Source organism: Mesoplodon densirostris, chromosome 8 (genome assembly GCF_025265405.1).
Source record: "Mesoplodon densirostris isolate mMesDen1 chromosome 8, mMesDen1 primary haplotype, whole genome shotgun sequence".
Lineage (NCBI taxonomy): Eukaryota > Metazoa > Chordata > Mammalia > Artiodactyla > Ziphiidae > Mesoplodon > Mesoplodon densirostris.
This window is the reverse complement of record NC_082668.1, coordinates 29,368,976-29,419,568: the sequence shown is the minus strand read 5'-3', so window position 1 is coordinate 29,419,568 and position 50,593 is coordinate 29,368,976. Positions and strand designations below refer to the sequence as shown.

The 50,593-nt window shown below is 41.9% G+C and overlaps 2 protein-coding genes and 1 non-coding gene across 4 annotated transcripts; 2 read left to right on the top strand and 1 right to left on the bottom strand.

Annotated features, from left to right (window-relative positions):
- Positions 1-722: 722 nt before the first annotated feature.
- On the top strand, positions 723-35,847 carry CCNYL1 (cyclin Y like 1). 2 transcript variants are annotated; one of them, XM_060107333.1, is made up of 10 exons: positions 724-1,318; positions 10,649-10,723; positions 12,832-12,866; positions 18,276-18,376; positions 22,216-22,251; positions 24,439-24,490; positions 25,460-25,579; positions 29,812-29,978; positions 33,476-33,638; positions 35,386-35,847. In XM_060107333.1, exons 1-10 carry the CDS (start codon positions 1,090-1,092, stop codon positions 35,500-35,502), a joined length of 1,095 nt encoding a protein of 364 aa, XP_059963316.1. In that variant the 5' UTR covers positions 724-1,089; the 3' UTR covers positions 35,503-35,847. The 2 variants fall into 2 exon arrangements, with proteins under 2 accessions (XP_059963317.1, XP_059963316.1); XM_060107334.1 differs by lacking the exons at positions 18,276-18,376; positions 24,439-24,490 and having other exon boundaries at positions 723-1,318.
- A 775-nt stretch (positions 35,848-36,622) lies between these two features.
- LOC132495558 (U6 spliceosomal RNA) lies at positions 36,623-36,729 on the top strand. Its single transcript, XR_009533288.1, has one exon. It is a non-coding gene; the product is annotated as a U6 spliceosomal RNA (small nuclear RNA).
- Positions 36,730-45,403: 8,674 nt separating this feature from the next.
- FZD5 (frizzled class receptor 5) lies at positions 45,404-50,368 on the bottom strand. Its single transcript, XM_060106358.1, has 2 exons — positions 49,917-50,368; positions 45,404-49,631 (listed from the first exon to the last, which is right to left on the bottom strand). The coding sequence occupies exon 2, from the start codon at positions 49,375-49,377 to the stop codon at positions 47,620-47,622; it is 1,758 nt and encodes a 585-aa protein (XP_059962341.1). The 5' UTR covers positions 49,378-49,631; positions 49,917-50,368; the 3' UTR covers positions 45,404-47,619.
- Between the last annotated feature and the right edge of the window lie 225 nt (positions 50,369-50,593).

Genomic DNA, 50,593 nt, shown 5'->3' with positions numbered 1-50,593 from the left:
TTTGTATGAGAAAATCGTGCTTTATGCGTTGTTGTTGGCTAAAGTAGGGAAACCTGGAAACTCCTGCCATGGAAGAGAGAAACAGGCGAGAAAAGCGAGTTGCTGAATCCCAGCGTCTCAGAGGTGGGAGGGAGGAGTTCGGTACCTAAGTTGCCGATGAGGAAGTGGAGGGGTGACGTGTCCTCGAGTCTCATTCAAGACACAGCCACAGCTCTTTATTGAGAGTAGGACCAGGGCCCCGGTGGTTGCTATGGTTAAACTGCAGGCGGAAACTAACACTCTTTGGAAGGCAAGACAGGAGGAGCATTCAGTTACAAAAAACGGTCAAAAATTGGGGTGTAACTAAGTTCGTTGAGCAATACATCAAATGAGTCAATTGTCGACCCGGTGAAACCGAGTTGCTAACTGAACTGGCATTTTACGAACAGGGGCTTTCTACAGAGCCCACTGACTCAGGACGGCTTCGATTAACAAAACTCCCGCGGCGCTTCCCGCAGGATCAGAAAGCTCGGAGCGCGAGAGATGAATGGAAACCGGAGTCCGGGGCGCGCCGCTCGGGGGGCGGAGCAGCCGAGGGCGGGGGCGGGGCATTGTGAGTCACATGCCTGCGCGCTGAGGAGGGCGCGTGGAGGGAACTCTGGTTGTGATTGGTCCGTCGTAACCAGGTGACCGAAGGGCACGTTCCGGTAGGCAAGGGCCGGCCAGGCTAGCTACTTTCAGTCGGGAGGCGGCGGCGGAAGGAGGAGGAGCTCCGGCTGCGCTCTCTCCCGGCAGTGGCTGCACGTCTCAGCGCTTGTCTGGTCCCCACCCCTTTTAAATAAGCCGGTCTGGTCGCCGCCCTCATAGACTAGTTGGCTCCGAGAAGGCGGCGGCAGGGGTGCGGCCGGGGCCGGAGCCCTGCCCGGGGCCCGGCGGCTGGGCGGACGGGCGAGCGGCGGGCGAGGTCGCGTCTGCATGCGTGGCGCAGCCCCGGCATAGCCCGGGGCTGCCAGTGCCCGCCGCGCCATTGTTGGGGGAGGGGGCGGCTGCTGAGCGCGGCGGAGTCGGGGGGCGAGCGGAGGCGGCGGCGGCGAGGAGTGGAGGCGCCCCATGGGGAACTCGCTGTGTTGTTGCGTGTCCCCCAATGCCACCAGCCCCAAGTTGGGCCGGCGCACGGGGTCAGAGGAGCCGGACTACAAGTCTGAGGTCTACGAGGCGGCGGCCGGGGACGCGGTGGTAGTAGCTCCGCCGCCGGCTGCCGTGGAACCCGCCGAGTTGGATTTCGGAGGCAGCGAAGGCCACCACCTGCAGCACATCAGCGACCGGGAGATGCCCGAAGGTAAGAAGCGGCGGGCGCGCCTTGCTCCTCGCGGGGTCGGCGCCGTCTGCTCTCGGGCTTACCTCTGGCCTCCGCTGCCCCCAGGGTCCCCCGGGAGGGAGCCGCCGCCTAGGGCTCCTTCTTGCCCGGAGTTGGCTCTCCCAAGGCTGGGCACCGGGGACGAAGGCTGGCTCTGCCTGGCGTCCCCACCCCTTATTCTTTACCCGTCGCGTCCGGCCAGTCTCCTTTCCTCTTCCCTACACGAATGCCCAATTCTTTCCCCCGTTCCCATTTCCCAGCCCGGCCTGAGACCCTCCAATCCGCGGCCCTTCCTGTTCGTGGTTCTATTTAACATCTCGTGGGACTTAGCAAAGACTTTCTGGTGTATTCTCTCTTTTCTTAATGAAAACTTAAATACTCTAACTTCGGCGTATCCATCCCGTCTCCCTATCCAGATGGTACCTAAGCGAAGGAACTAGGTAAGGGCCTGATGATAGACTTCCATTCGTTAAGGTAGTTGATACTCGAGATAATAAAGACAAACATAGGATTTGTCATTTAAATTCAAAATAGATCTGGACAGAGTCAATGTGGTGTTCTTAAGTAAAATTCTTTGGATTTTAATGTTTTCAGTCGCCCTGATAGAAGCTACTTTATCCCTTCTAACTATAATTTGAACACGATAGGAAAGAAAATGGTGGGAGGGGGCTTAAAATAACTGTGAACGGTGTGAAACGTTACTGCCACGGCTGCAGAGAATAGTTGTTGTTGTTTTTTTCTTTACCAAAGGAGACCCCATGGAGTTCTGATTACTTTAAAATTCCCACTTTGACACAAGTATGTCTTTAGCTGCACAGCCTTAACCGACTTCATTTACCCGTTGCCTTTTCTAAGGGAGGGGCGACGTGGTTCCTGAGACGGCTGGACAAAAGTTTCAAAGGAGAAAAAACAAATTCAGATTGTAATTTGTAATATACAGGTATGGGAGTTAACATGCCACATCCATTCAGCAGAAAAGTGTCTCCATGACTCCCCCCCCCCGCCCACCAGTAGAATCCTATTCAACTTTAAGAATATTCAGGTAAAAATTCTGAAGACTAAATGGCTGGGGGGGTGGGTGTTGTCGGGGAGGAGAGAAGAGAGGAAATGTTTGATTTTTGCCTCTAGAATTTCGGAAAGGGATGGCTCTAGGTTAAAAAAAAATTTTCTGGGTAGCATAGTGGCACTTTAATAAAGACTGTGTTCTTTAAAGTATAAAACATTGTATCATAAAGATGTTAAAGCCCCACTGGCCCATTTGTTTCATTTAAATGCCAGAGATTATTTCATTATTTCATACACGAAATGTCTTACAGCTCTTCTGTTTAAATTTTAGTTGGGTTTACTTAATTTCTTTAAAAGTTAGAGTAATTAAGCCTGTGGATTCACCCTTACGATGGACGTGGCTTTGTAAGTGGAAAGTACTCCCTTTTCAGAATAGTTAGATATTGTGAAAGAATGAACAAATTATGTGAATTAATTGTAGCTTTAAACACAAAGCATGTAAGTACTTGTGAAAACTGCTCTGCTTGTTGCTATAAGGTAAGCCTCTAAATGATTTTAAAAAAACAGTTAGTAGTTGCCTAGTGTAAGATGAGAGACGAAAATTGGACCTTTATAGAATTCTTTTAAGATTTACAACGCATTTTCATGTGTATTTCACTCGGCCCTTCCATCTACAAATAAGGCCCGTGTATATTCTCCCTCTGTTGCCGATGAAGAAGCCAAGACTTAGAGATCTGAAATGACTGTGTAACACAGCTACTGAACAAAAGAGACAGACTTGGGAGGTGGTAGATATGCCAAATTCAGTTCTTGGGATGCTTAAGAAACTGTTTAGAGTGCACCTTATATTTTATAATTTATCCATAAGTTAGGCCTATCTCAGCATACTCCAGTTTATTGCCATTCCAGTTTATTGTACACAACTCAGAAGCAACATTTACCTCTCCATTCTATGTCTGTACATTCATTGCAATGGATATGAATAAAAGTAGAAGTCATGAAATAGCCTAAATTTATCAGTCAGGTAAACACGTTGATACATTTTAAAGAGTTTGTTCTGGTGAAATCCAGTTGAAGCCGAGAATGCCCTGGACAGAGGGATATAAGGGGAAGCTGGTAAGCGGGCAGGTAAGGTACTAAGCATTTAGCATACGACTATGTATGATAAGGAAGGAGTGCTAAATCAGGAACTGGAAAAATAAGAGTTCATGGGTACAGAATTTGCCTTTTTATGTTTAACATGATTGTTAAAATTTCATTTCAATTTGTCTTTTTGGGGGGGCATTCAATAAAGTGATAAGAGAAACCTCAATTTCAGCATTTGCCTATTAATTAAGTTTCCATAGAAACAAGGTCAGAACACCAAATATAAAATACAGGCACATTGGAAGTTTGCTCTTAATGTCTTTATTTCAGACAATTTTATATCAGTTTCCCTGGAAACTGAGAAATACCTACTCAGATATAAAACATTTTGGCTTTTCTACAGTGAAGAATTATCTGGTTACTTAGAGAAAATCATACCTAAATGATGCTCTGTCTTGTTCTTCAGAAACATTGGAGAAGAACATGATTTCTTCAAGCCATTTCTAAAAAGTAACTCCTAAGAACGTAGTATAGATTTCAGATAGACTCAAAAGATTTTTTTTTACTACTTTGTCTTTAACAGTATATCTAATATAACTGATGGTAGTGTCATAATAGAAAATAAGATGCTAAGGTCGTATTATCTGATTTTATTTTTATTCATCAACTTTTCATACAGCCTTTATGTTGTGACCTTAGGAGCTTTGCTAATTTTCTGGTGAAAGGTGCTCTCTCAAGTGATCCCTACCTCCCATCCCCCTGAAGCGTGGGTAGGGAAGGAATTGGCAATATGATGTGGAAAAACCTCTGAGCAACAGATCTTTCCTCTTTCCAGTAGCTATTTTAAACACTTTTTTTTTTTTACTTTTTTTGGTGACAGTATTAATAAACATTTGATGTAAAAGATTTAGAAAACACAGAAAAGTCCTTCACTCACACTCAGAATATCCAGAATTTTTATTAATATTTTGGTGTTGATTCTTCCTGAACCTTTTGTATGCATATAAACATAACATTGTGTTTATTTTACAAAGATGAGATTGTTCTTTATGTGCCACTTTGTAACTTTTTCTTATAAAGAAAAGTAATGACATGAAGCTCCTGGAACTGTGCTGACACCTAGAGAGTGCTCCAGGATGATGTATTTCCATGCAACTGCACATAGCTCTACAGCCTGCCTTTTACCAACTGTTTACTGTGCCATCGAATGGTGGGAGCATAATTCATTTACCCAGCCTTTATGGTTGAGCATCTTTTATAATCCCATTATAATGCTTTATTCAGGGGACACAGATAAAAACTGATGCATTGTACTGATACTTCCCTATAGCATTCTGATTGTACACTTTGTCTTACGACTTAATTAAATTCATAGGGTGAGTCATTTTGTAGTTAAAGTATTTTAACATTAAATGTTCTTTTCCCAAATTAAAGTTACCATTGGTTTTTCACTAAACATTAGATTTCCTCTTGTAGGTTTTCGTGGTTCTTGGTAACCTGTCTTGTGTCTTTGATTCTGAGTAGGTAAACTACTACTCTGAGAGATGTGAAATTAACTCTGGTCTTAGGTGACAGACACATTAAAAGACAGCATTAGAAGAAATCTTAGATGATGTGGGAGAATTGGGAGAAGCTTAACTGGTTTGGGGTACACTGAAATATGATTATTAAGCACCATTCCAGAGGCAGGACAAACAGTGGTTAGACAAGACAAAGCCTGTACCCTAAGCCAGGTCCTTACTTTCTAGAGGTGCCTGGGCGCTGACAACACAAGAATCATGTCAGGTAGTGAGACACTGAGAAGAAAGAAAATGAAGGTAATGGGCTGGGGAGGAGGACAGTTTTACAAGGGGTGGTTAAAGACAGCTTCTCTCCTTAAGCGACCCATGAGCAGTCCTGAGAGAGCCATGTGAGGATGTGGGAGAAGAGGCTTCTGTGCAGTTCCTAAGAAGGGAATATGCTTGATGCATGCAAAGGACAGAAAGATGGGTGGCTGCAGCTGAGTGAATGAATGCCAGGAGGAATATAGGGGATTAAAGACCTTGTATGCCTAGTGGGCCTTGACAAAAAAATACGAATTTTAGTCTAATTGTAATGGGAAACCATTGAAGGATTATATGCAGGGGAATGATGTTAATTCTTAGAAAAAGGGAAGGCGGGTAGAGAGGGTGGAGGGAGATCAGACCAGCTACTCTGTGAGAACAGACTGTAAGGGCAGAAGGAAGCCGGGAGGGAGACCAGTTAGGAGGCTGGTGCAGTAGCCCAGGTGAGAGCCAACAGTGGCTTGAACAAAAAAGCGATATTAATAAGGGCCTAAAATAGGCTGTAGTATATAGATTGCTCTTGCATTTCATTTGATTCTCACCATGTTCTGAGTTAGGTAGTGTAATAATTCTTCTCTTAGGTATAAATTGAGTTGTCCAAGGTTTTAAAAATGAGTATTGATAGAGAGAAGGACTGTAAATTCCAAATGCATGGCATATAGGAACAGAATTTATTGATGACATTATGTGAGCTTCTTTGGAATTCTACCTTTTTTCTCACCCTTTTTTTGTTGTTGTTTTAGTGTATTAAAATAATAAAACTTTAGAGTTAAAACAGTAACACAGCATAATGTGAAATGAAATGAAGGTAACTTGCAACCCAGAAAGGTTCTTAAAAGTCCAAGAAACTGAGTAGAGTACTCTTTAGAAATATATAAAGCCAGGTATACTTACCTATATGTCACCTCTCAGTCATGACCACTGTAAAACTGATTGAGGATTAAAATAAGGCAAAACTGAGAACCAAGGTAGAGGCAGGTACAGAAGCAGTTGGAAACCAGAGTTGGGAAGTTTGGAAGCCAGGATTGTCAGAAGCTAGGAAAGCAGGATCAAGGCTTGGGTGAGCAGTAGACTGGCAGGTGCAGAGCCTGCTGCCCTCTGGTGAGGCAGCCCAGCTCAGGGCTGGCTGGCAGGGACTCCCTGACTGGGTTGGAAAGTGTGGACTCAAGGAGATGAAATCATCAGTTTACATGGTAATTGTAAGAATTGTAATGTTTGAATTACGAGCCATAAAACTAATACACTGTACAGTATAGGGATGCTAGGGCAGTTCAGTCAATGCAGTGGTTACCTTTAAGTAAACTGGTGCTCAGCAGTTGGCCCAGAAACTGCTGACATCTCCTGTTTATTTGGAATATATCGAAATCAATATGTTGATATTAATCTCTCTCTGAAATGTGCTGCTTCTGTCAGATGCTTTCTTGGTCACTTCACAAGGAAAAATCATTTATCGACAGTTTGATAGCATAGTTTTAACACTTTTAGCCTTCAGTAATGCATTTCATTTGTTCTAAGTTGCCTATATTTTCACTTTTTTTTTTTTTTTTGAGGTACGTGGGCCTCTCACCGTTGTGGCCTCTCCCGCTGCGGAGCACAGGCTCTGGACGCGCAGGCCCAGCGGCCACGGCCCACGGGCCCAGCTGCTCCACAGCACGCGGGATCCTCCCGGACCGGGGCACGAACCCACGTCCCCCGCACCGGCAGGCAGACTCCCAACCACTGCGCCACCGGGGAAGCCCACATTTTTAACAACTGCAGTTGAGATGGATCTTAACAACTGGTAGAATCTTAGATTGGAGGGAAAACAGTATTCAGTGTCGGTGGTGTTTTACAGGTTTCCCCTGAGGAATGTTTACATTAAGACCCGAGTTTAATTTCTTTTTAATCATACTTTTTCTACATCGACCTATCATGCTGTCAAATAAGTTGCAATTTAAATTGATAATACAAAAGTGATGGGTCTTAAAATACAATTTTAATCATAACCCCTAATCATGAGCTCAAGAATATTTCTCCTGGGTAAAACATTCTTAGAGGCTTCTAAAGAAATAACTTTAGGAAGAATCCATGTAATTTCCTGAATGCACAGTAATTTCCTGAAGTCTCTAAATTACTGTGTGTGCATGTGGTGGGGAGAGGGATGAGAGGGATGGTGGGCTGTAAAGCTTTGCTTAATAGTTGGCAGTCTTACCTTTGTGATGGTGAAGAGTGTGGTAGGTTTTATCATAGTCTCCTTAGGCTCTTGGGAAGATAGTTAATGGAAAGTGCAGAAATATTGTGTGTATGTATGAGTTTACTGTCTAATGGCTCACATGTCCATTCTATAAAATAGTGATGTATTTTTTCATCAGCAAAAAGTGCAAGTTATATAGAAAATTGTTAGTTATATAGGCTATAAACAGAAGATTAATATTTTCTGAAAACCTCATACAAACTGACAGCAATAGGGCCCTGGTGTTTACAGTACATTCAAGTGATAGGCCAACTCACCAAAGTGGAAATAACACTGATAACTGGGGGCAAATGGTCAAACCGTGTAATCAGAAGAAATACAAATTAGATCTACAGTGAGGTCCCTCATTCAGATCAGTAGGAATTTTTTTTTTTTCAAGTATCCAAAGCAAGGGTAGGAACTCAAAATGTCATGATTGGTAGCATTATACCCTAATGTGCCCCCCACCTTCTTTAGGAAGCAATTTAGCATTGTACATGGAGCCATGAAAGTGGTCTAACCTTTTGGCTTGGTCACCCCACTTCTGAAGATCTTTGCTAAGGAGATAAAACCATTATTTTAAAAAACTATATACATAAAGATTTTCCTCATAATATTTTAAGAATAGAACTTTGTAAGCACCAATCCCCAGCAATAGGGGATTGACTAAGTCCAGTATAAGAATAACATTTGATGGGCCAGTGTGTATTCATTAAACAATAAATATGCAACAGTGGGGTGGAGGGCGCTTGTTAGTAACAAGAAGACATAAATTGTACACTAATTAGAGCTTTTTTTAACGTATAAGAAAAGCAACTAAAAGTAATGGTTATGAATCACTGTGTGTTAATGATTGTGAATGGTTGTGTTTAATTTTTAAACAGCATCGTTTTGGCTCGTGCAGATTTTTGTTCATGATATTTGTTAAAGGAATGAGCAAGTGACTTTTACCTTTCCCCACCTTTAGTGTGATCATCAGTACTGCTGATTAACCAGGTCTCCTTCAGTTGCAAGTTAAAAGAAAATCAGAGTCAAGCACTGCTTGACCCAGGAGTTAAATGATCGCAGTTCTGCTCTCCTCCGTTGATGTCTCCTGAAAAGCCTTTCCCCTCATGATAGCAAGGGGAGTGTCCAGCAGCTCAAGACTAGCTAAGGATCCTAGAGTACAGTTCTGCCTTTCTCTTTTCTTGGGAAGTCCCAGGACAGCTGTGATTGATTGGCCAGTCCTGGGTCCTGTGCCCACCTTTGAGCCCCCTAGGATAGAGTAGGGAGAGTGCCAGCTTTTTTCTGGTCACTTGGACTAAGTTTACTTTTTTTTTTTTTTTTTTGCATGTTGTCATTTCTTTTCTCCCAGCCTTCTTGATTTTTGTATTTAGATCTGTAGTAGCACATCTTGGTTTGGCGCGCGCGTGTGTGTGTGTGTGTGTGTGTGTGTGTGTGTGTGTGTGTGTGTGAGAGAGAGAGAGAGAGAGAGAGAGAGAGAGAGAAAGCTTCTCTTTGATTCTGGCACTTACTTTTCCTGGACTTCCATTGAAAATTGTTAAGTTTTACCATGCCATAGACAGTGATAAATAATATAGCTACTTTGCAAACATTTCTGCTTATTTTTTAGATTCAAATGTAATCTATTTACTTTCTTTTTGGTATAGGTTAAGTAGTCATGAGTTCTTTCGGAAGCCATAGGTTAGAGGCAGCTGTGAAAGTCTACCTGTCATTTTGTGTACAGCTGAAATAATTTATTTTCCCATTGTCTAATTTTTCAAATATGTAGGAGAAAAAACTTTAAAATAGTTTTATGGGTCTTTTACATAAAAATGTTGAATAGAATATTTTCTCCAAAAGCAGCTTGATAAACTTCAAATTCAGTGAAGGAATTTTCATGAAGAACAAAGCAGTTGGTTTAGCTATGTAAATTACTAGTGCTGGCAGTAACATTAAAATGGATGGCTTAGATTCCTGTTAAAATGGGAAGTCCAAAATTACTGTTCGTGCAAAATTCTTTCTGGGCGGGAAAAGGGGATTCTAGGTAAATACATTTGTGAAATGCTGGGTTAGACAGAATTCACTACTAGACTAATTAGTTTTTAATATATCAATGTGTGTATTCTTTTGATTCTCTAAGAGGCAGGGATTTCACTTTGACCATCAAACCCCTCTTTCAAAAACAGATTATTATGTGGTTTGGGAAATAATTGCCTTAACCATTACTCTTTATCTGAATCTTGGTCCGGTTTCTTAAAAGATTGGTTAAATGGTTTGAGATGGACTTTGCTGAGGAAGTGTCATAGGGCTTTTATGTTTGTTTGTTTGTTTTAAACAACAACCTTACTATCCTATGTGGTAGCTTGTGCTTGTTTTGTATTTCTGCCTAAATAGAAGACACTATCCCACCTTGGTGCAAGGTGGACTACAGGCAGACCCACCTTTCTATGTAGGTATGGCCAGAATTTTTTTCAAGTAGCCCTGTGATCTACTCCAGGAAGTACTCTTATTGAAGCCCCAAATTAATCATGCAGCGTGGAATGAAGAAGTGAGAGTTTAGCTTTGGAAATAGAGGGCAAAGTTAAAAATCACTATCATGGACGTGTTCCTATAGATTAGAACATTGAACTTTTATGTAGTCCTCTTAAATCTGCCATGATGAATAGCCCCCAGATAAACCACAGCCAATTAAATGAGTTCATTTGTTGAATGGAGTTAGAATTAGCCATTTGATTGTCTGAAGAACATTTGCTAAAAGCAACTCACTTGGTTTTGGCATATTTGATACATTGAGCTGGTATCTGACAGTAGTTGGCCACTGCATAACTTGCTTCTTGAGACTGTTCCTGGAATGTGCTAGTAATATCAGCTTTAAAGGAGGGTGACTGAATTTTTAATTGATAAGTAGGAGGGGAGTCACATATATGATTCATCTAAAGTTGGCATAGATTATTTAGGTGCAAGTTAAAGAAGTCTAAGACATAGCCATGGTTTTATTCCACATGTATGGAGAGTTTCTACAATTTTGCTGTTTCCCAATAGAATTTTTATATTGTGCCTTTACTAAAATTGCCTTTTTGTCATTACTAAAAGCTCTTCTCAAGGCTATTAAAAGTGGTTTAAATCAATGTGTAGCTATCTTTAAAATCATGTAGTTTTCTACTCAACTAAATCACCACACCTTTTTCACTTCTTCCTATACAGACTTACCTTTGGAATCAAACCCTTCTGACCACCCAAGGGCAAGCACAATTTTCCTGAGCAAATCTCAAACGGATGGTAAGACAATGTTTTTTTTTTCCCCTGAGAAAAAGAGTGAAAACTGTTTTTGTTTTGTGTATTATAGGAAGTATTTAGAAAAACTCTTACAGTGGTTTAAATGTTTCACTTTTTCATGTATTCACTGGTCTTATTTTAATATGTTGATGATACACTTTCTTTTAGTTGTCAGTGTTTTAGTGAGGAGAACACTTAGACTATCTGTTTATACGTTTTGCCACCTCTTTATCAACATAGTCAACTGGCCACATGATTTAGATGTGGTCTATTTCTCCATGCTACTTTGTCCTTTTCCCCTTGCTCCAAAGAGCACATATGTTAAAGATGAATGATAGGGTTTAGGTCACAGTTAGGTTTTCATTTGATCAAATCAGAAAAATCAGTCGTTATATATGGGAATTGAGCCTTGTGATTTTGGCCCTGTTTTACCCAAAGTTCAACAGACAAGCCTATCTCACATCCAGATTTATGCTACTCAGAACTTTTAAGCTATTCAAAACTTTCTCATCCTAATGTAGTGCTGTGCCAGGGTAATAAGAGCAACATGCCTTATGGGGTTCCCCAGAAGATTATCCTCAGCATGTGAAACTCATATAAATTTCCTGTGTCCTCCTTGTTTTAAGATGAGAATCAGAACTGTAGAATTTTTTGCACTCCTTCTTGCTTGCTTGTCTTCCTTAATGTTATGTTAAATCCTAGTTTATTTGCTAAAAAGCCATACGTGACCAAGTTTTTCTGTTCATTACGAGAGCGGGAATACAAGAAGTGAACATTCCACAATATTTAAAGTGATGCAGGGCTTCCCTGGTGGCGCAGTGGTTGAGAGTCCGCCTGCCGATGCAGGGGACACGGGTTCGTGCCCTGGTCTGGGAAGATCCCACAGGCCGCGGAGCAGCTGGGCCCGTGAGCCATGGCCGTTGAGCCTGCGCGTCCGGAGCCTGTGCTCCGCAACGGGAGAGGCCACAACAGTGAGAGGCCCACATACCGCAAAAAAAAAATAAAATAAAATAAAGTGATGCAGCACAATAAAAAATGGAGGTTTGGTTTTTTTTTGTTGTTGTTTTGTTTTTTGTTTTTTTCCATTAGATCACTGGTTTTTATAAAAGGATATAACTCAGGAACAGCCAGATGGAAGAGATGCATAGGGCCAGGCATGGGGACAGGGCACAGAGCTTTGATGCCCTCTGCAAGGGTACTACATGTTCACCAACCTGGAAGCTCCCTGGGTTTCTAACTTGCATTTTTCTAGTGTGTGTACTTGAGCCACTCATTTCTGGTTAGGATTGCTCTATTTCTCAGTTTCTTCCGGAGCCATGAGCTGCTCACATGTAGAGGGGCTCTGGAGACAGTAAAAGAAAAGGTGTCCCATGCCTGCCTCTCTTCAGCCTTAAGGAATCCGTGCCTGTGATGCCCATCTGGAGTTAAAGGAGGCAACGTGAGCAAGAGTGTGGCCTAAGACCCTCTTCAAGCTTTTATACTTCCGGCCTTTGTTGGAGCAAAACAGTTTCGTGTGCTGTAGATATGTTGATTTAGGTCAGCACACTCATTTTAAAATTTACATTTAACATAGGTTACTTTCCAGTTGTGTATTTTTTCAGTAAGGTATTTGAGTAGGTTACCATAAAGTGGTTCAGGATGCTTCCAGAGATACTGGTGCGTTTAGAGATGAGTGCCTGGCCAGAAACTGGTTCTTAGAGTTGTCATCTGTAGATTGTGGTAATTAAAGTAAGCTGTGTGTAAATGAAGAATTAGAAGATACTACTAACTAGTAGTTCAGCTATGCAGCAGGTAACTTTTTTTATTAGCTAAGTTTCTCACCTGGCCTAATTTGCTTTGTCCTTTTCTTTTGTAAATGGGAAGTCCTTCATTTGTACCTAATACAGAATATCTATTAGGTCAAAAAAGTAAAACTAAGTTTTTAGATTTTATTTATAGGACTCATCTTGCTGGGTGATTTAAATTATATATTTTGTTGGAAATTATTTAAAAAAATAGAATGGAATTTTATCTCATTGTGTTATTGGTAATGCATCAAATAATTAGCGACTACTTTTATTTTTCTATGGCATTTGTATCAGAATTCATCAGTTAATTTTTTTTATTCTTAGTGCGAGAAAAGAGGAAGAGCAACCATTTAAACCATGTAAGTAAACAGTTGAAAAGTTAAGAAATTAATAGTTTGAATTAAAAATATGTCTGCCATGATTCCTAAAAAATATGATGGATCCAATACTGTAGAATCTTTTTGTAGATTTTCTAAATCTCTATTTTCCTAATTATCAAATGTATTCAGGAAAGTCTTTGACTTAGTAGTGCCCATTTTTTAAGGGTTCTGACATTTAAGTTAAATTTCAATAATATGGTTGTAGTATAAAGGTCTCCTTAAATTCTTTTGCCTTATTTTTCTGATCTTATTTTTTAACCAAAGTAATAAAAGTATAATAGGTAAGTTAATTTTTAGCACTGTCCATTGACTTCTTGTCATAGCAGGTGAAAGCTTAGCTTCTTCACTCCACCATGACGTTATCTCCCCCCCCGTTCCCTCAACATGTATCAGTTTTTATTAAATCAGAATCAATGTTTACATTACTACGACTCTGCAAATTTGTGTGTGCATTGCTGAGCCATATAGTTCTCTGACTGTGCCTCCTCCTTGTACACCCTTCATTCTTTTTCTTAAATATTAATGAAATTGGAGCACTTCTACACTTCTCTAGGATAATCCAATCCCCCTTTTCCTAGCCAGCGTGATCTCACACAGCCAGATGCAGTAAGTAGCTCCCTGCCCGGTCTCCCTGCTTTCACATTCTTCATTTTTTCTGTGGAATTAATTTCCTGACTATAGTCGCTTGTCTGTTTTCTAACAGCTATTTTTTTCCCCAAATGTTTTAACATTTGTCACATGCCTATCAAAAATATTTTCCGTCTACTAAGCCACATCTGTTCCATTTTTTTCTTGGAGACACTTTTCCCCAATCTTTTGTCTTCCTACTGCCATATAGACTAGTGTTCCCCTAGGCCTGCTCTGTGCCTCTTTTCCTGGGATATCTGTGTGAAGTCGTCTGGGATCTCACAGAACTCTGCTCTCTTGTGTTGGAGCCCCTATGTCCTAGATTCTGTTTCCCTCTTGTTATACTTCCTTGTTTTACTGGAGCACATTTTCCTGGGAAAAGGGTACATGGGCAGAAAGTTTATAGAGATCTAGCCTCTCTGAAACTCCTTCTGTTTGATAAAGTATAGAATTCTAGGTTGAAACTAATTTCTGCAGTTCTACAGACATTTCCCTCTCATCTTCTCATTTACAGTGTTGCTCTTAAACCTGTTGACATTGTATGATATGTTGTACATTACCGATTTTAGTCATTTTCCCCCATCCCTTCCTTCTCTGGAGCCTTATAGTACCTTCTCTCTGCCTGGGATTTTGAAATTTCATAATTTGGTTTGGTATAGACCTTTTTTGTGTGTTTCTTTGATATTCTGTTTTTTTCTTCCAGGTTCCTATTATTCAGATGTTGGAAGTCTTAGACTTACCAGATCGTTAACTTTTTTCCCCTCCTGCTTTGCATTTTCTTTTTGTCCTGCTTCCTGGAGATTTCCTTGACTATGCTCTAATCCTTCTATTGAATATATTGTTTTGTCTACCTTATTTTCAATTTATAGAGTTCTGTTATATCCTGTCATTCTTTTTTACACTGATGCAATTTCAAGTTTTCATTTGCTCCTGAGTTTTATCACTCCCATCAATTCCTTCTTCCTGTTGTATTTTTTTTTTAAGCATCCTTATATTTTATTTTATTTATTTTTTGGCTGCATTGGGTCTTGGTTTCTGCGTGCAGGCTTTCTCTAGTTGCGGTGAGCTAGAGCTACTCTTTGTTGCCGTGCGTGGGCTTCTCATTGTGGTGGCTTCTCTTGTTGTGGAGCACAGGCTCTAGGGCTTCAGTAGCTGTGGCTCATGGGCTCTAGAGCGCAGGCTCAGTAGTTGTGGCGCACGGGCTTAGTTGCTCTGTGGTATGTGGGATCTTCCTGGGCCAGGGCTTGAACCCATGTCCCCTGCATTGGCAGGCGGATTCTTAACCACTGCGCCACCAGGGAAGTCCCATTCCTTCTTCCTGTTTTGATCTCTTACTTGTTGGGGGCTTCCCTCAAACGTGTGATGGTCCCTGGCTGGCTGTTAAGATCTAATTGGAAGCATCACTTGGACAACTCGTTAACTGATGGGCCTCACTACAAGGATTTGGGGACCACGCCTCTGGACTCTGAGCCTGCCTTGGGTTCTGTAAGACAAACTGGTTTTCTTGTTCCTGTCTTAGTCACTCTCTGTAGGTACCAAGGTTGTGCTCCCTCTGTTCTACCATGTCAGTTAGCACTCCTTTATCTAGTCTTTTCACCTTTCAAACATTAAAAATCATCTGCTGTTTATCCTGTCTTATGTATAGCCTTTTTAAAAAATGCCTTTAATTCTAATGAGATGATATCTCTGAAAGAAGGGGGAGAGGAAATAGATTTGTGGTCAAACTTAGATTTATTCTTTGAATATAGGTTCTAAGTTCGAAGTTTTAATTCAATATAATTAACGGTATTAATTCAGACAATATTTTTGATTATACCTATAATTAGAATATTATACTTTTCTACTAAGGCCTTGAGTATGAATTCTATTCAAACCACTCACCCTACCACATTGTCCATTAATGTGCAACATAGATGGAGTATTACAAATTTTTCAGTTAAAGTCATTGATTCTTAATAAACATATCCAAAACTTGTGAAGAGGGGGAGGAAAAAAGTGAACGTCAGCTTTATTCTTTTAATGGGTTAAAATCCGAGGCAGTAGGCACAATGGGAAGAGTCACTGGGTGCGGGCAGGATTTCAACAGGTACTTGACCTTTAATGATAAGTTTTGGGGGTTGTTACTGACTAGCCTCCTAGGTATGATTATCTTCTAGTCTTCACCATTAAACCTGAAGTCTACCAAGCAACCTTTCCCCTTGTAAAGATTGTAAAAGTCCATCTATTCGGTCCTTAATGCTGAATGAAGATAAATACTCTTCTTCAGTGACCAATTGAAGTAATACCTATGAACATTAAACTGTCAGTAGTGTTTTTTGCTACTTGATTTTTTTTTGTATTTGCATTTTATACCCTTATCTGTGTCAGTATAGTTTATTGAGGTTGTGAGCCAGCAATGGTAAGGCTTTAATCATAAAGGACAGTTATCTTAAATTTTCAAGCAAGATGAGAGGAAAGTAATCTGCTGGCAGCTAATATATCTAGGCTTGGCTCAGAGGCTTCAATTCTGCCATCCTTTAGTGACTACTAGATGCTGGAAAGCTTGAATAGTTTCAGGAGTAGGCCTGTGGAAGTGTTTCTTTTGTAAGATCGAGCCAGTAGTTGCTGATACATTAAATGAGCCCCTATAGGACTATAGACCACATCTAATTAAAATTTTTAAATGTTTTAGCACTAATATTCCCAAAGACAAATCAATATACATTCATAATAGAAAAAAAAATTTTAATAGAGGAAAACAGGAAAAATAGCACCCAGAGCTCTACCAACTAGTCTGTATTTTGGTACTTTCCTTACTATTTTTATTCCCCTCATATATATATAGATTTTTGGTCAGAATTGACTTTTATTACGTGTAGTGTGTGTCATATTATACCCTAATAGTAGTGACCTTAAAAGATAACCTGCTTCATTTAGAATCAAAGTATTTGAATGAGTGAATTTTCATTTTCCATGCTGTATCTGTTTTTTGAGATTCTAAAATTACACATTAACCAAATAGCTTAAGGGCCATATCAGAGTTTTAGTTTAAAACATTTCTAGCTTGAAGGAGAAATTAGTCTTCCAAATAGTGATACTTTTCAAATATGTCACATCTAGAACTTTTTATTAATAAGGAATAAGTGGCTTTGCATAAAGCATCTGAAACAAGCAAAATGGTGTTTTATACACCATTTGGATATTTCTGATGATTGGATACTGGCAATTTTTATTTAAATGCTCTGTATTTTAAAAAGCATCAACTAGATTTTCTCCCTGCCTCACCTTTAATGTATTTGTGGAGGACACCGATGGGAGAGTGTGACAGCATGGTGAAAACTATTTTATATTAGTAGGAGGAAGGAAGGCTCATCTGAATTAGTAAACAAACAAAAACTAAAAACAAAACCCAGCTTTAAAATTGTTTGTATTCTGTGGTATTAAAGAATGCTACTGTTCCTTCCAGTTGCTTTCAGTGATTGGGATTTGGTTATTGGCCTTACTTTAAGGAAGAGAATTGTCCTAACATAGCTTAGGCCATTTTAGTATTTGACTATTGCCGTGTTCATGGGCTCTTCACAAATAAATGGATACTTCTAAAGTGTTTTAAAGATAGTTCATTCTCTAGAAGGTCTCAAGAATTTCTTTGTCACCTACCCAATACCACTGCAGATAAATTCTCACCAATTTGTATTTTTAGTAAGATTTACCTTCCAGTTGTAACTGATCTTAAATAATTTCTCAAACACTTGTTGAATCCTAATTTGTCCCAGATTCTATGCTCAGTAGCTGGAGGTAGGAGAAGAATCTTCCTAACCTGGAGAAGCTTGTTTACTTAAGAGGGTGGTACTATGCAGGCAGCTGAGACCATGGAACAGTTAGTTGGTAAATTAGATGTGTGAGTGTGCAGACAGTGAGAAGTTTTGTGGTGTGCCTGCTGGCAAAGGGATCCTAGAGGAAGATGGGGTCAAGCTTGCTGGGACAGGAGGAAGAAAAAGGCATTGCAGGCAGAGAGCAGCATGGGTGAGGCAGGAGTGTCAAATAACACGTAGAACAGAATTAGTACAGTTTTGAAATGAATGGAGAGTATTCTCTGAGGTTCTCACTTGAGTAATGTAATGGCAGTCTTACTTAAACATGAAGTGAGAAGTTAAATTCTCCGAGTTGTTTTACCCGTTTTTTTGGATGCGAGGGAATCTTTAAGCAGTACCTTTTTGTCCTCCAGATAAGGAAACTGAGGCCCAGAGAAACTAATGGCCCCCGGCTTTTTAGTGATAGAGCAGCCCTGGCATGCCCAGCCTCTGATTCGAAAACGTTTGTTTCGTCACACTGTCTCCTGAACTAATACATTCATTACTGGTGTTCATTTACTGCAGTGAAATGCTCCTACGTCGGTATTATATAAAGCATTATGTTTTATTGTAGTAAATGAATAGAAATAGGAAATCTCAGCTGCATTTCATTGCTTAAGGAAAAAACCCTGAAATCTTATTCTGAACTTTTTACATTATTATAAAGGTAATTTATAATAGGTGCTTGCCAGGTTTGATTATAGGTACTATATCAAGGCAGCATTTTATAACCCATTTCTCAAAGCTCATCTGTGGAAGTCAGAGTATAGAGGCTTCCCATAGAGCTGCACATGATATCACACTCAGACAGTTCATGGAGGGTAAGAAAAATCTTAATGCTTTATCGTTTGACATTTTAACCAAGGAAAAGAACACACTTTTATAGGTTTAACTTACTGTGACATTTTCTTCTATTTCCCTTCCCCTTCAGGTATCTCCAGGGCAGCTTACTAAAAAGTATAGCTCATGCTCAACAATATTTCTAGATGACAGCACAGTCAGCCAGCCTAATCTTAGAACCACAATAAAATGGTGAGTACAACTAGGTTGCCAAGGGCTGAGTGACAGACCCCCTTATCGCTAAAAGCATCCTAGCCATACATAATTTCATTCATTTGAATTGTCCTTTTCAGTGATCAGGTTAAAAAACTGGTGTCAACTATATATTGATTTCAAGGACCTAAATATGAATTTTCAGTTTCCATTTTAATCTTGAGTGCATGATAGAAGGGAAAGCCAGTTAGCAAATAAGAAATCCCAGAAAAAGTATAAATCTTTCTTTGACGCATTTCTGTTGTTAAGACATTGTTGACCATAATGAGAAAGAGAGGTACTTTTTATTGGCTATTTCTAGAAAAAATTATTTCTTTATGAGCTGTAGTCCTAAAACAATGTATACTACTTTGGAAGCTACTCTTAGAAGAAGGAACAGATTGTCCCCTACTGGCACCAAAGTGAACCTGCATTTAAATTTAATTGGATTTTGTCAGATTTATCCCACTGTGCATTTTTTTTCCTGCACTATTTCTGTATGAAATTTTACTTCTCTTTCCTGTCCCCCAAAGAGGGGGAAAATATATCAAACCAGTCTTCAGAAATACACACTCAAGCTTAATATCTTTGTAGATGAAATTTGTTCAACTGAGGTTTTAACTTAATAGATAGATTTAATTTTTGTTTATATATATAAATATATCTCCAACACACAACTGTATCAATCACAGCAGAGAACAATAAAAGAGATGAGGTTTCGGAAACATGGCTGTGGTCAGGCTTATACTTAAGAAGACACGAACAGTGTCATGATGACGAAAACTATTCCTTAATTTCTGGGAGCACCTCATAGTCCACAATTGGAGACGCACTTTCAAAACACCCTAATGGGGCTTCCCTGGTGGCGCAGTGGTTGAGAGTCTGCCAGCTGATGCAGGGGACACGGGTTCGTGCCCCGGTCCGGGAAGATCCCACATGCTGAGGAGCAACATGAGCCACATGTTGCAGCAGGCCCGTGAGCCACAACTACTGAGCCTGCGTGTCTGGAGCCCGTGCTCCGCAACAAGAGGGGCCGCAATAGTGACAGGCCCACGCACCGCGATGAAGAGTGGCCCCCACCTCCCACAACTAGAGAAAGCCCTCGCACAGAAATGAAGACCCAACACAGCCAAAATAAATTAATTAATTAATAAAAACACCCTAATGATGAACCTTTCAAGTTTATTTAAGAGAAAAAAACCAAACGGGATGCAGAGCTTCTTGCCTCCTCCCTCGCGGTTGTCCACGAAACATTAACATTTCCTTAGGATATGAATGTTGATTTTCCAGAACACAGTTTGGGAAATGCTATTTGAAAATATTAATATCCTTATCCTTAATTTTATTTTTCGTCTTAAGTTTATAAGCTAATTATATTTTTAATTGGTTTTTAATGTGCCAGCTTTTTTTTTAGCTATTTAAATTATCAGTAACTTCTACTTTAATTAAAGACAGCAAGTTCACAGTCATAATAATGTAACTTTCCTCTCTTGCTTACAATAATAGTTGTAGTCAAATCATGTTTCAGCAAAAACTGAGCCCCAGCTCTCTCTAAAGTCCTGAGTTTGGGCACTTATCACATAATCACTGAATGTTTTTATTCAGCCAAGACACTGAATCTGTGGGTACAAAAACCACTCTACTTTGGCTAGAGTCACAGCTTCTTTTGAATTCAAAAGAGTCTGATGTCCAGTATATAATTCAAAAGTACTTTGAAGATTAACCTTGCTCAGGGACTTCCCTGGTGGTGTAGTGGCTAAGAATCCACCTGCCAACACAGGGTACACAGGTTCGAGCCCTGGTCTGGGAAGATCCCACATGCTGCAGGGCAATTAAACCCGTGCGCCACAACTACTGAGCCTTGCCGTAGAGCCCGCGAGCCACAACTACTGAAGCCCATGTGCCTAGAGCCCCTGCTCCGCAACGAGAAGCCACCACAATGAGAAGCCCACTCAGCGCAATGAAGAGCAGCCCCCGCTCGCGGCAACTAGAGAAAGCCTGCACGCAGCAACAAAGACCCCACGCGGCCAAAAATAAATAAAGTTAAATAAAGTTAAAAAAAAAAAAAAGATTAACCTTGCTCAGACAAGTAGGTTTCATCCTTTTTTTTTCCAACCTAGTCTAATTTTTGGAAGTACAGTAAATTTTAATTTGCTCTCATTAAGTTTTAAAAATGATCATTCATCACATTCATTATTGGTGAAATAAAGGTTTACTGAGAAAATTAATAGGGCCAGTTGGCTTTTAGGAATGATTTTGAAAATGTTTATCATGGGGTTAGTTTTCAGTGGGGTAGTTGTTCTCAGTGGGGTAGGTGAGCCTTATTAGAATCACTTAAGCAACTTTTCAAGATATATGTTTCTGGATGCACAAAGTCCACCCGCCTGCCCCCGCCTCCAAGACACAGTGTCTGCCTGTCTGTCTGTCTGTCTCTCTCTCTCTCACCCACGCACATACACCTTTTGACAGGATGGGGAATGATGTGAAGCATGGTTTTATGGACAGAAGCATCCCGAGTGATTCTCTGATCTTAACCCTAACTCATTCATTGCTAAACTTTGCTGCACACTGCAGTCATCTGGGGATCTTTAAAAACAATCCTGATGCCCAAGTCATACCCAGTGCCGGTTAAATCAGAACATCTTGAAGCAGAAGCCAGGCAGTTTTTAAAGCTTCTCAGATGATCCCAGTGTGCAGCTGAGCTTGGGAGCCACTATTTGGTTAGAGGGCAGGAGAAAGAGAACTGCTTCTGATAATTGGTGGGACCTTGGGTAAGTCAGTTTTAAGCCTTGGTTCCCTTATCTGTAAAATGGGTTGTTTAATTAAATGTCATCTACGGTTCAGTGGTCCTTTCCATCATAAAACTTCTAATTCTGTGATTTTAAAGTCAATTTGAAGATGAAACTTTGAAGCACTATAGAAGTATCCATCTTTGATGCTAACAGTGTTACAGGCCTTTACACAAGTGCTAAGATTCTATAGACCTATTATAAAATTCAGATTTGCCTTCCCTCAATTATTTTGAGTTTCATTTTAGACACTGAGAACAAAGGGGAGCATATAACTTAACCAGAGAACCCCTTTGTTGCCTAATATACAACATCTGTGAATAACTTAGGAATATAGTAACTTAAAAAAGAGTACCTAAGGACTTGTATCTATCTGTTCATTAATACTTTATTTAAAATAATTTGGAAATACCTGTCATTAATAGTATACTGTGTAGTATTATGCTGTATTATTAGCACTGCTTATTTCAGGATAACTAGACCTATCATCAGTTTTGTGGCTATAAAATTTTGCTATTAAATTTTCTAATAATTATGTAAAAGTGATTTTAAGTCATTTTGGTATAGAGCACTTTTATTATTTACTTTTAGGGAAATAATGGAAAACGGATGGGTAGGTGGATAGCAAACTAATTCAACTGAAATGCAGGGGCTAACAGACCACACACACACATACACACACACACATACAAACTACTATATGGCTTAAATTTAAGCATGTGTCTAGATAGATATAACTTGTACAGGACAGAAGGTTTTGTGAGTAGAAGGACAAATGACAGGGGAAATATGTAATAATTTATATATTATAATAACCAAAACATGCCTTCTAACAGCATATCTAGCATTTTGGGTCTCCTAATTTTGCTAAAAGCCGAAGAACCTAAAACAAGGGGGAAAGCACCCAAGTGGTACTGTTCTGAATTAGAGGATTTCAGGGCCACTGGGCCTCTGGAAGGTCTTCCCTCCTTGCTAACCCGTTTTTAAAAATGTCTTCAGGCCTGATATGATAAAAATCAGTTATTACAATGTATTTTTTTCCCTCCACAGTGTGACCTTAGCAATATATTACCACATAAAGAACAGGTGAGCTCTTTTAAAACCTATCTTGTTATTCCAGCTAATTAATTTACTAGGTATCAAGTTTAGTGTTAGGTAATAACTATAGACGTTACTGGCATAAGCTTTTATTATTAGAGTGCTTTTATTACAATATTGAAGTGAATCATTTATTTTTATCTTAGGACTCTTAATTCTTAAGTTACTGAGCATCCCAAAGAGTATTTGTTTATATGGGTTATATTGATAATTTACTGTATTAGAAATTGAAATTGAGAATTAAAAAAATTAAATCCATTGTATGTTAAAACAGGGTTTTCCTTAGCACTATGGAAATTTTGAGCTAGATAATGCTTTGTTGTGGGGTGTTGTCCTGTGTGTTATAGGATATATAGCAGCACCCTTGGCCTCTACTCACTAGATACCCATAGCACCTTCTTCCCTCCACATTACGACAACCAAAATTGTCTCCAGCCATGGCCAGAAGTCCCCTGGGGGATGAAATCACCCGATTGGGAACCCCAGTGTTTAACATAAGTCATTTTTTTTTAATGAAAAATAACTATTTTCCACAACAAAAAATGTTGAGAGGAAAGTATCTCCTTAATAGAAGACAGCTGATTCTCATATCTTTCTGTCTTCAGTCATTTGTTTTGAAGAAACAATATGAAGATCCAGCCACGTGCAGATATATAGTTGGAAAAAGGTGTATTTTTAAAGCCTTCAGATAATTTGGTATATTCTTTGATACTGTACCAAAAGTCTGCATGTGCTACTTTCTTAAATTAGTTAAAATGGAATTCTAAATCATATCAATGAACTTGTAGTAAATACTGTGTTAAATTAATACCCATTGATCTGTCATGCATACTGAGTAGATCTTTCTACCTGTACGTGACTTTATAATATTATACATTGGTCATTTGGAAAGTATTGGTTCACATTTCTTTAGACAGTGTCAAAAACTCACTTTTGTTAGTATCACCACCAATCTTACCAGAAAAATCTTTTAAGTATTGAGAAGTTGTCAAGTTCACAATAGAAGGTACAAGTTTTCCAAAAATCCTGATATTTTTAGCTTGATGACTTGAATTTTATCATTGGCCACAAATAACTTTAGAGTTATTTTCCTTGAAGTGACAGGCTCACTTTGTTCATTCTTGAAAGAATGACTGTCAGTTGTACATTCAAATAACGATGGTGTTCGATGAAAAAAGTGTTTCAAATAAAGATGTTCTGTGAAAAAAATGACTTACCACTAAGTCACAAGTGCTTTTCCTTAACACAGCCATATTTCAGTGTGTAAAAGTGCTCAACGCATGCTTTCCACTTATTCAGAATATTAAAAAGAAGGACCAAGGTTTAAGAACACTATTAATTTTTACTCTTTTATCAAGGATATTCTTAAAGCAGAGTTTTAACTGCAAGTGGCAGTGAATAATTGAATGACTTCTAGTTCAGTTTGGTACCACTGCCTTGATTCATGCTCAGAAACCAGCAGTTTTACCCACTTTTGCTTTTATACATCCATAGCAAATGTCACACAATGTCAAAGGCAGGTAGTGTCTTAGTATTCTTATAAAAGCAGTTTTGACCTCTTGGGCCTCCTGAAGAGGGGATAGGGGAGAATCCCAGAGGCCTGCAGACCACATTTAGAGAACCGCTGTTTAAATGAGCACAATGTATTAGTGTGGTGAAAGTTTAAATAAAAAGCCTGGTTTCTTTTAAAATAAAAAGACAATTACATTTTTAACTCAAACTATTTAAAAGAGACAGGAAGAAATACACAATAAGAATATAAAGGACTAAAGAGAAAAAAACGGGAAAAAAACATGACTCTCATACTTACATTCACTGAAGTTAGAAGAATTTATTGCCCACCACCACTGCTTTATAAAATGTTCTTGCATATTCCAATGTGAGGTTAGAGGAGTGAAAATATATTGGCTTACTAGCATTGCCTGTTAGGGAGGGTCAGTGCTTATAAAGGCAACTCTGGCTGGTTGTTGTAGAAAAGATTTCACAGAGCTTGATGTGCTGAGTAAAATAGGTCAGGAAACCTTTCTAAGGGTGGAATCCAGGAGAAGAATTTATAAAACTGTTTGCTTTGTTGAAGGTTAAGCTTCCTCTACCCCTCTCTCTACTCCTAGCAGATATTTTACTAAGATAGTAACTCCTGAATTAACTTTTTAAATGCACATTCTTATTTTATAGAGATGCAGATAGATCCTTGGATATTTTTGATGAGAGGTCACATCCACTCACAGTAAGTGTCAGTTTTATTGAAGTTGTGTCTTTCTCTTATACAGTTGTGTTTATTTCATGCTGATTTGCTTTGAAATTAATTACTAGAAGAAAATTACTTCCTCCAGTTCGAAGTCAAATTCATCATCCTTTAAGTCTTCTTCCCCACGCCATGTTGTGTCTAGTCATTTTACCGAAGGTATGTTGTATAAGGGGTTGATGGATAAGAACCGAGTTGCACTTTGTATGAATAGTGAGCAGGTAAGTAAACATACCCAAGTAACAGAAAATATCTTTTTAAAGGATGATTTTCCATAGCATCAAACAATATAAATATTTTTTTTAAACCTAATATGATAAGACCTCTAAGAAGAAAATTAGAAAACTGTTTAAATTTTAAACCAATTAAAATGACAAAGTTTTAAACTTCACTTCTTCGGGTGCTCTGTAGCCACATGTGGCTGGTGACTGCTGTATAGGACAGCACATTCTTAGAGCCTTATGGTTACAGGACACTGGAAATGTGTTTTCAAAGTTAATTACAGAAAAGTATGACATATGGTGATCAGCAAGACTTTTGAGCCTAAAAATATTGGGTTGGCCCAAAAGTTTGCTTGGTTAGTGAATATATTGTTCATTAAAATTCTTGGTGAAAATGAAAGCTGTGTCTTTTATTTTTACTTAAAACCAATTGAACTTTTTGGCCAACCCAATAGTTTACATTTGGTTAGAATTCTGTGGGGAGGAAGGTGGAAATACATAAATTTTCTGAGGTTGTGCCTGTATCTTTCTTTAATGAATGGTGGTGAGTATTGGATCTCTGTGGTATTTTAGGATCCCATTGTTTATATTTAAAAGACTACAAGACATGTCACCCAATCAAAATTCTTTTAAGGGGCACGTGGGCCCAAGTGTGAAGACTGCTATCTTAAGGGTACTTTTAAGTATTTTTCTTCAATGGATACTTATATTGCATTTTTTCTCCTTTCAGCGAGAAAAGTTTCCAGAGGAATACTTTAAGCATGATCCTGAACACAAATTCATTTACAAATTTGTTCGTACACTTTTTAGTGCCGCACAACTAACTGCTGAATGTGCAATAGTAACTTTGGTAAGATATTTTTTCTTTCATAAAGCGCCTGTAGAAATTTCTGTCTTGTACACATGGTGTGGTCCTGTTTTTCCCAAATGAAAGTAGGTTCCTGAAATGATCATTAGAACTTTATTAAGAGAAACCTATCAAAAGAAAGTAAAGTATACACATTTGAGCTTTAATAATCATTATGATTTAAAATGTTGCCATTGCTTTTCTTATCACAAAACAATTGCTATTAAAGGCAGCAGGAGAGATTTCTGGTTTCTCCTTCCACACCTCAGGACACACATGCACGCGCAGTGCACACACACACACACACACAGACGACGCATGCTGTGGTGGTAGGGTGGGGTGATAACTGAACTATCTGGTCCACAGGCAGAAACAGGTTCCGTGTAGTTTGAAGCTGAGTCCCAGACTGTACTGCCTAGGTAGTTCTGATGTGTGTCCTGATTGAGAACTACTGCCCTCAGTTCTCTGTTCCTTGGATAATGGTGTTAACCATCCCTAATGTCCTCTTTTTGCCTGCATGTGAAGTTGCCCAGGATTAGGGTGCCAGTAGTACTTCAAAAGGCTTTACTCTAGTTAGCTTGCTAAGCTACAGCTGTGTAAGGACCTTTTTGTCATCCATTCTGAATTCCTATGGTAAGCTTTTATCATTTGAATAATAAATCATATTCAAGTGAGAGGTAGTTGGGATTGTTTTACTCCTCCCTGTAGCAAACCTGTAGGGGGAAAGTCAGCTGCATGGTCTGCAGGGAAGGAATACTTAGGCCACTCACTGCCTGCTCCTATCAAGGCAGAAGTTAGGAGAGGAGGCTTGTCCTTTTGAAAAGAGACCCCTCAGTGGGTACTGGATCAGACACAGGCCTTTTCTTGGAGCTACAGGCCACTTGGAGTGCTTAGCACATGCTTGAGAGAGGCAGGAATTGTGCTTGCATATGGAGAGCTAGGAAATGCAGGAAGGAGAGCATTTGGGTTGGAAGAGGGGCATTTCTTTGTAGCTAAGCTTGATGTACCTGCTTGACAGCAGAATGGCAGTGTCTAGTAATCATTTGAATATATGGGATTGGAGCATGAATCTGAGCTAGAGGGAGGGAATTAAGTGTAGCTGTTCAAATGCAGAGAAAGTATGTAAAATAAAAAGTGGGTGGGCTTCCCTGCTGGCGCAGTGGTTGAGAGTCCGCCTGCCAATGCAGGGGACGCGGGTTCGTGCCCCGGTCCAGGAAGATCCCACATGCCGCGGAGCGGCTGGGCGCGTGAGCCATGGCCGCTGAGCCTGCGCGTCCGAAGCCTGTGCTCCACAACGGGAGAGGCCACAACAGTGAGAGGCCCGCGTACCGCAAAAAAAAAAAAAAAAAAAAAAAAAAGTGGGTAGAAGATAGATCTGTAGGGACTATCAGCACTTAAGGGACAAATCCCCAGAGGAGTGGCTACAGTGGTAGGAAACCCAGCAGAAAATCATAAGAGACACCAGGAGAGGTTCAAGAAGGAGAATGTGGTCCAAACGCTAAATGCTACCAAGAAGTTGCTCATGTCATAAATACCCACCGAATACCTACTCTGTGTCACTTTTCTACATGTAGGGGGTGGAGGAGAGAATAGGTTGGATAAATAAAGTTCTTGCCTTTATGGAGCAAGTGTGGAAGACATAATTTTTTTTTAATTGGAGTACAATTGATTTACAGTGTTGTGTTAGTTTCAGGTGTATAGCAAACTATAATTTTTTTTAATGAGTATTTTTTATTTTTATTTTATTTGTTTGTTTTTTGCGGTACGTGGGCCTCTCACCGTTGTGGCCTCTCCTGCTGCGGAGCACAGGCTCCGGACGCGCAGGCTCAGCAGCCATGGCTCACGGGCTCAGCCACTCCGCGGCATGTGGGATCCTCCCAGACCGGGGCACAAACCCGCGTCCCCTGCATCGGCAGGCGGACTCTCAACCACTGCGCCACCAGGGAAGCCCCAATGAGTATTTTTTAAAAGATGACTATTTCAAGTAGTGGTAAAAACCATGAAGAGAAAGCAAGGTAAAGGGATAAAGCGATTAGAGGGGCTTCCTAGAAAGATCAGGAAGAGCCTCTCTGAAGACGTGATGTTTGAACCCAGCACCTGGCTGAACTGAGGAAGATCAGGAACGCTGGCATTACGGGCAGAGGGGACGAGGGGACGAGGTCAAGGCTCTGAGACAGGAACATGCTGTGTGTTCAAGGAAAAGCAAGGTAGCCACTGTGATCAGAGTGGGGAGTGAGGGAAAGAACATAGGTGATGAGGTCACAGAAGGACAATGCCGTACCTCACAGGGCCTCGTAACTTGCAGGCCACGGGAAGAAGGTATTTGTTTGATGGGAAACCTCTGGCAGATCTGGAGCAGCCGCATCAAGTACTCTTAATTTAAGAGGCTCTCCTGGCTGCTTTGGGGAGAACAGACTGTACTCTGTTGGGAGGCAGAGTGGAGGCAGAGAAGTTAGGCAGTGGCAGCGATACAAGTCAGAAGTGACAGAAAAGCGGTCAGGGTACCAGTGAAGGTAGAGATAACAAGAAGTTCTAACAGATGGGAGCAGGATAACTCAAGTGCAGGCTTTTGGTCCCAGCGACTGGGCGTGTGGCAGTGCTCTTTCAGTATGAGGGAAGGCCTGGGAGGTGGAGCTCTGGGATGAAGAGCTCTGGGTTGTTTGTGTGAAGGCACCGGCGACCATGGCAAGAGTAGCCCCTGTAGAGTGGTAGCGGCAGGAGGCTGACCGAAGTGGGTTAAGGAGAGGACGGGAGATGAGGACGCCGCCTGGGGGCAGTGGGGGACAGGCTGGGGACGTGTAAGCATTCACACTGGAGGAAGCCTCTGACAGAGAGGGAGAAGTTGTTCAAAAAGAGACTAACTGTGTGAACAGTGTTCTGCAGAAGTGAGATGGGATCAGCTTCGTTCATAGAAGCGTTAGCTTCAGTGAAAAGAAAGAGATCTCGCTTCCTCCGAGACAGGAGGGCAAGTGGGATAAATGAATATCGGCACGTGTACCAAGTTTGCCAGTATAAAGGTGAGAGGAAGTTGAGAGATTGCCAGTGTTATTTCAGCACCTCTGATTAGTCCCATAAAGTAGAGAGTTGAACCTTGTGGGGAGAGGCGTTCTTAGGGTACTAGAGAGTGCTGAGTTCTCTGGGGAATGGGAGCAGAATTTCACTAAGAACATATAATCTCAATACCCATGTTTGAAAACAGTAGAGTTTGGAGGGCATTGGCGAATCTGAGCTGTCGATCTGATAACCCTTCAGAGAGTAAACATACTCTTTAAAACTGGACATTTTGCTTTTTGTCAAATGGCATATATACTCTTCTGCAGAGGTAACAACAAATCACAGCTTACCTCTATAATCTTTACTCAGCTGTTAACTCCATCCAGTTCTTTGTAGGATAGACATTTGATACATGTAAAAGAAACCATGAAATCATCTCACAAACGGGCAGGTTTAGAGGAGCCCCAGGGCTACAGACACAGGCATCTCTTCCCACCTTAAAACCAGAAGAATGACTAAGCTGCAGATTATGTAAGACAGAAATGAATAATGAAATGATAATGGAGATGTGAAAAATAGGGGATATGAAAAGGACTACCCTTTGTATGCATGTGTGTTCCTTAAAAAGGCACTAAAATATGGGAATACTTGACAGTTGTAAAGCCCCTTTGTACTGCCTGTCCTGCTGTGCCGCACAGCAGCCACTGGGAGGCTCTCTTGACCACCAGTTTTTATCTTCAAGTTCATGCCACAAAAGGATTGGTTACTCCGAAGAGAAGATAAAGATGTGCTCAGTCTTACCAGAATTTTACACACTCAAGCATTATGTAAAATCGCCATGCAACCACCACCAGTCTGGTAGGTACATTGCACGTGGTAGGCACTCAAGCATTTACTGAACAGTTGAAATCGACACTGGGCTGTATGTGCTGCCCTTTACAAGTGGGTAGGTGGTAATACAGTGCGTGTCTTTAGAATGCCCTTTGCTGAGATGTCCTTTCATTCCTGTGACCAAAATTGGGTTGGAAATTCACACGGGCAGCGTAGAAATACCAGACTAACAGAAATATCTGACTTACAACTGTGACCTGGCCTCTGGCCTTGGCTTGGCTGAGCAAAGTCTTTGTAGAACCTAGGAATAAAAGGCATGTCAAAAAGAGTTGAAATCTGTCATTCCTAACAGTTCTTATCACAGCGCTTAAACTGAACTAAAATCAAAGATCAGTACTCTACTTTTGCAGGTGTACTTAGAAAGGCTTTTAACTTACGCTGAGATCGACATTTGCCCCACTAACTGGAAAAGAATTGTTTTGGGAGCCATTCTTCTTGCCTCCAAGGTTTGGGACGATCAGGCTGTATGGAATGTGGACTACTGCCAGATCCTCAAGGACATCACAGTTGAGGACATGTGAGTTTGTAAGGTTATGGTGAACTTTCTAACCGTTTTCCAATACCTCATTTGCTCCCATAAAGTTTACATTTTAAGAAATGTTACATTGTGCAGAGAGCTGAAATAGACCTAAAATTACAGACTTCTTTCTATCTAGCTGTAGTATAACAATTTGTATTTCCCCTCATTAATTGGTAGGTCTTGATGTGTTATTGTTGTAATATTCTGCTTGATAAATTGAAATTATTTTTCTGGTGGTTTTTGCCAAACATTTTACAAGCTCACTACCAGAACAACATGGTACAGTAAGTAACTTCACAGCTTTCTTAAAGCTGTCTACCAGGTCCGGTCCATTTTTAAGGGGCACATGCCTGGTCTTTGAAGCAAGTGGCCACTGTTAAGGTCTTAGGGCCTCTAGACTACTGACAGGTTATAATTTCAACCTGAGTCACACATTGTGTATTTGCTTTTGCTGGTCTTTTTCTCCTTTTTATCTGAGGTTCTGTTGTTACAGAAACTATGATGTACAGGTAGCCACACGTGAAGGTTTTCAGATCCCTGTGTTCCTCTCTCCTCCCCTAAAGTCTGCTGAGTTAGGAAACGCCTGCCTCTCAGGTAGTCCGGGAAGCATCACTGGGGCCTCACCCAGGGCACTCAGCAAACACAGCAGCACTTTGTGGGGCCTTGAGTTAACTAGGCAGGTTCTCCTCACAGATGGCACGCTCACATTGGCATGAAACACCAGGCTTCCAATCTGGCTCTGGTGAAGGGCCCCAAGGGTGGGAAGCAGGATGAGCCAGAGAGGTAATTCCAGCAGACTCTCGAAGTGCCCGCTTGACAGTGAAAATGTCTTTGTGGGTGGCATTCAGTAAAATGTGAAAGGACACCTCTTGATTATATTGGACAGCAGAGGCCGATCAAGATGGCAGGCAGGGGCAAGAGTTTGTTTTTGTTACCATTGCCCCTTACTCTAGATAATTCAGAATTACCCAAGTGCATATTTACAGCTGAAGCGAGGAAAGTTGTGACTAAGCGATGGGACCAGTGACTGTCAGTAGCTGTCAGAGTGGCTTTTGGTGAAAATGTCCACTTCGGTGATAATGTAAACCAGGTGGTCATGGTGATGTTGCTGGTAGCAATCTTAGCAAACAGTGTAACAGCAGATAATGAATTTGAAATGAACAGAAGTACTTTTGGAAGTTGCAGAAACTAAAGTGACGTTGACTAACACTATCCTCAGTCTTTAAACTGGTCCCTTGAAGAAAGGAAAATCTGTACTCGTGAACACCATCCCTGCCACGATGGCAGCTGAAATTTTCTCAGAATCTGTAACTGAGCTGACTGGGGCTCTGGTTCCAGGTACAACATCAGAGAACATGCAGGGAAATGTGTGGGTGTTCATAGATGTGAGCGCAGGAGCACTGGCGGCAGTGTCCAGCTATGAAGAAACTAATTCTAAACAACGCTTTTCTGTGTAGAACAGAGAATCACCATGAGTTATGTTTATCATAGGCTGCTTTTGTTGATGATCTCTGGAAGTTGGAAAGCATTACAACAAAGTGTTTAATACACATTTGCTTCATCCCTCTGCTGTTGACTACTATTTGTAATGATCTCATTTTGGGTCTGAATTGAAAAATTGCTGTCTATCAGCTTTTCCTTAAAACTTTCTAACATCTATGTGTCTTGTTAAATATATATTTCCCTTCAAAAGAGTAAGTTAAACTGAGCAGCTGCTGTTCAGAAAATTTGCTGCGCCTGTAAATGGTACACTCGTCAGCCATCTAGCCATTTAAAAAACAACAGAAAACACAGAAGATGCATATTCTGTAGGCATAATGCTTTTCTTCAGTGATTAAAGCTCTATTAATAGACATGTTAATCCTATGAAGTACTGTATTTCCACACAATTAAAATGTATTAGTGAAGAAAATATAAAAGGGATAGTGAAGTGCATTTATTCTGTAGTAAATTAAGTCCTGATTAGCTGATTATCAAAACATTATCTGATTTACATTTCTATAGACTTCTGGCCGTATGAACAGGAAATTAATTTTGGAAGTAGGTTCAGTTAGGTTTAAAGTTCAACAAATGAGAAACCTCATTTCTGCTCATACTCTGCTCTCCATACAGGAGAACATGGAGCATTTGTTGATTATCCAATGGATAAAATATTAACACTTTGGGCCTCCCTGGTGGCGCAAGTGGTTAAGAGTCCGCCTGCCGATGCAGGGGATACGGGTTCGTGCCCCGGTCTGGGAGGATCCCATATGCCGCGGAGCGGCTGGGCCCGTGAGCCATGGCCGCTGGGCCTGCGCATCCGGAGCCTGTGCTCCGCAACGGGAGAGGCCACAACAGTGAGAGGCCCACATACCGCAAAAAGAAAAAAAAAAAAATATTAACACTTTAAAACCAAGAAACCAAATGTATTGTAAAATAAGCCACTCGCATGTTTGTTTGGGTGTTTATCATTTTTATATAATCAACTCTCTAAAGTGATTGCTGTGAAAAGTGGTAAGATTTACTCTAATTTTATATTTTTTTTAAATTTGGCAAGCAAATGGCTGGATATGGTCATATAGCAGAAGCCTGCTCCCACCATTCTACTTTCCCACTTCACTGAATTCACCCCCTGTGGGCGTGTGCAGTCTGTCCCGGCACCTGGCAGGGGGCGGTAGGTCTGAACATCCTGCGCTGCTCTCCTAACACCGGGGGGAAAACAACTGCTCTATCAGAGGTCATATCGTAAAGTGGGTTTAGTCTAGCTGAGACATAATCTTACCACCTTCCTAAGCTTAAAAAGTGCATCCTGTCCTGTCATGATGACAACAACTCACCCTAGTAACGAACGTTAAGGTGAACAGAAACTTGCGTTATGCCCCTTTGACACAGCCCCATGCACGGAGTGGGGGGGCAGGGGGAGGGGGAGGGGATTCCCTTTCCCATCGAATGTAGCTTATTTATTTATTTACTTGAGATGAATCCTTGTTGCCTCAAGAGTTTTCCCCCCTCAGAGATAATAGCAGTGGCTCCCGATGGATCCATTTGTTGCCGTGGTGATGTGCCCACTCCTTTTGTTGGCTCCTCTCTACTTCAATAAGCCCCTTCCTGTCATCAGCCCGGTGAAAATGTCTGCAAGTTCTTCAGAGCTAATAAACAGCATACATCATTCCTTTCATCTGATCACTATAGCGGGGCCTTGTGAGTGAGTGTGGAGCATGAATCGTACAGCTGCACTAATGGAACTCTGAAGAATGAGCCCCTGAGTCAGCAGCATGAGTGCATAAGAGGGCCATAACCTCTTCCCCCTTGTCCCAAACTCAAAGTGCTGGGATGCAGAAAGGACCACAAATAGCTGTACCTTGTTTGAACATTAGGGTATTAATCCAGCTGGGTAGCCATTATTTGTTTCAAAACAGTATTTAGAGCCATCCTAGTAGCTCAGAATGGTATTTTTGAAGACAGCCCAGTTGACTGAAATTGTCCTGCATTGGTTTTGTCTTCTCCTCCCCGAGGAACGAGATGGAGAGGCACTTCCTGGAGCTCCTTCAGTTTAACATTAATGTTCCCGCCAGCGTGTATGCCAAATACTACTTTGACCTTCGCTCCTTAGCAGATGACAACAACCTGAATTTTCTATTCACTCCTCTTAGCAAAGAAAGAGCACAGAACTTAGAGGTAAGGCTGTGAAATCACTAACTGGGGTTTTTTGTCAGCCACTGAAGCCACATCTGTAGCTAAATTATGTTAAGCAGTGATTAGGAAAATGGAAAGCTGTTAACAGTTTGAAGAGCTTATTAACCCGTTGGCATCATATTTCCTGTGTCTTTTATGGTTTATACAGGGATCTCACATTATAAAAAAAAATTGTCTCTTCTGTAACCATAATTCAGAATACTTTAAATCATATTTAAACTGTTCTTAATGGTTTTCCATTTGAACCTCTACACTTACATATAACCATACATGAATAATTTCTTAAAATTGTATCCCTAATCATATGTACCTACATAATCTACTTACCACTCTTAACTGTCTTTTTTTTTTTAATAATTGATGTTTTGGACTATTTCTACTGTCTTGATTTTTTAAATAAATAAAGTTATTTATGGCTGCATTGGGTCTTCTCTGCTGCACACGGGCTTTCTCTAGCTGCAGCGAGCAGGATCTACTCTTCATTGCGGTGCACGGGCTTCTCGTTGCAGTGGCTGCCCTTGTTGCAGAGCACGGGCTCTAGAGCGCAGGCTCAGTAGTTGTGGCGCACAGGCTTAGTTGCTCTGCAGCATGTGGGATCTTCCCGGACCAGGGCTCAAACCCGTGTCCCCTACATTGGCAGGCTGATTCTTAACCACTGCGCCACCAGCGAAGTCCCTCTTAACTGTTTTTTACTCAGCTTGCAGTTCGTGTGTGTGTGTGTGTGTGTGTGTGTGTATCACAGTTCAGTCCCATGAGTTTATTAGACAAAGCATCGGTGGCTAACCTGAGAGACCTATACTTGGAAGGTGTAATGTGGGTTCAGATACTGGATGTAGAAAGTACATGAGTTTTTAATGTAAATGGTAACGTACATGGAGCAAAGTAATATTTATGGCTTATGATTTTTGGTGGGTATACAGCAAAATTCACAACTGAAATGAACACATTTAAAATTGATACTTTCTGCGGTACCTTGGTGGTACTTTAGAATAAGATGTTTTTCTACCATAATTTATGTGCAAGTGAAATAGCACCTTTCAGCGCTTCAGTCATTAGACCTCTCCTACCTTCAGCACATACCTACCTCATTAAAATTTTCTTAGAGTATGTAATAACTAATGAAAAGTGAATAGAGGGCTTCCCTGGTGGCACAGTGGTTGGGAGTCCGCCTGCTGATGCAGGGGACACGGGTTCGTGCCCCATTCCGGGAGGGTCCCACGTGCCGCGGAGCGGCTGGGCCCGTGAGCCATGGCCGCTGAGCCTGCGCGTCCGGAGCCTGTGCTCCGCAGCGGGAAGGGCTGCAGCGGTGAGAGGCCCGCTACCGCAAAAAAAAAAAAAAAGAAGAAGAAGAAGAATAGAAGTTGAATAGCTGAGTAAACACTGATTTTGCCCAAGTGTATGTCCATTACGTTTAAGGATCAAGTGTGTAGGGAACAGATGATATTGCTATTAGGAGCCTATCATTAGGAACCCAATTTTTAAGTAACTCTAAGTTATTAGGGCAAGTGACCCCTTGCCCCAGCAATCTAATCATAGCCCTTAAAGGTTATTACCTTAGGGAATTGTCAGTTAGTGTAGATATCAGCTATCCAAAGTAGCAGTAACTATGAACTGTCTAAACGAATGTAGATGTGTGGCTTATCAATGATGCTTTTTTTGTTTTTTTAAGGTCCGAACATTTTTTTTTTCCCCTAATTGTACCTATGTTCTACCTGATTGACTTTCCTAGGCCATTTCCAGATTGTGTGAAGACAAATACAAAGACTTGTGTAGAGCTGCTATGAGAAGGTCTTTCAGCGCTGATAATTTCATTGGTATTCAGCGCTCCAATGCCATCCTCTCTTAAGGGAGAAGTGAGGGGTTGTAACATCATAAACCCCTTGTAACAAGGACTGGAGAAATATCACCTCTCCTGCTCAGAAACCAGCAAAGTTAGTGTTTTCACCTTAAAGAAAGACATTGAATTCAAGAGACTCGTGGACAAGTGAAGATTATGCTCATAGGAAAGAACGGGACCTCGTCAGTGTAACACACTCCTCTGTCCTTTTTAATGTAAACAGAGTTACAAAAACCACTCCAAAGCGAAAAGCTCCCAATCCACGCACAGGTATCTGCTTACTGTGTAGGCTGATAGCCGTGAACTATGTGAGGTTTTTTAATTAATAAATAGTTTAAATTTTTAGACTTTAAAGACACTAACTATATAACTTTCACGTTTTTCCTGTTTTTCTTGCCTCACTGTCCCATACTGCTGCATATTCCTTTAGAATCAGTGCAGTATTACCATTAAAACATGCGACTCCTAACAACTCATAAAGCCAAACTTAGGGACAGACTGTTGTAGCATCGTTAGGTTTTGAAGGGTTCCTCCTCTCTACTATATCACTGAAGCTGCTAGTCATTATTGGCAATCAGTTTAAACCAAAAAGCTGCTGAATAACACTTGTCATCCAAATTCTTTGCAGGCAGTACTTATTAGCATATTAGCATGTTTGGGATCATAAACAGAGAAAGTAGGTTATTTACTTCTATTGGGTCCGTGCTGCATTTCTTGTTAACTATAATGGTGCTTCTGATTTTGTGGTGATTTTCCTCTTTGTTAAATACTTGTATGAAAGGATATTTTCGTAATTCCAGCCAACGTGGTAGTCCAGTAATTAACAAGCCGGTAATGAAATAGAAGGTGTCCCAAAAGTCTTAGTGCAATTTCAAGCTTTAATATAGTGTGCTTGGATACTCCAGAACACTGTTGCAGAAGTATAAATGCTACAGACTGGCAAAACATCACTTGAAAGTTTAATCGAATTTCTTCTAAACTCATTTAGTTTTGTAAATTTTAAACATTAAGCTTTTAATCTTAATATTTTGTTTCAGCCCCTCTTGAGGATAGCAAACAATGGGCTGAAACAAAAAATAAAAATTAAGAGCTTAAGGTCAGAATGGCCATCATCAAAAAATCTACAAACGTGCTTGCTTCGGCAGCACATATACTAAAATTGGAACGATACAGAGAAGATTAGCATGGCCCATGTGCAAGGATGACACGCAAATTCGTGAAGCGTTCCATATTTAAAAAAAAAAATCTATAAACTGTAAATGCTGGCGAGGGTGTGGAGAAAAGGGAACCCTCTTGCACTGTTGGTGGGAATGTAAATTGATACAGCCACTATGGACAACAGTATGGAGGTTCCTTAAAAAACTAAAAATAGAACTACCCTACGACCCTGCAATCCCACTACTGGGCATATACCCTGAGAAAACCATAATTCAAAAAGAGTCATGTACCACAATGTTCATTGCAGCTCTATTTACAATAGCCAGGACATGGAAGCAACCTAAGTGTCCACTGACAGATGAATGGATAAAGAAGATATGGCACATATATACAATGGAATATTACTCTGCCATAAAAAGAAACGAAATTGAGTTAGTTGTAGTGAGGTCATACAGAGTGAAGTAAGTCAGAGAAAAACAAATACCATATGCTAACACATACATATGGAATCTAAAAAAGAAAAAAAGGTTCTAAGAACCTAGGGGCAGGACAGGAATAAAGACACAGACATAGAGAATGGACTTGAGAACATGGGGAGGGGGAAGGGTAAGCTGGGACGAAGTGAGAGAGTGGCATGGACATATATACACTACCAAATGTAAAATAGCTAGTGGGAAGCAGCCCCATAGCACAGGGAGATCAGCTGGGTGCTTTGTGACCACCTAGAGGGGTGGGAGGGAGACACAAGAGGGAGGAAATATGGGGATATATGTATACGTACAGCTGATTCACTTTGTTACAAAACAGAAACTGACACCACTGTAAAGCAATATTATACTCCAATAAAGATGTTAAAAAAAATGAGTTTAGAAGAAATTCAACTAAACTTTCAAATGATGTTAAGTTTGTGGCATTTATACTTCTACAAGTATCAAAGCTTAAAATTGCACTAAGACTTAAGGGGAAACCTTGTATCTTCATAGACCTGCCCTCCTCTTTCTAAAATAGTCCTTTGCAAGGCTGGGCTGCTTACCTGCTTGATCACCTAAGTTTCTTTTTTCCAGATTTGGTAAAGGAATTATGAACAACAGTGTTAATTCACATGTAATAAATTGAAAGGAACTGGACCCTAATAGTGATAGGAGAGTAAGTGATACAAAACAGCTTTTCTATCCTATGTGTTAACCTGGCTGTAGGTGTCTCACTTCAAGAGGAAACATATAAACCTTAGGAACCCTTACCTCAGGCTTTAAAAGGCAGGGAGGTCCAGTTATCAGTCTTTTAGGAGATTGGTAACGATGTCCCCTAAACTTGAAATATTAAAAAAAAAAAGTTAGTGTTCTCAACTATGAAATCTTTCTCCTCCTACCTTCTCAAATGTAATCCCAGGAGTTTTGCCTGTAAACAAAGCATTTGTGGGCCAGAAATACTCTCTCTCTTTATAACAAGGCTTCACATTATATTGAGTGCTGCAGGTTCCATCATTTTTAAAGGACAGAGACATAAATGATAAATTACGGTATATAAAATATTACAATCTACCACCTCAAAAAATATTGTTTATGGAGTTTGGAGCTTGGAGATTCAAGTACTGATGGCAGTTTTATTTTGAAAAGAATGCTACAACTTATGTGGTTTTTCTTCCTCATGTTTATATTAAAAGAAAAGCTAATAAACTCTATTTTAATTAAAATATATGGCTACTGTGTTTGTAACACTTCGCACTATTCACATAACAGCTCTGCCTAACTCAAATGTTTTCAATCAGCTCTGATAGTCGGGCCTTAAAGCATTTTCAAACTAACCATAAGTTGTTTTGACCCCTGCCTTTAGTTAAGATGTAGTCATTTATTTCTTCAGCTTACGCTCTTTTCAACCTGAAGATAACCTAGTACACTTAAAACCACTGGCTACAGTGCTCAGTGGCATAATGCATTAGATGGCATTTTTGAATTGTTTGTTATGGTGCCAAGATGGAAATGCACATTGAAAGATAAAAGTAGGTAAATACACAGAGAAAGGAATTACAGGAATACTGTAGAATCAGAACTTGAGTTGTTTGAGGGTTTCAAGCAATTGAACAGGAAAGAAAATGGAAGAACAGGAAGCAGTAGAATTGTGGTTGCTGTTAAGAGGGTGACTTTTAAACAAGGCACGTAATTTGACTTTAACATGCTATTTCACTTACATTCAGTTGGAAACATACCAGATCTCTAAAGTTTCTTTTAGACCCTAGCCACTGCCCTTGAGCAATATTCCATCAGTCCTGATAATATTGCCGTGTTTTCATCCACCTTAATTACCTTCCTAAGGTCAGATCTTTAACTTTGTTCTTGTTAAGTTGCTGACTAGGAGAAATGATTGATTTAGTACAGAAGGGAAAAAATCTATCACAAGTCACTGTTTATATCAATAGTTTGCACCGCGTAGTAATATGCCAGTTACTAAGCAGAAATGCTGACATATCTCGAGTGGTCGAAGGTTTTAAAAAAAAATGGGGGTAGGAACATTGGACATGGCTAGCTTCAAGAACAAGTTGGTAGAATAAGGAGAATCACTAAAAATTGCTTTTCCCCTTCAGCTTTTCTAGAGGCAATACAGCCATTTAAATAAATGGGAAATTGAGGCAACTTAAGGTAAAAATTTAAACATCACTGAAAGTAGGTTCTCCGACAAATATGGGGCATGGAAACTAGTTACTAATAGAGTGGCAACTATGGCATTTTTTCCCAGGATTTTATACCTAGGAAGGGTTTGTTCCCTAAAGTAGTAAGACTATAAAATATCTGACTACCTGAACTCAAATTTTATTTTTTCACTTTAAAAAAAAAATTTTTTTTCTCTAGTGGAAGACTGACATCTGTGCAATTTTAACTCTGGTATACTGTGAACTGAACTTTATTCTTTACAAGGAAAAGACAAAGGTTTGAAATGTATGTTTGAACCAAATTAAATTGCCGTTTTTGTATGTTAAATTCATATGGTTGACCCTAAGACAACTTCTTAGGGCCCAGTGTTTCTGGTTAAGAGAAATTTTTTCCACCCTGTATCAGGTTCCATCATGACCCTATTCTTTGACATTTACTCCTAATGTACCCTGTATGCCCATTATTGAAATTCAACAGCACTAAATCCTAGTTTTACAACAGGTCAAGTTTCATTTCTTAAGTTTTCCCATTCTATAAAATATACCATTCCTTGATTTTTGAAAAATGCTGAAGCCAGTATTTACTGGAAAACAATTCACTCTGTATTCAGGTTATGCAATGTTTTTGGAAACGTTTACCTATAGCGTGTAGGTTAGCTAAAATCTTTCTTCACCCAAGCCTTCTCTCTAACCACATGTAAAATGACTACGACTGTTCCCTCACCCAGAAGCCGCATTCTTGAGTATAGAGCTATGTGGTAAAGCACTTGACAGCTGGTTGGGGCTCTCCCAGGGGTAAGTGCTAATTTCTATGCAGAATCTGTAGATTACACCCAGCATCTATCAATCAAGTTAAGGATTAGATCACCTAAAATCTTAACTGTTAGCCACTTGCCAACCCGGCCAGCCTGACACCGTGCCAGCAAGAATACAAAAGATCTAGGAGCTCTTCAGAGACACCTGGTCCCTTGTACACAGGTGCAACCTGTTTGGCTTCTGAGGCAATTTCCACTAGTCCATTTTAAATGGGTTTGGCAGATGAGATAACATGTACTTCATGTGAAACATGTTATGAATACCAGTTTATGGTTTAGGATCTCTAACATGCAGAAAGAACCAGGAAAGTGAAGTAGTACAGAAATTAGAAATCCAGAGTCAAATGGAAAGGTTAATGTTCTTAAAAAAAAAAAGGAACAGGTTAGGTGATGACTAACTGCTGTGAGGGCAGCTAAGTGTAATTTGAATGTGATTAGAGAAAGTCAGTGACAGCCTCAGAACCTAAGGTTCTCAAGAATGTGTCCATCTCTACTTCAAGACCTCAACTTACTCTGCTAGCTTTTTCTTACAACATCTATTTCTTCATCTTACCATTCTCAATTCTACTGACCTTTACTTCTAGCTCCCCAGATGGTGACCCTTTATCTCCTGTGGGAACCGACTCTTCCAAACGCAGGGCATCAGTGTTTTGTCCACCTCCCACTGCCCTCTCTCAACAAGGTCATCTTAGCTTCACCCTTTGACTCTCTGCTTGTGTCCAATGTGGCAGTGCTTGATGTTGGTTACTACTATGACCCATTTCTAAAACATTATCACCAGGTTCCAGGAAATACAGGATTTGTATGTCTCACAGGCTAACTGGCCCCTTGTAATCAACTGCTTGAGCCCTCCTGTGTTCCCACAAAGTAGTTGTTCCCAATTTGCTGCACTCACTCCCCTGATCTGCCGACAACCTAGATGTATCTCCTCAGGCTAGGCAGCAACCCCACCTTCCCAACTCCAAAACTCATTTCATCTGGCATTAGGAATAGATGCCTCACTTCTTAAGGTAACCCCTCTCATCTAAGGGAGAGGATTCCATCCCAACTCTTCAAATCAAATTTCTATATCCAACCCCACCACCACCAGGATGGTGGTGAGGATGGGGCAATTTGACCTTCCTCAGCCCTTGACATGTCCTAGTGTTTCTCAAGATGTGGTCTCCAGACCACCTGCCTCTCATGGGCTGAAAGTCCCTGTAAGAAATGAAGCTTCTCTAAATGCAATGTGGAATCCTAGAACAGATAAAGAACATCAGTGGAAAATCTGGTGAAATCCAAATGAAGTCTGGAGTTAACAGTAGTGCGTTAATGTTGACTTCTTAGTTTAACAAATGTGCTATGATAATATGTTCATATTAGGGCAAAATGGATATATCTTTGCAACTTTTCTGTAAACCTAAAATAATTCTAAAAGTTTACTAAAACAGAACAAAAAGACCTAATTCTTGGATCCCAAATTAATCTCAATTCCTGGAGCTGAAGCCTGGGAATCTACATTTCTAATAGGAACCCCAAATGATTCTTATGCAGACACAAATTTGAAACCTAGTCTTTCAATTCCCTTTCCATTCCACGCCTGAATGGCTGCTTCCTCCCCGTTTTACTTACCTTAACCTGATTTAATCTTTTAGATCCTCTCAACCCTAAAATATAAGTACTATCATTACCCCCCTTTCACAGATGAGAAAGTACTAAGATGAAGTCCACAAATGAAGTACTAAGAGCTTAAATAATTTGTTCAGAATCAACAGCCCATGAATGATGGAGCTGGGAGTTGAATCCCTAATCAGTCTAGCTCCCAAATCTATGCACAGAACCATTCTACTTCCTCTCATTCTGTTGCATGTAAGAGCTCTGTAACTAAATCACTAAAAGAAGCATTATTACCTATTTCTCCAACTTCCTAAGTCCAACAGTGCCCCCCTTTTCCACTGGGGGGAATGAACAATGAGGAAGCATTGGGAAGATGTGCCAACTAGAGAGACCTCTACGGATAAGGCACAGGGGCTCTTGCACCAGGATCCAGCTCAACTGCTGTATTTTCTATTCTCCCAAATGCCCTAACATGTACCAATCTAATAATGCTCATAGTACTCACTTTGATGCTAAATTAATTATCTCAGGTTTACTAAGCATCTGTCCAGATTGTCAGGGAAGTGCCGACCCTATAAATCAATTTACAGTTGGCCCTCCGTATCCACAGGTTCTGCATCAGTGGATTCAACCAACCGTGGACTGAAAATATTTAGGGAAAAAAATTTCAGAAAGTTACAGAAAGCGAAACTTGAATTTGCTGCACACCACCAACCATTTGCATTATATTTACAACTACTTACTTAGGACTTGTATTTGGTATTATAAGTAATCTAGACATGACTTAAAGTATAAAGGAGGGTGCGGGGGAAGACGGGAGGATTGTGCGTAGGTTATATGCAAATACTGCACCGTTTTATATAAGGGACTTGAGCATCCATGGATTTTGGTATGGGGCGGCACGGGGGGAGGGAGACTACTGGAACCAATTACCCACAAATACAGAGGGAGAACCATATATCCTCTTATCTGGGTTCCCTGACTTGTATTTAGACCTTAATACAAAGTTGTGGATCTAACTGCTGAATGATAAAGTTTTGGGGGTTTCTGACTGCAAACCAGACACACACAAGAGCAGCACTTCTATCCAAATTGCTTCAGTACAGAGTATAGATGGAGGGTTGATAAAATAGAACACAATCTCAGGCAATGTCTCTGTTCTTATGTGTATTTTCCTTCATTTCTTCAAGTGAATCATGAAACAATCACAGGATCAGCAGGAGAAACCTATGAAGTATATTCAGGTAAAACATGTTTTCATTAGTTCTCCTTCCAGTGATTGGAATTTCCTTGATTTTATTATCAATAAAAACATTGCCACTTATATTCAAAGTACATCTGAGAAATCTGATCATGAAATTAGAATGCACATACCTCCTTCAGATACTCTTAGAAAACAGTGTCTCTCCATAAAAGCATGAGAAAAATACTTGTACAGCATCTTATTTGCTTTACCATTGCTTTAATGCACTTTAAAATTTATCTACATTAATTGGGAACAAAGAAACAAAAATAGACATTTCTTTGTTTTTCATAAATAACTACTCTCCATATTTGATAAAAATCTCAAAGCATTATTTTAACTTCCCACAAATATAATACATACAATTTTTTTTTTCTGAAATAATAAGGTCAGCAAATTAAGTACCTTGACACTAATATAACCACATACAACTGCTATTCTACTGACTTCCAGAACAAAACAAAAACAGAAAACTTCTTATCAAGATGCTCTGGGTTTCCTTTTGCTAGTGTTAGGGATCTGGAATTATAATCATCTGCCAGTAATAATTTTATAGATTCTAGTTGATTGTCTACAAATAAAATGTCGCTGGCTCTGCTTTGTGAGTTCTGGATTTGACATGACACTGACAATACCGCATGGGACAGGCACTACACATACACAGAAATCAGAAAAGGTATTGAATGCCCTGGACTCGAACTACTGACTCAGTATGTGCCTCATTTGGCTCAGTAATAAAGTCACCTGCACCAAACCCGTATCAAAAGTCACTAAATCTCTCATATATATAATATATATTATTTATATACACACCCACAACACATACATACTATACATACAGTTTGTAACAACATGAAGTAATATTGTCCTCAAAGGATGTACCACAGACTGAAATAAATCCTGTAATTGTCATCAAGCTGCTAGAAGCGTTTGAGAGTTCTAAGCCAGGTTACTTAGTTACTTTCATCCTGCCTACCCTTCATTCACCCTGCTTTAATGTCTTGGTAGCTTTTTCTTTCAAAACCACCCTCCTCAACCTAGGCGTATTTCTTCCCCAGGATCACTTGATTGGACTTTGGAGGCAAGAAAGGGCATGCAGGGGGAGCAGGAAATCCTCAGCCACTGTACCTCACACCTGCCTAGATTTGTGATGTTCTCTGTCCTGTTGGCCACATTCGGGTGTTAGAAAGCAGTTATTCAAAGCTTTGTCCCTCCTACCCTCCTTGGTCTTTCTGTAGAGCACAAAAGTGAAAGAAGCCTCTTTAGCAGGGGTAGCAGTTCATTAAAATATACAACTACATTTCCTAGCTCTGGGGTTCCCATTCTGTACTTGAGACTGCAGGTCACGGATGCTGTTATTAAGGTGCGGTGTGGGATCCATGAGGTTTTCTCCTGGCAGCCGGTGTCAGGATTAGTGCAGCCCTAGCCCAGGAGGAAACGGCCTAATGAATACCAACTTGGAAACAGTTCTGTCAGCACATTATTTAAGCTTGTACATTGCTCACAATTACACACAACACACACACAGGCTTATCACTGGAAATGACTACGAGAAAACATGACAAAAGGTTTGCAAGGATAAACCAATAAGGCACCAAGAATACTTATTTTCAGCCAATTTAGACAACTTCAAAGTGTGAGGTTAAGAATATAAATTAAAACGACTTCCTAAGTCTTGTCAACTGATTTACTGAGAGGTCACATATTAGCTCCTTCTAAATCTTTACCCCCTAATCTGTGACGGGAGACGTTGCTTACAATTGAACCATGAAAGGGACAGCCCAAAAGCTGTACCTGTGAACCTAAACTGGGCCTTAAATCCTCCCTAAAATCACAGAGCTGGCTGTGAAGAAGTTGCTAAACCAACCCACAACCTTCCATTTTGTAACTGTTTTCATGAGTATGGATTGTTTGCCTAATAAAAATAAAAATCAGAAGAAAACAGCATATGAGATGGAAATAGGGGGCGACCATAAATAGATGGGCTTCTCTGCCCTGGGTAGCGGGAGGGGTGGCTGAGGTAAGACTTGAGGGAAGCAGGTGGGCTTCATCTTTGAGGGAAGGGAGTGGGGAGAGCAGCGGTGAGAACAGAGGCTGAAAACAGAGGCAACTCTGAGAGTTGGCCTGGACCTAGATCTCCAAATGCATTACCTGTATTGCCTCTCCGTGGCTTAGCATCCTGTGTCTTAACTGTCTTTTTTTTTTTTTTTTTTTTAAGTAAATTGGTTGTTCTTTTTAGGTTTGGTATGTTGCCAAAATGAAAAATAGTTGTTTTAAAAGGAGGAATTAAATCACTTCAACCACATCATCCCACAACTTTTAGATACATTCTGCATCATCTTTACACTCCTCCACAAAAAAAAAAAAAAAAAAAAAAAAAAGGAAGAGGAAAAACCCAAATTAGGCACAATGACCTAAGGCAGCAGAATAATCTATGTACTTTCTGGGAAGATGTGTTAACTGAGGGAAGAGGTCAAGGTGATCAGAAAAGTTCCTCATTTGAAAAACAAGAGAGGAATTGGCCCTCGGGCAGGGGATCTATTTCAAGGTTCTAAGAAGCTTCTGAACAAGTAGAGGAATTAGATGTGCAAAAAGTTCTGTAGCTGTGTACAAGGTTTTGTCGAATATACTGACATTTTGATTCAGGGGATGAGTGTGTCAGAGCAGTGCATTTTTATAAACGTGAATAGCTTTTGAAAGTCCATGAAAACTATAACACCAGGCTTCTTTCCACCAGCAAAGTGCTTAAATCCACTATGGAAACTATACACTTGTTTACTTAATATCCATAATGTAACAACTGGCCTGGGCTTAAATCTGACTTTTCCAACTTTGGTATAAATGAAGCGCAAATCCCTACACTTGTTTCTCTAGGGAGACATCCCCAAATTTCAATAGTTTTTGCTATTTTAGCTTCTTAAGTTTAGTTCCCACTCAGTCCTGGTCACTGGTATTCTGCTGGCCAATGCACTGTCACCACCCCCTTCCCCAGTAATGGCCTCACACTCTTCTTGAATGAATGGTTAAATAGATTAGGAAAGCAAACAGAATTTTTAACAGTAAAGTATGTGTGCGTGGTGTGTGTACGTGTGTATTCATCAATACATAGGCTTTCATATATAAATGAGGGAATGGTTCAACAGATTAGAAAAGCAAACATAATTCTCTAACAGTGAAGTGTGTGCTCATCACTATATAGGCTTTCTCAGAAGAGGAGGAAGAGAAAAATATATTGAGGTGAGTGGGGGCGGGGGGAACAGCTTTCCTTTTGCTACACTGATCCATGTTTTAAAAGCTTATGCAAGGGTGTTATGGGTCTCATTTGTTTCCAGAGGCCGCAGAGAGCAGTGTCTCGATGCTTTTGGAATATCTGGCTGTAATCTAGTCCAAAGTCCAGGGACACTTATTTTCCCTCATCGCTGCCAGTGTTTGTTCACAGGTAGCCAGCCTCCCTCCCCCAGTTCAAGCACCTCATTCAAGGGTGGGTGTGGTTTCTAATCACAGCTCTCCAGGAGAGGAGGAATAAGAAAAGCAAAAAGACTGTTTAACATGATAAAGGAGGTGGGATGGGGGTGGAGCAGATAAGAGAGGTGTTGGAAATTTACTTAATTACAGGAGTTATATCCATTTTAGTCCTTAAATGTAAAAAGGAACCCCCTTCAGCACTATCGCTAAGTCCTTCCAGAAGAAGGAAGTGGGTTTATTTTTACCAAAGTTTTAACACAAGTTTAAAAAAGTGGGATCACCAAAGCCTATTAAGAACCACCCACTATAAAGATGTTAAAAAAAAAAAAAAAGAAAGAACCACCCACTCCTCGGGCACAAAGCTGCCATCTTAACAGTCTAGAATTCAAGTTCAACCAATCACCATCCCTTAGGTTCGCATTCTTCCAAATATTTATTCCGGACACTGCAATGCTACCTCTAACTTATTCAAGCAAAGCTGGCACTGTTAAGGATGAGAATGATTACAAGTACTACAGAAAAGAAACCGAAGCTTGCTAACCGAAGCTAGGACGGACACATTAGAATCTCTAAACATTGCCTAACCTTGTCACTTTCCGGAGGCCCTAACCACGTTATGCTACCCCTCCTTGGTATGACTTAGGGTGTCCCCTAACTTAGGAACTATAAACAGGGACAAGCAGCTCACCTTAAAGCATCTTGGACACTTTAAGCAGTGGAAGGAGAAACAACCTGGAAAAGCACACGGAACAACTTCCCAGTCACAGCAACTTTCACTGTTCACATTATTTTTAAAGACAGAAGTATAGGAAATATATTTTCCCAATTTAGACCACACAGTTCAAAGAAACCTGAACCAAGTGGAACTTCATTATAATGCCAACTTTAGGATTGTAAAGCCCCCAAAGCAAAGGTAAGTTTTGTTGCCAAAATGCAACAAAGTTAAAAATTAAGAAAACTACATATAAATTAAAAACAGGGTTCCTCTTGAAAAGGCAGTAAGATAGAACAGACGTGAGCTGAGCCCCTTTGAGAAGTCCTGGGACAGGTACTCCCCTTGAAACGGTCCCTTTCCCCTCTCTCCAACTTGCCCCGGGAGGGGGCATCAGCACCAAGAAGGTAAACGGAAGTGACCTTGGCAAAGCTACCAAACAAAACAACCTCCCTCCCTCAACTCCCGGTCCCTCGGCCTCGGCCTCCTCCTACACGTGCGACAGGGACACCTGCTTGTGGTAGGCGGCGGCGGGGCCCGGCGGCGCGGTCCTGCCCGTGAGCGCTGCGCTCGCCTCGGCGTAGTCCCCGGCGGCCGTGGCGCCGCCGCTCTTGTGGCCCCGCCGCGGGCGGCAGCAGCAGCGGCTGGTGAAGCGCCGCCACGACTCCACAGTCTTGCCAGACCAGATCCAAACGCCCGACGTGATGCCCACCACAAGGCACATGAAGTACTTGAGCATGAGCACCCAGTACTCGGGCTTGGCGCGCGGCTGGCCAGAGTCCGGGCCGGGGCACGCGCAGGTGAGCGCAGCCTCCCAGCTCTCGCGATAGTGCTGTTCGTACAGGTAGCAGGCCACCACGATGCTGGCTGGCACAGTGTAGAGCAGCGTGAAGATGCCGATGCGGATCATGAGCTTCTCCAGCTTGTCCGTCTTGGTGCCGCCCTGCTTGATGACGCTGCGGATGCGGAAGAGCGACACGAAGCCCGCCAGGAGGAAGAGCGTGCCCACCAGCAGGTAAAGCACCAGCGGGCCCAGCACGAAGCCGCGCAGCGAGTTCAGGTTCTGGTTCCCCACGTAGCAGATGCCGGCCACCGGGTCCCCGTCCACGGAGCTCAGTGCCAGCGCAGTGATGGACTTGACACTGGGGATGAGCCACGCGGCCAGGTGGAAGTACTGCGCATAGCCCGCAATGGCCTCGTTGCCCCACTTCATGCCCGCCGCCAAGAACCAGGTGAGCGACAGGATGACCCACCAGATGGAGCTGGCCATGCCAAAGAAGTAGACCAGCAGGAAGACGACAGTGCACAGCGCAGGGCCCGTTGTCTCGTAGTGTATGTGGCTGTGCTCGCGGCTGCAGGCGACGCTGGCATGGCCCACGACCAGGCGCACCAGGAAGCCCAGAGACACGCACAGGTAGCAGGCTGACAGGAAGATGATGGGGCGCTCAGGGTAGCGGAAGCGTTCCATGTCTATTAAGAAGGTAGCCACCGTGGTGGAGGTGGAGATGAAGCACAGTACAGACCACAGGCCGATCCAGAAGGTGGCGAACGTGCGCTCGTCGGGGCTGAAGGACGGCTGGTAGCAGGGCACCGCGCAATTGGGTACCTGGCCCGTCCTCACCTTGTTGTAAAGCGGGTGCGACTCCTTGAGAATGGGCACGAAGGGCTCGCGGCACTTGCACACCGACGGGCCGCCGGCGGCGCAGTCGCTCCCCGAGGCCGGCGACCCCGGCAGGCCTGAGAGGGTGGGCTTGGCCGGGAAGGGCCTGGGGGGCGCCGTGGTGGCTTCGCTGCGGTTGTAATCCATGCACAGGACCTCGGCGTCGCGGCCCAGCACCGGGAGGCGGTCGCAGCTCATGCGTTCCGGCCAGGCAAAGCCATACTGGCGCATGAGCGGCGAGCAGCCGGCCTTGGCGCGCTCGCACACCGAGCGGCAGGGCGGCAGCGGCTTGTGGTAGTCGGGCAGGCAGATGGGCGTGTACATGGAGCACAGGAAGAAACGCAGGTCCGGCGAGCAGTGGATCTCCACCAGCGGCCAGAACTGGTGCACCTCCAGACCCGCCTCGTCCTGCGTGTCGTGGTTGAACTGGTTGGGCATGTGCGTCAGGTTGTAGCCGATGCCGCGGCACATGGGCACTGTGATTTCCTGGCACACTGGGGCCTTGGAGGCGGCCGCCGCCCGGCCCGCCAGCTGCGCTAGGAGCAGCAGCAGCAGCGAAGGCGGCGCGGACGGGTCAGGCCGAGCCATAGCCCCCTCCCTCCCCTCGTCTCCCGCAGCCAGCGCGGGGCCAGCTCAGGCAGGGGAAACCGGGATCCGGGCTTCCCTCTCCGCCGACTTGTGTGGCGCCGGGACTGGCAACCTGTTGGTTTCTTTTTCTTTTAAAGAAATCCGCCCAAAGATAAACTGTTTCGGGAGGGCGCTGCCTCCGTAGGGAGCGCTCAGCTCTTCGCTGGAGAGGGCTGGGGAGGGACGGTTAGGGCTCCGATTCCAAGGAAAGTACTCTTTAAAAAAGAAGGTGGGGGAGAAGAAAAATTGCAACCACTCCCAATTAGAGAGGCGTCAACGGCGCAATCCCCGCAATTGGTCTCCAAAACTCCAGGTTAACCTCTCTCCCTCCCCTCCCCTCCCACCTCCTGGAACCAAACTACAGACTCCCCGCCCCTCACCCCGCCTCCCTTCTCGCAGGGCCTGCCAGCCTGCACCCCAAGGTCAGAGCGCTCAGCCCCCGGGAAAAGGGCCGAGGACCGGGAAAAGAACGGGGAGAGGGGGAAGGCACGGGCTCTCACCTCTGAGGATCCCGAGAGAAGCAGATAGTCCGTAGCCAGCCTGGGCCCTCCGTCTCTGGGACACTTCGCTCAGAAACGCGACTCAGAGACAGGCTGGCATCGGGAAAGTTTGGCGATAGGCTGGGTACCCGAGGAGGCAGCACATGGCAGCAGGTGGGGGCGTCTCAGAGAGGGTGTCGCCCCCTGAACGAGGTCGCCGCAGACCGGTCATTCGCCCTCACCTCCTCCGGGGCCCCCCGCATGATCCGGGCGGGGCAGGACGGGGGGCAGGCCGTGCGTTCCACCAGGGTCCGGGAGCCGGACGAAGGACGAGCGCGCCTGGCAGCACCTGGGCAAGAGGAAGGCGGTGTGCGGCGACCGGGGGATCCCGCCGCCTCACAGCACGGCGAGCAGCCAGCGCTGGCCCCGCCGGGACTGCATGGTGCGCGCCCGCCGCCGCGTCCCGCCCGCCGCTCTCCTCCTCCCCTGCAGGGGGATCCGCGCTCCAGCGGACTCCTGGGGGCGGTGGCGGTTCTCCCGGGACGCGCCGGGCTCCGCTCCTCCCCCGCGCTCTAGCACCCTTTGGCCCACCTCCGGCGGGTATTGAACTGCGCGCGGCGGCGGCGGCGGCGGCGGCCGCAACGGAGTCACTGCCTCGGGCTGACTGGCCTCTCCCGCCCAGCCTGGGTCACCTGCTT

Excerpts from the sequence above, each read along its gene's own strand:
- CCNYL1 (XM_060107333.1), top strand. The coding sequence starts at position 1,090 with ATGGGGAACTCGCTGTGTTGTTGCGTGTCCCCCAATGCCACCAGCCCC. Across the intron at positions 22,252-24,438 it reads TATTACCACATAAAGAACAG|AGATGCAGATAGATCCTTGG; the intron begins GTGAGCTCTTTT and ends CTTATTTTATAG. Across the intron at positions 25,580-29,811 it reads AATGTGCAATAGTAACTTTG|GTGTACTTAGAAAGGCTTTT; the intron begins GTAAGATATTTT and ends CTACTTTTGCAG.
- FZD5 (XM_060106358.1), bottom strand. The coding sequence starts at position 49,377 with ATGGCTCGGCCTGACCCGTCCGCGCCGCCTTCGCTGCTGCTGCTGCTC.